This window comes from Acinonyx jubatus, chromosome B3, assembly GCF_027475565.1.
Source record: "Acinonyx jubatus isolate Ajub_Pintada_27869175 chromosome B3, VMU_Ajub_asm_v1.0, whole genome shotgun sequence".
NCBI lineage: Eukaryota > Metazoa > Chordata > Mammalia > Carnivora > Felidae > Acinonyx > Acinonyx jubatus.
In genome coordinates, this window is record NC_069386.1 from 12,284,030 (window position 1) to 12,356,118 (window position 72,089).

Sequence of the window (72,089 nt, forward strand, 5' to 3'; positions counted from 1 at the left end):
AAGTCCCATGCAGTAGGATGGGAACTCTGTTTGCCATTTACTGACTTTTTACCTTGGACAATGGCTTCAAACCTACAGTCGAGATGTTTTAGTGGAGCAGAAACCCCAAATATCATGTGAGGATTGTAGAAGATGACATTTGTGGAGAGACTTGAGAGGTGTTTGACACCCAGGCGTGCAACAAATGTTACCTTTCTTACCAATGACCACCCCTTGTTGAGCAATTCGGTCAACTTCCCTGGGCCCTCTCATCTGTAAACATGGGAGTAATATCTAAATGACATGCCACGGTTCAGTGATATAGCCAAGTCTGTGGAAATGCTTTGTAAACTGGAAAATGGTTCAAATGTAAGAGAAATTTTCCTCGATCTAAATGACCATGACTGCCACTTTGTACTCTTACCCTGATTTTCACAGTATTTATCATTTTCCAGATTGATTTATGTATGTATTTTTTTATTGTCTTTTTCCAAGAGGGCAGGAGCTTTATTGATTGCTATATCCCAAGAGCCTCCTGATACACAGCGTGTACAAGAAAAATTTACCGAATGAATGAATAGCATATGGCTATGTTGCTATTATTGCTATTGTAAAATTGAATTATTTCCATTATTACTTTTATGGTGACAACCTCAACTCTTTCTTCTGCTCAGAACCTCACAATCTACGATCTCCTTCTGCCGGGGGTTCGATTCATTAATTTCTGTATTCATTCAATAGACATTAAGTGAATGTATTAAGTGAACAAATTTCTCCTAAGTTCTTCTCTGCTGCTGTGAGGTCAACACTTCTGGGATGCTTTCTTAACATCAGACAATCACAAAGGCCTGGAAACCCGGCTGCTTATCTCATGACAACTCACTATCCACCTGCACATTAACTTGACCAGGGAATTAAATACGGCAACTCTAACACTTGCCTACACAAGAAAAGCACTGTGATCTGGTTGACTGAAACAGATATATTTGTTCTTTCATTTGTTCCCAGCTCTGTAGTTATCAGTTCTGAGCCATTTCCAATTCAAGGCTTTGATTATTCGCAGGGTCTTCTGCTGACTCGGGAACTTTTGTGAGAATTACCCCAAATGTTAACCAGCATTGTAACCAAGAGCCTTTTTAATCACCATTGTAATTCTTATATTGACTATTACTTAATGCAAATGTTATCTTTTATCTGAAAGAAAATGCAACTTCCTAAATATGGAACCTCTTGGGGAAAATTGTCCATGCTAAATGAGGTAACACTGTATGTTAATAAACTTACTGTGGGATCTGTATTGATTCCTCTTGGAGGGAAAATGAATTAAATTTTTAAAAAGGCGCAAAAGTTACCTTTAAAGTCAGGATCGTTCACTGTCCTCCAAGCGTAACAGGGCATTTTCGACTTCCACAATATTAACTTGTTTTATGATTTGTGCAAGCAATTCCCTTAACTCACAATGCTCTTTTCCTTTATCTTACTATAGATTGTCTACTGGTCTTTTGTAGTTGAACTTCAATGTCACGTCCTCCATCAAATTTTCTTCAGTGCTTCAAGTGAAATTATTCCCCCCTTCCCTTAGGATTATAGAGCTCTTCCGATAATTTTCAAAAAGGTTTTGCATCGAAGAATCTTTTCTAGGTGAGAATATATAGGAGACCCATCTTGGCTAAACACATCGTACGGTTCAACTATAGCATGATGTGTTTCCAAGGCACCCACAATAGCCGTGTTCAGAAGACCACCACCTGAAAGTTGATAATCATGGGACTTGGTGTTCGAAGTACTTTGCCAATCAGGAGGTGGCCGGTATTCCTGTTCGTCCCCTGTCCTTCTAAACAGTGTCCTGGATTAGAGCTGTATCACATGGCACCATTACTAACGCATGAGCCTTTACGTAAATGTGCGTTGCTTAATTGGTTAGCTGCTTATCTTAGAGTTAGAAGTAATGCCATTTCGTATTTTCTCTTGGTGTACGATTTTCATGACTAACTGCTTTAACCGTTCTGGGTGGTACAAATCAAACCTCTTATTTAGTGTTGTCGGTGAGAGAAGCCCACGGCGATGGATTAATCAGCATCCTTGGCTGGGGAACCTCTGACACTTCCGCTCTCTAGACTCTGCGTACCCACATTGACTCAGTTTCCTCAACTTCGTAAAAAACCTATAAAAGCCACCCCTCAAGGCTGTTGGGAACATTTGATGGGACGAAATGCCAACAAAAGACACGCCGTGAACAGAGAAATGCTATCCAGTGTGAGCTACCGGTAGTAGTGTGGTCTGGAACGTTCCGGTGAGTTCGTGCCTTTCTCCCAACCTCCGCTTAATTTCTGCGTAATCGTGCATTCTTAGCACGATCAAGCCTCACCTTTGCTTCCCGCTTCATGTGAGAAAAAACGGTTGTAGACTTCAGGGGATGTTTCAGGAAGGGGGATGTGATCGTGTGGGCTGGGAAGGTACAGGGCCGGAGAGGCAGTTTGGGGCTGCCGCTCCGTCTGGAGGCTAGAGGGGAGGCATGTGGCGGGGGGAGAAGGGCTGTGCCGTGATGCCTGCATCCCTGGCTGCCCACAGCCTCTTGCGGTGATGGATGCGGACTGGTGCCCCAGGGTAGCTAAGGCCCAGCTGTGGCCGGAGCCCACCCACCTGGCGTTTTAAGAAACCTTTCGCACCACGACGTGGATGGACTCTGTACCCAGGACCAAAGCTGCCTCTGAACCTGTAATTCCTGAGGGTTATTTTCCTCTCTGGGAGGAAACACAGACCTCCACGTTTAATCATCTCTTTGAAAGGTTGTGCACAAGCTTCCCCGTTAATTAATCTTTAATGTCAGTAATTGGCTGTCTGTGTGGTGACAACGAAAGGAATAAACACTGTTGGCAAATCAATCGCATTCTCATCTGAACCAGCATTTAGTTTTCAGGGTGAATAGAAAACAATGACAAGCCTTTCACTGGCTGGACTTCCGGTGTCTGGCTGATAAGATTATTGAAGCACAAAAAAAAAAAAAAAAAAAAAAAAATCAGACAACGATCTCTGTTGCAGATGTGCTAATTGAAGGTTTTCTTTGCCACCGGTGCCTCCTTTTGAAATTGGCTCATTGATTTTTGCCTACGTGGTCTATTTAAATCAAAATCTCCAACCCATGCAGACTTACTGATGGGCCATTTGGTTGGGGTCACCTGCTGTCCCAACACCCATGATAGGGATTCGGTATGGTACAGAATAGTAGTCCCCAAAGTGGGAGCCCTGGACCCTCAGGGGTAGCATCACCTGGATCATGCTAGAAACGCAAACCTTTAGGCTCCACCGCAAGCTAGTGAATCAGAAGCTCAAGGGGTAGGGCCACAATGTGGGTTTTAAGGAGTTTTCCAGGGGAATCTCATGTGGACTGATGCTAGAAACTACTGGTATAAAGCAAGGCTGTGTCCACTTCATTTGAGCAGGAGGGCACACAGTTCACTTATAGTTCACGTATTTGGCCTGGAATAGCTTCCAACCTCTGGTCGTGGAAATGGCCCTTTCGATTTGCTCAATCTCTGCTGTCATTCCTAGTTTACGGAGGCAGATAATTAGGGCCAGGGTGGTGGCCTCGAAGGAAAGAGGAAGCAGAGGGTAAGCCGCTCCCCATGAAGGAGGAAATTCTCCCAGATTGAAAATGGCACTCTGCTGAGGGAAGGAGAGGGGGGCGAGTGTTGACCTTGGAAAATTGTAATACTTCCACGTTTGTGTGAGGGGTTGTAGAGATGCTGAGAATGGCAGTCTTGCTGGCTGGAGGTGGAGAATAGAAAGGAACAGAGCTTTTGTCCCTGGCTGGGAGGAATGAACACCTCTCTCTGGGGTGATCAGATCACCTTGGTGAAGTCCTTCTAGAAAGGAACATGGGAAAAGCCCAGCGAACCACTCTTCTGTCAGGGAAAGAAAGCAAGACTCCAGAGTTGACACCAATGCTTTCACTGTCTTCTCTCAAATCCTTTTCTAGGCTTGCCGAGCTGGGTTAACATTTGTATATTTGCAAATGTCCAAAGCCAGTGTCTCATTTGCACTTGGAGAGCAGTGATCCTTAACCAATAGGACTGTTTCAGTCTCCCAGCAGGTAGGGACAAGAGCCTCATAGTTCTCTTTGTTAGAGGTTGATAATGGAGGACGTTGGACATAAGAATTAATTTCAGTATTTACCTGTTCCTTGTGATTTGTTAGGAAGCCAAGGACTGTCGGGGTGGAGTGTGGGGGATCGTATGACAGATGGTCGAACAAGATAAATTAGGAGCAAACGAGGACATGCCATCTTGAATAACCTTGTATATTGCTAAATTTAGGATCTTTAAACTCTTCCTTCTCTCTTCCCTTCTCTCCCTCTCTTCTTCCTCTTCTCCCCCATCCTCGTCTTTCTTCTTTAGTTGCAAAAACTTTGCATGGTTACAAACAGATAAAGATGAAGCCTCTACACAAGCCCCTTCCAGGAAAAGAGATGGCTCTTGCCTTATATTAGCATAGCGTACAAATATTTCTTCATAGATCATGGAAGCCCGCTTAAAGGTATGCATCCTGTGGCAGAGTCTTTCACTAAATATGGGGAATATCAAATTTATTTTATGATAGCCCATACACGTTATAGGTAGTCCTTGCTTAGAGAGTACCATGTTAATGGCAATGTGTAAATATCAGAAAGGTGTTCTTGCTTTGCATGGTCCTATAGCTGTTGATGGCACTCTGAAGCTGGAGTGATCCCTCCAATAGCTAGTTGTTGGGTGAAGTCAATACTTGAGATGGGGCATCATCTTGAATGACAAGCACTCATTGGCTGAGAGCAATTCCTGGAGAATTCACAGCTCCGCTGACACGAGGAAATGAATACACCTTGGCAACTGGGGAATGTGCCGCTCAGTCTTACCTATGGTGTCGTGGCAGCACCATCTACAGTTCATATCCACTGCTTGGGTCCATTTGCTGTATGTAAGGTCAACCTATCTGGGAGCAGCTTTCCTAGGATTCTGGTTGATCTTTTTTTGTGGGGAAATGTACAAGGGTAAGGTTGATGGGACAAATTACAGCTCCCATTGCTGCCATTGTGTGTGGGGCCCCAACGAATGCTACTCATCTTCCTCCTGCCTGGCCCATCGTGACCCCCCTCATTCTCTTCTAGGACCTCTTATTTCATGGCTTACCTGACCCAGACCCAGACCCTCGTCTCTGAGGGCTTTGAGCCAAGATCACTATGTTCTTCTCAGGCCATAAATGCTTCTCTTGCCTATTTAGTGTTACAGTTGGGCAGGGGATTATTATTAAGAACTCCAGCGGGTCTGCTAGGTTTCCAGCATACTTCCTCCTACCTCCGTTGTGTGACAATAGTCCAACATCCTCCTGAAGATCAGGGTCAATTATTCCTGCGGCATAAGGAACTTCCCCGGCAATCTGGTCTCCTGGCACAAGACACGTGAAGTGATAGGGCAACGGCCAAGGCTGATAATTCCATGAGACCCTCGCTGCATCTCCCGGTAGAAGCATCCTCCCTCGGGAATCAGATCCTCTAGACTCAAGAGCCCCTATTTGTGTGGAGGAAACTGAAAAACTCCTCAAGTGGCTTACCGGGAGTGAAAGGAAATGGAGCCACCTCCCTTTTACTCCTTAGTTCTTAGATCTATGTATTCTGCCTATTGGAGTGCAAAGCCATATAATGGATTTAGGGCGTATAGTAGGTCTTGGAGGGTGGTGCCCGTATTTGAGTATATCTTCTCCAGGCCAGTCCTCAGTTGTGTCTTCAGGTGGTTGTCCTATATGACTCCATTATGCCTGCAGGTTCTAGGTAGTGGAGAAGAAGATGGACAGATCATATGATTTTGCGTCAACTGCCTCACCTGCTTAGTTGTTGAGTAGGACCGTTTGTCTAATGAAATGCCGAGGAGGATCCTGGATCCATAGGTGAAACATTTTTTTTTTTTAAATTATTTGCCATCTTCCTTTTATTTTTTTAATTTTTAAATATTTATTTATTTTGAGAGATAAAGAGAGCGTGAGTCAGGGGAGGGGCAGAGAGAGAGGAGAGAGAATCTCAAGCAGGCTCCAAGCTATCAGTGCCTGATGTGGGGCTTGATCTCATGAACTGTGAGATCATGACCTGAGCCGAAATCTGAGGCTTACCTGACTGAGCCGCCCAGGTGTCCCAGATCAACCATTTTTTTGGGACCTGTAGCCAAACCCATACTCGGAATATATGTCAATCTCAGTTGACGTGAAGGAAAGGGATTTTGACCCTCTTCGGAGCTCTGCCGTAATTATAGTTAATTCTAGAGCCCGATCCTCAGCTTTTTCTGCCACCTGGCTCTAGCAGATGAGCATTTTTAAAAAAATGCTGCCGAGGAAGACGTCTGTCTTCCATTCTTCATCTTAAATTAGTAATCACCATCAGACTTACCTTGTCTTTCCCTGGCTCATCAAGAGTCCCAGCAGCGATCATCAGATTTGTTTGTGTCTATAATTGTGATTTCTCCTGAAATCCTCAAGCACCTGTGATATCGTACCGACCTCACATTTACCGTGCTTACCAGCACATTGCTTCTGCCTACCTGCTATCCCAATTCGCCCACTGTGAAGGTTTTAACAGTTACCTTGTGACAACATGCAAAGAGGATGCTAGTTCCAACCCAGCCACCGGCGATGTTATCCTCATTGCCAGCCAGCAGGCAAGCTGTGTAACTCCACAAGTCTCATTGTAGTTTGTGCTTCCCGGGGCCGATCCTGTCACTGATGCCATATATTGGCTTCCCTGGGAAAGTCTTCTTGGAGACCCTGAAATGGACATTTGTGTGCAGTTGGTTGATTGAATAGTTTTCTAAGGAATATTACCTGTGAGGGGGTGAGAGACATAGGATTGGGCAGGAAGAGAGATTGAATGGCACTTTAGGTAAAAGAGGTAATTTTCTAGAAGGGAAATTCAGCGTTACCAAAAGAAAAGGGGATGGTTGCTGGGCAGCCCAAGGCAGCGAATGTCTAATAACATTCTTCCCTAGGAATTCTCTTCATCTTCTTGAGAAGCATGTTTTATACAGATTATAAGTTATAGGTATGTATTTACCATCAGCTCTTTTGTATAACTCGTAATCCTATAGGACGTCCACATTTAGCAACTCTAGATGTGTGTGCGTGTGTGTGTTCATTGAATGAGTGTGTGTGTGTGTGTGTGTGCGTGTGTGCGCGCGTGCACGCATTTCCTCCTATTTACGTAAACATCGAGCCACCTTTTGGATTTCAAACCAAGTGGAAGAAAACCACTTTGGATTGGAGTTTTTCTATTTACTCATGTTTGCTTGTGGGGGAAGCCTCTCTAAGTTAATTATGCTTGCTTTTCCAAGAGAATAATATGCTCACAGTCTGGGATAATTAGGCAGTCTAATTAACCTTTAAAAAAAAGCAAAACATAGCTTTACAGTGGCTATAGCCCCTTCATTAGGTTAGTTTGGCTCGTCTTGACTGGCATAGTTAATATTGCTGATTTGCATATCTTTCCCCCTGGTATTTAGCGCCATAACTTGTAATGAAAACACATTTTTAGAGCACACTAGAGATTGAGTTAAAGGAATTGGCTATATCACAAGTGGAGATTCCTCCAATGGCTATGGCTCGGTCTTCATATTTACTGCAAGGCACTTAAAGGTACAATTTAAAGTGGGGAAAGCTTTTTGAGTGATCATTTTTTTTTAATAATTAGCTTCGGAATAATTTGGAAACTATCTCTTACAGCACTTTAATAATGTAAAGTAAGCTATTTCTGGAAATGTTAATGGAAAGTAAGCTCCTTGGAGATGGCAGAGTTAAAAGATCTGTAAGAATGGCTATTAATTATGGCCCAAAGCCCTCTTTCTGTTATTAGGCAACAGAGTTATAAAGCAAGATAATGCAGCATTCAGAATTCACAGCACCTTTCCTATTAGACACAGAGGTAATCTCAGCTAGCGTGGAATTCAGGCCTGTTACAAATGGAAGGACTCTACTTAGACGTCCGCTGTAACTGCATGCAATTTCCTTTTACTCAGGGAGGGGGTATGCAATAAATACTCAGGATTAAATTAGCAAATACACCCTACTCAAGCATTCCAGTATTAAAACACTAAAATTACTATACTCTTCAGGACCTGCTTTCTCTTCTACTATATCAAAGAAAAGCACATTGCACCATATCAGTGCAGAAATGCCTTGTTTTCTCCTGGATGAGTACCTGCCCCCTTCCGACAAGACTGAAGCCTTCTCAGCCTCAACCCTTGGCTTTTCCCATCCCCCACCTTCTCTAGTTCCATAGGATTGATCCACGGATCATTCTCTCCTTGAATGGAGTTCGGAAAACAGCATTCAGGATGCATCTTAAATGTGCCTCCATAGGTCCTGCCTTTTGTTTTCATCTCCTGTGCAACCAAATTTTGTGATAAGACATCAGTTCCCAGAAATCCTATGGATTCACCAGCCATGGGCTCTCTCCGCCTTTTATTTTGCCTAGAGGCGGGAGTACGTCCTGCTTGTCATCTCAGGGTGTTTCTGACCTTGGTCTCTCTGCATCTTGGCTTTGACATATCATTGGAATCACAGGTGGTACCTAACAGGGCTATTTTTATACAGCGCTTCCTGTCTAAGTGGGCCTTGGGTGTTTCAAAGAAATGCTCCAAGTGGTTTGCTAAAAGCTTAATTAACATTGTGCAGGAAAAACACTTTATGGTTTAATAGAGAGCCTGTAACAAACTTAAGACTTTCCTTTCAGCTGTGAAGGCAGGAAAAAGAAAGGGTCAGACAACAGCTTTCAGACTCATCTGCTTATCTACACCTGACTATTCAAAAACAGGACTATAAATCCTTCTTCTGCACACACTTATATCTGACAAATTTGTCTTCACCATTGGGTAAGCCTCTTTCAACAAGAGGGCTCCTTCGCAACCAACTTATATTTATTCTTCCTTCGTCTACTTGGAGGCACAAATGCCATAGCACAAACTAATTAGAGCTGTGTTGTTTGAGAAAAGTTTTAATAAGTTTGCCAACAAGGCGTTGCCTCGTCTCAGTGCAAACATGTCAGTGGCTGTACATGTAAAATTAAGTCCATGGAACTGATTCCCGCCTATTTTTATCTTTAGACCACATTCCCCATCATACAACCCATTAAAAACTGCTATCAAGGGCTTCCTGTAATACACAAGACCCTGGCAGTGTCCCTTTCATAGCTCTTCAAAGGCTCTGTAAGCCGGGATCAGAAAGTCAGATTGAATAGCCTGCAAGGTTTATCCCGAGCAAGTGAAATCTGAGTGAAAAAAATTTGTAATCTTGTGGAGAATGGATATGTTACCGATGGACTCAGATTTTGCTGAAAAAGAGGCTTTACACTGTGAGTGGTTCCAGCATCTGCCCCAGAAACACCTATCACTGTGCAGTATGTACTAGAATGAAGAGTGATTCCGGATAGAAATAAAAGGTGAAAACGTCAGTCCCTCAATCACCATCAAGAATCAGTTAATTGGTGGGGTACCTGGGTGGCTCAGTTGGTTGAGCGTCCAACTTCAGCTCAGGTCGTGATCTCACGGTTCGTGGGTTCTAGCCTGGCATCGGCCTCTGTGCTGACAGCTTGGAGCCTGGAGCCTGCTTCGGATTCTGTGTCTCCCTCTCTCTTCCCCTCCCCGCTCATGCTCTGTCTCTCTCTCTCTCTCTCAAAAATAAATACACATTAAAAAAATTTAAAAAAGAAAAGAATCAGTGAATTGGGGAGCCCTTTCTAAACTATCTTTTTCTGTTGTTTAAAAACAAGTAGATTGGGGCGCCTGGGTGGCACAGTCGGTTAAGCGTCCGACTTCAGCCAGGTCACGATCTCGCGGTCCGTGAGTTCGAGCCCCGTGTCAGGCTCTGGGCTGATGGCTCGGAGCCTGGAGCCTGTTTCCGATTCTGTGTCTCCCTCTCTCTCTGCCCCTCCCCCGTTCATGCTCTGTCTCTCTCTGTCCCAAAAATAAATTAAAACGTTGAAAAAAAAATTTAAAAACAAGTAGATACTGCCTTGGTGGCGTTTGAATAAAGAAGAAAGGATTAGGGGGAGAAAAAAATACCTAAACGTCTCCGTTGCTGATGTTATGAATGTATAGCTGTGTATTCGACCAGTCAGCACACATATATTATTTATATTTACACTATCTTCCAGGTGTTGAAGATTCTATAGTAAGACAGGTCTCAACTTTCAAGGACTTTAGATTCTACTGAGAAAGAAAAACAATAAGGAACCTAACATAAGAAGTATGTAAGATAATTGATTTAAGTGATCATTAACCAAAGAAACAGAAATGCTATTAAACAGTAAGACCTTGGTATGATAAAGAGTAACTGAGGCGGAGGTGGGGAAACACATCACTAGTAGGAACACTATCTACAGAGTGCAGAGCTGCTCCCGAGGGGTCCTTTGTTCATTTCATGTGCATTTATGGAGCACCAAACATAACATGAAAACAAATAAGGAGAAGTTTTGTATTGCTGAAGAGGCTTTTGATGAGCGTCAGGAACTTTCCTGTAACAAATGTTCCCATTCTTTTGTCAGGTAGGATTGAAAATAGCAAGAAATTCCACTAACAAGGGGCACACACAATAGGTTTTGCAGATCCAAGGGGCGCCTGGGTGGCTCTGTCAGTTAAGCATACAACTCTTGAATTCAGCTCAGGTCATGATCTCATAATGTCACGAGTTCAAGCCCCGCGATGGGCTCTGTGTTAATTGACAGTGTGGAGCCTGCTTCAGATTCTCTGTCTCCCTTTCTGTCTCTGCACCCCCACCCCCACCTGTGCCTCTCTGTCTCTCTCAAAATACATTAAAAAAAATGAACTTAAAAAATTGTTTTTCAGATCCAGGAAGAATATGATTTGGTCCCTGTCTTCTAGGACTGAAGCCAGCTTTGCAAATGCATCAGTACAAAAATAATGAGAGTTGTATGCGGGAGAATCAGGAAGAATTGAACACTCTCAAAGATTACCACTCTGGAACCAGGTTTTATGTGAACATGTTGTCACAACCAAGGAAGCAATCACACCTATTTGTATAGTTATTATAAATGCTCATTGCACCCTGCTCATAATTAAATTGTGCACGTTAATCTGGAAGGCTGATTTGTTTTTCACAGCGTATCCGAGATCTTTTATAGCTTACAGTAATCCACAGTACCGATAAGTGTTCATTCATTTCCTCGGGGCCATGAAGAATGAATGGGTCTAGACTTGAGAACCCTGATCTTTCTCCACGGGAAGTTGGTGGGGCAGGACCTCTGGGAATCAAGGTACAGTCTTCTCTAAGCATTTGGGACAAGAGCATAAATGAAATCCCTCAATCCATATATCACATTATTAAAAAGTTATAGCAATAAATTTGACAAGTATGCTTCACCATGATAAAATACGTGTCCAGGTATGTTTTCATTTGACTCAAAGTCAACAAACTAGCAGACAACTAGCCTTCATTATGCCGTGTGTCTGGGCGTTCTTTTGAAGAGCCAGCGATGTTTATTGTTTTATTGTGCAAAACGTTCCTCTGCTAACTCGCACAGTTGTTGCGGGTATGGCGTTAATCCGCGAAAACCTCTGAAGTAAAGGTTAAAGCCAAAAAGAAGCAAGAAACTGGATGCTCAGTATATTGGGAAAGGATAATTCATTTCACAGGGGCTCGCTGTATTTCTCTCTGGGGAGACAGATGAGGCCAGTTATTTGTCTTTCCTCTTACCCAGGGTTCTTGCTTGTCAAATCTTTGCTACACTTCAAAGTAGTCCATCTTGAGAAGTGACATAATCCAAAAACCCTGCAGAATTTGAGTGCAGCTCTTCTCGTCTGGGCAGAGGCCAAGAGATGAGCAAAGCATTTTCTTGGCCCCAAACGGTGCTAGGTATGTGAGCAAGTTAATTAGGGTTATGAGTATCTCTATGCAAATACGATGTACCAGATACAGAATGACAGAAGTGCCTATGTATTTTTGTAGTAAATATATTTCTGATGTGTGTCTGTCATAGGTGTAGCCCTCTAAACAAAGACCACCACAGAACAAGGGATCCTCTTGCCTGATCTAAGGGGCTACTATCTGATCGAGCCCTATTCCGGAAGGCTATCATCATTAATATCAGGGTAACCAAAATTCGGCATGCAGCATACGCACGTGTATAACCTAGCTATTAAGTAATGTAGTTTTTACATTACTTAACGTCCAATTCTTTCTGAATCATTCTGTGTAAGGGATAGTCCAGTCCAGAAGAGGTGGTGATGCCTATGCGAAGGTCGGACTGTTTCTCAGGGGACAGGACCCTGGGACCGTGTTTTCAAGGAAGAGAAGTCAACCAGGTGGAGAAAACGCAGGAAGACATTACACAAAAACAATACACAAAATTCCACAGAAGTGTGTCCAAGCAAGTGCGGGTCTTCTGGGGTGGTCGAATAGATGAGCCGGAAGAGGAAAATGAGTGTTATCATCCAAGTGAGAGATGATAAATCGTGAATTGAGGCAGAGGCGGGGGAAATACCACAGCAGTGGCAGGTTGACAGATGTTAGATACAAGGGAGGCCCAGAGAGGCGCCTGGGTGGCTCAGTCGGTGAAGCGGCCGACTTCGGCTCAGGTCATGATCTCATGGTTCGTGGGTTTGAGCCCCGCATCGGGCTCTGTGCTGACAGCTCAGAGCCTGGAGTCTGCTTTGGATCCTGTGTCTCCCTCTCTCTCTGCCTCTCCCCTGCTTACACACACACACACTCTCTCTCTCTCTCAAACATAAATAAACATTGAAAAAAAAATACAAGGGATGCCCAGGTTCTGGCTGGGCAGGCTCTATAGTGCCCCATGCGCTGGCCTCTGGTCAAAGCCAGTATAATTTTGTCAATACTGCAGTTACCAGATTTAGGTTCATGCTAGCGTGACCTCACCTTAAGCCTTTGTCAGTAAAATTTGATGTGATTCAGTGTGTCAGTCTGGAGAATGGACAGTCCATTCACAGCAGGACCCAAGGCACGAAAGGAATTTTTCAAAGGCAATAGAACTCCATACGAGGTAGCCTTCATTGCTCATTCTGGAACCCAAAATTAATAACCTCCTAGAATCGTTGATTATAAGAGTTGAGTACAGAAACAATGATTAAATCTCCAAGTGATAGACTTGCTGATTTCTCTGATTCTGAATGATTACGATCAAGGGCATGAGAAGGACTCCTCCCTTCCCAGAGGGGACGTGCCTGCCTGTCTGCTTGGCTGAGGGTGTCTTCAGGGAGATTTGGAGGCAACGACCCCCCACTGGCTGTTCATCCTGATGTTTGCTCTGCACGCAGCACTGAGCATGGGGGCACTTCTCACTTCCGTGTTGCTGCAGTGCCCTGCAGCCTGGGTCCCCGGCTGCACACTCGCTATGTCTCGTTTGAATGCTTTCTTTGCTTTTTTAAAAAGTACAGTAAAACCTTAGATTGCGAGTAACTTGTTCTGCGAGTATTCCGCAAGACGAACAAACATTTCTAATAAATCTTAACTTAGAAAACGAGCGATGTCTTGCAATATGAGTAGTACGTGTCTCTGAATGACGCATGATCACAACTAAGCCAATGGTTCTTGAAATTTGCTTTGGTACATGGATGCTTTGGATTACAAGCATGTTTCCAGATCGAATTATGCTCGCAAACTCAGGTTTTACTGTATAACCAAAGCAAGTTGGGAACTATATAAGCACAGTGGCCATGATTCTGAAAACCAAGGAAAAGAAAAGGAAAGAAAATAGCCGAAGGTCAAGAGCGAGACTATGGAAAAGAATCATCCAATACATCTCGGTTTTCTTCTAGATTCTTCCACCATCTGTGCCAAGGATTATTGTAAAGGCTCTGACACCCCGACTCATTCCATCAAACCCAATGAGATGTTTCACTGCGAAGGGCGGGATGGTCCTCTGTGTGTCCTGCTGTGGAGGAGGAGGGAAAGGCCTCCTTCACTGGGAGGCTCATTGGAAGGAACAGAAGAAGAGAGTAATATGCCCTTCTTAAATTCCCAGAAGCCCTCTTTCTTATCTCCCCACAGTTGGGGTCTGCTGACATCCCCCTCCCTCCCGCAGACCCCACTCCCTCACATTCCCAGTCAATGTCCTCAGGCCTGGATGTGTCTTATGATGACACCCCCTCTCCCCCTGGAGAAGTGAGGGGCTTAGAAGGAAAGCAAAAACATGCCATCACCTTAGCTTTCAGTGTCAGTGAATCACTACATACTAGGTCAGCAGGCTCCCTGCGACTGAATTTTTTTACCCTATGGATCTTGTCTGGGAAGGAAGTTTGTCTTTTGAGATGCCAACCCTTTTGACAGGTCTCTGGTCGAGACCAGTAAGGTTCACCATTACCTTTTCTGGGTTTGTCCCTATATTCCTAGCCTCCTGGGGTCCCAGCCTTCCCACGCCCGAGTCTTCCCAAATAGCAGATACTATCCAGTGCCCCCTCACTGGTGGTCCTAGTTTCCTGGGAATTCTTTGAAGCTCACTCTTCTAACTGAACCCCCATGGCCAAGTCATTTTGTAAAGGACTGGGGCTCTAGATCTACAGAAGTCTTCTTCAGAGATTAATGCCTCTGGAAGAACAAATTCCTTCTACTCTCCAGCCTCTTCCCATTCCCCACAGAGCAGATACTGACTCATTATTTGGCTGCCAGGATCCTAGGTCTAAGGCATAGGCTAAGAGCTCAGAAAATGTGTGTGTGTGTGTGTGTGTGTGTGTGTGCGCGCGCGCGCGTGGCATGTTCATGTGTGTATGTGTGACCAAAAGATGGCTGCATTTCAATGGGAATTTGTCCTTTGTTTTCCTGCTGTCCTTTGTGACTCTAACATGCATTACCCAGTCAGTGAAGAGTACATACATGACTTCCTACTGGTGAGGGTCCCACATCCTCACGCTCTCCAGCAATTTGAAGAATAGAAAATAGCATAGAAAGGGTTATGTGGGGTAGGCCAGTTCACTTCACCTTGGTGGTCTTCAATCTCTTCAGCTGTAACTTGAATTAGTAATGCTTGCTGTCCCCAAGTTGTTTCGAGTCTCTGAACACCATGAGTGAAAATCTCTGCAAATCATAAAGGACTGTAACAGTTCGGAGTTTTTAGAAATGTACATTTGTGATGAAAACAACCCTCACCATACCGTGTGGGAAGAAAGGAAGGGAAACACTGAATTATTATCCCCAGAAATTTTCAGCTTTGCAAGAAACACGCTTTAGGAATTACAAGGGCAGACAGATTTAATCAGGAGTCCCTACAAAAGCAATCAAGATCAAATGAACTGTAATTACAGTAATCAGTTCGTGAACTTTAATGCCACGTTCCTAATTTCAAATATTATGAAGTCCTGTATAGTGAATCAATCTGTCATTGCAAAGATAATAAAATTTTCATGTCTGATGGGGTATATTCTGTTTGACTGAAAATTTGTCATTTCATCAGAAGCCTCATTAGGGTCACTATTTTATCATTTTAATTAAAGTGAATGAATCCTATGAATATATCTAATCTCTTTCATTCTCTCTCTCTCCCTCTCTCTCCCCCCCGTCTCTCTCTCTCCCTCCATCTCTTTATTTATTCATATATGCTTAAAATAATAGATTTAATATAAATGGTTATACAACTCCCCTTCAAATTTCTCCTTAATGGTTATTTTCTCCAAGAAGCCTTCCCTGGCCCCCAATTAAATCAGATTCTCTGGTTCTAAAACCCCACAGTGAGCCAAAGTCTTTCTCTGCAGCGTGTCCCAATCTGTAGTTCTATTTTTACTTTTGTGACTACGTGTTTAGTGTTTTCACCTCACAGTCCAGACTGGAAGACTCAGGAGAGCCGAGAGTGACTGTGTCATCCATATGGCCCAGGACGTGACATTTAGAATTCAATCGACCCCACTCCCTGTGGCCTGTGAGGTGCTTTGTATATTGCCATCTGATTGCCATGCCGTCCCCTTGTCTTGTTTTTTCAAAACCCCCAGCATATTTCTACCTCTGGCCTGTTATACTTGATGTTTTCTCTGCCTGGAACTTTCTTCCTCCAGATTTTGCCTGGCTGTCTTCCATGCAAAATGTCATCCAAATGTCACTGCCTTAGCAAGGCTTTCTCTGATCTAACATATCAAAACTGGAGATGTGCCCCTCCACATGCACCCTTAATATTATTTCCTTCTCTTCTTTCCTTTCATGCACTTGCCGCTGTATGAATTATCTTTCCTGTGTACATGTCTATGTTCTTACGTGTATTTCAGTGTATTCATTACCTGTGTTCCTTCTAACATGTAATATCTCCGAATGCAAGGCTCGCTCTATTCAATTTGTTTGCTTCTGAATCACCGGGGACTAAAGTGATGCTTGATCCCAGTAAGCATACAAATACCTGTTGTATGAATGAATAAATACATGATTAGCAGGCGTCTGAAGGTATATTGTGGATGACTGAAATTGATCAATTGATAAATGAATTTTTTTCTTAATTTTTTTAATGTTTATTTATTTTTGAGACAGAGAGAGACAGAGCATGAACGGGGGAGGGTCAGAGAGAGAGGGAGACACAGAATCCGAAGCAGGCTCCAGGCTCCGAGCTGTCAGCACAGAGGCCATCACGGGGCTCGAACTCACAGACCGTGAGATCATGACCTGAGCAGAAGTCGGACGCTCAACCGACTGAGCCACCCAGGCGCCCCCAATAAATGAATTTTATAATAACAAGTTTATTCAGGTAAGATTTTTTTTTTCTGATTTACAGCTTTGCTTTGCCATGACATTAAAAATAGGGCTCTGCTAGAAACTGATTTTCCTCTGGATATTAACTCGTAAAAGCAAACGAGACTTCTCAAGGAGACGTGAATTCCATTCAGGAGTAGGTCCAAGGTGTCCGTTTCACGTGTTCCTCATTCCTTTTCGGTTCCTGGCCATGCATGAGGTTGATGTGGCTCCTAACTTTCTAACTGGAATCTGTCTTGAGTTCTGTCCCTGAGAAGTGTCTATTCCAAACCACGAGCCATGGGGTTCTCCTCACATAGCTTATTTGTGAGGATAAACGAGGATTGCAACCAATGAAATCAATGTCGTTGGGGCCAGATGATTGTTCCAAGTGGATTCATTGTGGATGTAGGTTTCAGGGTGGCTCTGAGCAGTGCCCTCTGCGTTCTCTTTTCTTTGAATATCTGGGGGCGACTTCTTCAGGTGAAGAGCTGGACTCTGGGACAAATCCTCTGTCAGGTGTGGACACTTAAGCTACTTTAGCTCATCAGCCTGGATCCCAGAACTAACTTATATTATCCACTCTATTTCTTGACTTTGAGGTCTAGTCTGGTTAAAGCAACTTCAAGGATTCCATTACTTTGCTGTGTTTATTGTTGACAATTCACCGCTGGACCCCATGGAAACTGCCTGAAGCCAGTGCTGTGCTAGAAGCTTCTCTTGATATTGTTCCTGCAGTGAAAGTGTCTCTTGATCCACAGTTGTCTTTGTTTATTTCCACAGTCTTTTTTTTTATTGCCAGCGGTTTAAAATTTCCTTTATTTGGGAATTATTTTAATAGCAGTAATGTACATATATTGTCCTTCCAAATAATCCTGCTAAAATTATTTAATTGAATTGAATTTCTATATCCATTTTATAGGGTGTATTTGTCATGGATTGGAATTCAATGTTCTCTTTATTTTTTTTATTAAAAATTTTTTTTGTAATGTTTATTTATTTTTGAGAGATAGAGAAAGACAGCACGAGCAAGGGAGGGGCAGAGAGAGAGGGAGACACAGAATCCGAAACAGGCTCCAGTCTCTGATCTGTCAGCACAGAGCCCGATGTGGGGCTCAAACCCACAAACCATGAGATCATGACCTGAGTCAGGCGCTTAACTGACTGAGCCACCCAGGAGCCCCCAGTATTTTCTCTCTATCTTTTTTTATTTAAAAAAAAAATTTTTTTTTTTTTACGTTTTTTCTTTATTTTTGAGACAGAGAGAGACAGAGCATGAACAGGGGAGGGGCAGAGAGAGGGGGGGACACAGAATGGGAAGCAGGCTCCAGGCTCTGAGCCACCAGCCCAGAGCCTGTTGCGGGGCTTGAACTCACGGACGGCGAGATCGTGACCTGAACTGAAGTTGGACGCTTAACTGACTGAGCCACCCAGGCGCCCCTCTCTATCTTTTTTTAAACAACAGCTTTATTGAGATACAATTCTGTGTAGTAAGAAATTTGGCCTCTCCTAAAGAGAGGACTGAATTTTATTCTGGGAGGCCTGGCAGGTCATTTCTAATTCCTTTTAATTTCCTGAGGGATAAGAGTTTCTCTGCTATTCAGTGTGGGTCATTTGGATCACATCTGATAGTTTGTGCTAAGGGGGATGCTAAGTTATGCTAAGATGACACTCAGTCATGCCAGAAAGACCAACCAACGACGAGAGAGTTGGGGCTTTGCACTACCTGATAGGATCGGCCTACCTTTGGCCAGGAAGAAGGCCTAGAAATTGACTTCAAGCAGGCAGGCCATGATTCAGTCAATCACGCCCACTCAGTCAAGCCTCAACAAAAGCTCTGGACGCTAAAGTATGGGTGAGCTTCTCTGACCGGCGATACTCTGGCAACACATCCCCGAGGACCCCAGAAATTTCACTTTTGGAAATCTTGCAGACTGCTTCAGTGCTTTGCTGAGTTCTGTGAGTCATTCTTGTGAATTATCAAACCTGAGGAGGGTCATGGGAAATCCTGTCCTTTGTCGCCAGCTGGTCTGAAATGAAGATGGCCCTGGGGAACCTCCAAATTTGCATCTGGTGTGTGAAATAAGGGCAGCCTTATGGAGACTATTTCCTTAGAATGTGTAGGTTATCTAAATTGCTTTGCAGTCACATAAGTTCACCCTTTTCAAGTGTATTATTCAGTGGTTTTTAGTATATATGCAGAATTGTGGACAAATCACTCCTAATTCCAGAACATGTTAATCACCCCCAAAAGGTTTGTACCCTTTTTTCAGTCATTCTTCATTCTGTCTTTCCTCCCATGACCAGCCTCTGGTGGCCATTAATATATTTTCTAGCTGCCCTGAATTGCCCATTGTAGACATTTCCTTTAAATGGAATGATACCGGGGTGCCTGCATGGCTCAATCAGTTAAGTGTCTGACTTCGTCTCAGGTCATAATCTCACTGTTCATGAGTTTGAGCCCCACATTGGGCTCTGTACTGACAGCTTAGAGCTTGGAGCCTTCTTCGGATTCTGTGTCTCCTCTCTCTGTGCCCCTCCCTTGCTCACACTTCTGTCTCTCTCACTCTCTCAAAAATAAATAAACATTAAAAAAATGTAAATGGAATGATACAATTTGCGGTTCTTTGGGACTGGCTTTGTTGGCTTAGCATAATGCTTCAAAGATTCATCTGTGCTGTAGCACGTATCAGAACTTCATTCCCTTTTTGTGGCTAAATAATAGTCCATCATGTGGCTATACAACATTTTGTTAATCCATTTTTATCAGCTGATGAAGTTTAAACTGTTTCTATTTTTTTATTTATTATGAATAGTTGCTTCTGTGAACATTCACGTATAAGGCTTTGAGTAGAAATACATTTTCAATTCTCTTGGGTATATATCTGTAGTGGATCATATGGTAATTTTATGTTTAACTTTCTGAGGAGTTGGCAGACTGGTTTTTCAAAGTGGTAGCCTTTGGGGTACTCAGTTGGCTAAACGTCTGACTCTTGGTTTCAGCTCAGGGCAGGATCCCAAGGTCGTGGGATTGAGCCCCACATCGGGCTCCACACTAAGCGTGGAGCCTGCTTAAGGTTTGCTCTCTCCCTCATCGTCTGCCCCTCTTCTGCTCATGCTCTATCTCTCTCTGTCTCTTTATCTCAGAAAAATTGTGGTTGCCTTACTTTACATTTTTACCAGCAATGTATGAGAGTTCCAATTTCTCCCTAGTTTTGTTAACACTTATTATTATCTGTCTTTTTGTTTTTGTTTTTTTTAAAAATTTTTTAAATGTTTATTTATTTTTGAGACAGAGGGAGACAGAGTACAAGTGGGGGAGGGGCAGAGAGAGAGGTAGACACAGAATCTGAAACAGGCTCCAGGTTCTGAGCTGTCAGCACAGAGCCTGATGCGGGGCTTGAACCCATGAACCATGAGATCGTGACCTGAGCCGAAGTCAGACGCTTAACCGACTGAGCCGCCCAGGCGCCCCTTATCAGTCTTTTTTGTTTAGCCAACCTAATGATTGTGAAATGGTGTCTCATTGCAGTTTATATGTGCATTTCCTTAATGGCTTGTGACATTAAGCACCTTTTCCTGCTTATTGGCCATTGGATATCTTATTTGGAGAAATGGCCATTCAGATCTTTACCCATTGTTAGTACAGTATTTGTCTTTCTGTTGTTGAGTTGTAGGAGTTATTTGTATATTATAGATACAAATCCCTTACCACACATAAAATTTGCAAATATAGTCTCGCATATATTCTCCCATTTTATATGTTGTACTTTTACTTTCTTGATATGTTTCAATGAACTATGATTTTTAAAAGTATGATGAAATTCAATATTTTACATATAATATATATTAAATATATAAATATATTATATAAATATATAAATATATTAAATATAAATATATATATTATAGTAATATGTAAAATATGTAATTATATATAAGTATATAAAACACATATAACTTTATATGCTTAAATGATAAGTTTTATAATTTATAATATATAATATATATGTAGTTATTGTGGTTGTTTGGCCTTTTGGTGTTCTAAGAATTTATTACCTAAGCCAAGATCATGAAAATTTCCTCCTATGGTTTCTTCTAAGAGTCTTATGCTTTTAGGTATGACATTTACAAATTTTTTTTTAACTTTATTTTGAGAGAGAGAGAGATTGAGAGCACAAAGGTGGGAAGGGCAGAGGGAGAGAGAGAATCCCAGGCAAGCTCCACACTCAGCACAGAGTCTGACAGGGCTAATCCCAGGAGCACAAGATCACAACCTGAGCCAAAATCAAGAGTTGGATGCTTAACTGACTGAGCCACCCAGGTGGCCCTCTATGAACCATTTTTGTATTAATTTTTCTATATGGTGTGAGTTAGGGGTTCAACACCATTCTTTTGCATGTAGATATCCAGCTGTCTCAGCACCATTTGTGAAAAGACTCTACTTTACCTCATTAAATTGCCAAACTTGTCAAAAAGAAATTGACTATAAGTGAGAGGTTTTATGTCCAGACTCTCAATTCTGTTCCTTTGATCTCTGTGTCTACCTTGTGCCAGCACCAGACTTGCTTGATTCCTGTGGTTTTGTAGCAACTTCTGAAATCTGGAAGTGTGAGTTTTCCGACTTTGTTTTTCTTTTTCAAGATTGTTTTGGCCATTTTGTATACTTTACATTTCCAGATGAGTTTTAGGATCGTTTTTCAATTTCTGCAAGGAAGCCATCTGCAATAGGGATTAGGGTGACTCTGTAAATAAATCTGAGTGGTATTGCCATCCTGACAATACTAAGTCATTTTTTTTCTTTTTTTTTTAATTTTTTTTTAACGTGTATTTATTTTTTTGAGACAGAGAGAGACAGAGCATGAACGGGGGCGGGTCAGAGAGAGGGAGACACAGAATCCGAAACAGGATCCAGGCTCTGAGCTGTCAGCACAGAGCCCGACACGGGGCTCGATCTCACGGACCGTGAGATCATGACCTGAGCTGAAGTCGGCCGCTTAACCGACTGAGCCACCCAGGCGCCCCGACAATACTAAGTCATTTGATTCATGAACATGAGGCATCTTTCCATTTATTTGGATCTTTAACTCCTTCCAACATGCTTTATAATTTTCAGAGTATGGATCTTACGCTTCTTTGGATAAATTTACTCCCAAGTATTTTATTATTTTTGATATTATTGTAAATAAAATTTTTCCTTTATGTTTAGATTATTTATTGGTAGCAAGTAGAAAAACAGCTGATTTTCATACTTTGCTCTTGTATTTATATTGAATTCTAACGCCATATTTTATTGTTTGGAAACCCCATATAGACCATGAACTCTTTGAAGGCAGAAAAGCTTTCTTGTTTGTGATGCACATTTATAATCTGGTATAGCAACTGGCAGATAGGTGGCGCTATAAAAAAGTGGTTAAAAAAACGTGGTAATTATTGAATGAATAAATCTTTATTGAATCTCTCCCATCTTTATAACATACTATGAGAGGCTGAGGGAACCATAAAGAAGTATAAAAGTATAACTTCATTCTTAAGGGTCTTAAAACTTATTTGTAGTCATATTTTGCAAAGAACAAACACTGAATAAAATTATAAAGCCTATCCAAGTCCTTTTTATGACTCATCATTCATCTTATTTCCCCTTCTGGATTGTATTTGCTATCTCTTTCCTGAAGCATTACCCACTTCATGCAACTTAGATTTTCTGGACCTAGGTGTTCATTGATTGATATTAGACTGCAATTGTCTTGATTTGCTACCTGTCTTGGTATCATCTGCATTTTTAAATTGGAAAGCCTATAAAAGACAATCTTTTAAAAATATAATTTATTGCCAGATTGGTTTCCGTACAACACCCAGTGCTCATCCCAACAAGTGCCCTCCTCCGTGCCCATCACCCACTTTCCCTCTCTCCCACCTCCCATCAACCCTCAGTTTGTTTTCAGTCCTGAAGAGTCTCTTATGGTTAAGGCAATATTTAACTCAAAAAGTTGAATGTGGAATTAGACCCCTAAGATACCTTCAACTGTAATCTTCCACAAATATTAAACGAATGGAATATCAGGTACGGTTACACTTCACCCGAGGGTGTATTGGTTTTTAGGGAGGCTATCTGTCATTTTTGGAACCATGCAGTGTAATTGACCATCTGTTTCGCTTATAAACATAAATTGTGGTGACCCTACTTGTCCTTGACATATCTGTCTCTCCAAACATACCCAGAGCCAACGCAATGGAGGATTATACTGACCTACTCTCAGCGCCATGTTGAAAGCCTCTCCCCAGACACAGATTTGTGTCTATACATATGTGTTTTTAATTCATTTAAATTTTTTTTTGTTTAAAATTTTTTTTTCTTTTTCTTTGGTTTTTCTTTGTTTTTTTTTTTTTTTTTGTTTTTGTTTTTGTTTTTGTTTTTAGTTTGAGAGAGAGAGAGAGAGAGAGAGCATGAGTGGGCCAGTGGAGCAAAGAGGAAGAGAGAGGGAGAGAATTGTAAGCAGGCTCCATGCTCAGCACAGAGCCTGACATGGGGCTCGACCTCAAGAACCTGGGATCACGACCTGAGCTGAAATCAAGACTGCGGGCTCAGCCGACTGAGCCACCCAGGTGCCCCTGGTTTTGTAAAAATGCTTATAAATGTATGGATGACAGATGTATCTGGCGAAACATTTGATAAATTTGTTCTAGACTCCATGAAAATGAATTAGCCTTTGAATAAAAGACTTGAAAGTTAAAGCCATTTTTAATAATAGCATTACTATTATTATTATCAAGTAAAATGTTGGTCAGTGGCTTCGTTAGAGCCATCATATTGCCTAGAATTATTGAGGCTAATGTACAATTTTCCTTTTTCAGTTTGAGTATAAAAACCTTGCACCCAAAGCAACAAAATTTGCCATAGAAAATAAAGTCACTGCCCTAACCCAAACCAGGCAGCATTCTTATTTCATGGGGGCCACAGAGAGGTATTCCTGAGACTGAATAACTGTGAGAATGTGAGAGCCGTCTGAAAGTTACACTCGCAAAAATCTGCACATGCTAAGGGAGGAGATGTGCAATCCATGAGTGTACGTGTGCTGTAAGGATGTGGGAACATCTGAAACTGTGATTAAGGCTTTCAGGAAGTCATTTCGGAGACATAGTGTGGAATGGATGCTAATGCAACTCAGCCATCTGAAATCTCACTCCTTGTGCTTCCTCCGCTTGGAGAAGGCTCATGGAAAATAGACGGTACAGTCACAAGAACGTAAAATAAGAAAACTACCAGGTGGTAGGCAGCGCTGTGTATCTGCCCCGACAAGTAGCTGGTCTTGGCCAAGTAGACGTCTGCATCATGCTCTTTTCGGCCACATTATTCCTCCAAAATGTGGGGATTCCTCAAGCCTCCTCACTTGAGTGGCAATCGTTGAGATAAGCTGATATTCCTTACTTGAGCTTCCGTTTTACCAAGGAACAATGGTTTTCCATTTCATAGTTTCTCCTTATAATAAGAGAACGGGTGTGTGAGTCTTGTCTGAGAATGGCCGTGTTTCCACCTTAAATTAGTATGTCGGAGTTCCGTTTCCATATGACCTTGTTCCTGAGAGGCAGAACCACTCTTGGCATTCCAACAGAGTCTCCCTGATCGTGAGATTTTCGAGTGTGGTGAGTCCACTCTGCATGTTCTTTCAGGGCCGCTGACTGGCCTTCGCTAGGTGACACGCGATCTCACTTTATTCACCTGAGATACACGTCAAAGCACAGGACACTGCTAGAAGAAATTAGGCAGCGAGGCAGGTTCGTTTGCTGTACTTCCAGTGCATCAGTTCTGTGCCCATGTCCTCAGTCTCCGGTCCTTTAACTCACCTGGCAGGGCAGCCCCCTGGCAATGTAGCAAGTCATGCTTTTCAAGGTGGAAACCATGATAACATCATCCGTCTTGCCCCCTACATGTCTTGCCCCCTACTCTTGACTGGAGTGAATGGCGTTGGAAATTTAGACATCGCCAAGCTTTACACATTGTGGGAGACACCCAGGGTGCTCTTTCGTATCCACTCTGACTCATCTAGTACGTTGGAGGGTGACATTTCTCTGATCTCCTATGCAGTTGGAGTCTTGTGACAAGTTCTGACAGTGGGCTATGAATAGAGTGAAGCATGTCCCTTTTGGTACAAGACATTTTGTGCTGGGGAGGGATTCCCCCAGGATGCTCTCGCCCTTCTGGACAAAAGAGAAAATTTCACTTTTATGTCTGTGATCCAAATGACAATCCATCTAACAGCCTGGGTCCTGCTTGGGATCCTCTCTCTCTCTCTCTCTCTCTCTCTCTCTTTCTCTCCCCCTCCCCCGCTCCCATGAGCACACACACTCTCTCAAAATAAATAAATAAACACTAAAACAGTGACCATTCGATATAACCTACTACCAAGGATTCAGAGTTTATCTGTTACCACAGCATAATTTGGACCATCATCGTATAATAGAAATAGAATGTGAGCCACATAAGTAATTATAAGTTATTTAGCAGCCACATCAAAAAGTAAAAGTAAATGGGTGAAATCAATTATAATAATATATTTTATTTACCCCATTTCCAAAATATTATACTTCGAACATGTAATCAATGTAAAAATCACTAATGAGACCTCTTACCTTTATTATCATCACTATTATTATTACACAAAGTCTTTAAAACCAGATGTGTATTTAGCTGTAGTTCATCTCTTTTCAAACCAGTTACAAGTGCTCAAACTCTACAGGTGGCTAGTATTTGGATGGTATCATATTGGCCAATGACAGATCTTACCATTTTGACCAAATGTGTAAATTATAAGCATAAAATAGCACTCAATTATATTTAAGGTCCTGGGATTGTTATTTTCACAAAATGAAAGGGTGCTTTCTTTCATTACCTTTAACTTCTGGACATTTCTCTTGGCTTTGTGTTTCTCCCCACCTATTTGGGAACTCAGGGCTACCGTTGCTGTGTTTGTTAATCACAAACCACGGCTTCTCTGAGGGTTTCCCAAATTGTGCAGCGCAATTGTGTGTGTTCTGTGATGTGAATACACACCGAACCCTTTGCTAGGTGCATGAGACAGCCACAGGGTTATAAAGTTTTATGCACTGGCATGTTGAGCTGTTTACTCTGCGGGGAAGGCAGCCAAGTAATAGCATCCAATTCGTGCAGACACCCGCCAGGATGTTGATACTTTGTCTATCTATTCTCTGGATGTGAAAAGAAGAGAGAAAACATAAAGAAACAACTCAAATACCGGAAACAGTACTTTCAATTTAGTTTGATATCTACGTGTATCGTAGTTCAGGTTTCCCCCACAAGCCCCAAGACGGGATTTCAGTCCAAGTAGTCCATCTGGGCTGTGCAGAGAGTGGGGTAGTGACACAGGAAAGAGAGTGTGCCCTAGTAAGCCAGCTGCCTCCATGGGCGATTCGTATTTGACTCTGAAAGCAAAGTCTGGAAAATGGTGTAGCATACAAGGTGTCGATACGCCCAGTCTAAGGACAGGCAGGCTGGGGAATTTATACACCAACTCTTGAATCCTGGGTTGTGGATGTTCCCGTGGGATCTCGATTCCCTGATGCTCCTGGACGTCAGCATCTGCGGCCACGGAGATTTCCAAACTCTCATTCAGAACTCACCCCGACAAATGAAATGGAGGTTTTGACAGATAGGGGCGAGACATTGGCAGAGGCTGTTCTGATAGGACACTCATTTCAATATTGGAAGAAATCATAGACTTGTAGAGCCTGATTTCACTAATTAAGCAAAGGAAGAGACTTTCTGAGGACAGATTTAATGCAGTGTCACAAATTTAGATCATAAGGGGGAAAATTTGAGTGCAAGCCCTATACTTTCCAGAGGAAACTGAAGCATCAGAGATGAGTGAGGCATCAGGTTTTACATGTGCTGTAGAGAAAGGCACAAGGCATTGCCCAAAGTGGACGACAGGTTTGAAGGCAGAAAGATATGAGGAGGGGCCAACCGCTGCTCCTGGGCATCATGGTGGAGTGCCATCTTAATCGATGGCCTATGTACTCTTCACAGGCTACTCAGAAGAATTGGACCCTGGAGACTGACTCCCACGATGGACAGAGCATCCACCTGGCAGGTGAGCCATCCTGTTAATTTGCAAAGGACATTTCCTCCTTGATGAATTTTATAGCTTTATCCTAACCAGTCATTTTTCTCCGAAAGCACCCCAATGATTAGATGAGTGTATCACTTTGATTTTGGAGACAGAGGGTTGAGCGGCACCCTAGCTTAACATACTCAGAAACTATCAATCTTTGGGGTGCCTGGGTGGCTCAGTCAGTTAAGCATCTGACTTCAGCTCAGGTCATGATCTCACGGCTCATGGGTTCGAGCCCCGCATCGGGCTCTGTGCTGACAGCTCAGAGCCTGGAGCCTGCTTCAGATTTTGTGTCTCCCTCACTCTCTGCCCCTCTCCCACTCACTCTCTGTCTCTGTCTTGCTCTCTCAAAAATAAATAAAACATTAAAAAAAAACTATCAACCTTTTTGATAAAGGCAAAACTTATCCAATTTATATTTCATAGTTAATATCAAATATTGAAGCCATGGTAATTAAGCTTCTTGTTCCAGGATTCTTTTTTTAAATTTATTTATTATTATTTTTTTATGTTTATTTATTTTTGATACAGAGAGAGAGAGACAGGGCATGAGCAGGGGAGGGGCAGAGAGAGAGGGAAACACAGAATCTGAAACAGGCTCCAGGCTCTGAGCTGCCAAGCACAGAGCCCAACGCGGGGCTGGAACTCACAGACCGTGAGATCATGACCTGAGTCGAAGTCGGACGCTCAACCGATTGAGCCACCCAGGCGCCCCTCCAGGATTCTGAAAGTGTATCTTGTTGAGGAACTGTAGCTCCCTATGTAAAGTATATGAGCATCTTCACATTGTCAATCCAATGGGAAAGTAAGCCACTTTTTTCTTCTTAACCTGTGTCCTATCCAGAGAAATCAAACAAAATTCAATGGTCAGCTATTTATTTGACACCCACTTTTTCTAAGCTTCAGACAGAAGCAAGAGGGCAGAGAGAAAACAAGGGCAAAACAAAAATAGATAAGATTCTTATAACTCAAACCTCAGGAGATATTAACGTCACTTATTCAAAAATATTTACGTGAATAGCCTATGTGTCAGGCTTGGCAAGGCGCTGAGGGTACCATGTGAACAAGATGGACAGGAGTTTTGAGCTGGTGGGGAACAGAGATGAGTCAGAAAGAAATTATAATCCAACGTGATGAGTGTGGTGATAGAGTAACAACAATACGTCCTGGCGATCAGAGTTTTTCTCTCCTTGCTGTCAGCCCTTCTGTGGCCCGATTGGATGAGGATTTTAGTGTTTTCACCCTGCAGAAAAAAAAGAGAAATATCCTTCAATATCAACAGGGTAATGATTTCACAACAGACTATCGGCTGCATTTTAAAAGCCCAAGATTGCTGATTAGTTCTTGCTTTGGCACTCGATTCTATTTGCTCAGGTGTTCAGAGACATTCTAAGAGGCTAGGTCTCTAGAAAAAGAATGTTCCAGTGATTACAACTCTGTGCCATGTTTCAATGCAACAGGATTAAGAGAAAATGATGTGAACATATTCTTTTAAAAGTAAACACGCTAAATGGATGTGGGGAGATTTTCCTAGTATTTGTAGTAGGATTTCTTGTTGGGTGTACATTTTCTCGACATCTGAGCCAGGCTGGGCGGGTTGGCTGGGCTCGTGAGGCAGGTCCATCAGGTATCTGTTTGCACGAGAGTCTTCTAGTAAAGACCTTACTTCAAGGAAAGAGGGGGTCAGGCACAACCGGATAGCTGGAAGGGGAGGACCAGAGTGCTGCCGTGCCCAGCGATGAATAACACTTCAGTGAGAGTCCAGCTTTGCCACAGAGAAGGCGTCTTGTTTTCATCACAAGAACAAAAACGTTCAAAATAAAAACTGGCAATGCTGTTGCACCACAGATATAGAAGTCAGAGTGAGCCGATACTGTCATATCAGAATATAAAGGGGAATGGTCAGGATTTTCCTCTAGACCACCACCCAGCTTGGGCACCATAGGGGTCTGATGCAGTGGAGTGGTATTGGGGTGGAGGTGACACAAATTGCAGCTTCTTCCAATGGAATTCTGAAACGTGTGGAGGGAGGTGGTAGACATTTCTCAGGGCTAGTGGTAGCATTGTCAAGTGTAGCAGACCCAACCATTGGTAGTGTTCAACGGATGGCGGTAGCATGGCACCCAGCTGAGATGTGAGTTCCCTTGGGATGCTCCATGATGCTGATGGGTACATACATGAGCACATGGGAGACATTCCCTTGGGGGCAGACGGGAGGCTTTCTCGGGAATAGAGTTCTTTGTACGGGCAGGAAGCAGTGAGAGCCAGTAACATATGGATTTGAAACCAGTTTCCATTTGTGCCCTCCGGTGGATCGGACGTACAGGAAACTCAACACGGTTTTCCTTCTTTCCCCTCATCTCCTCTCTTAAAATTATTACATTTTGGTATTGCTATTTTCATCATATCATGAACTCTTTACTTGCTGCTATAGTTCTGTAGACGTAGGACAAAGCTTTTACTGGTTTTCCTTGGTAACGCCAAGATGGCAGCGTGGGAAACATTAAAAATGGGTGATGTTTGCTTTGAAAGAAACCTTCGTCACCTACATTCTGGCTTTTCTTGCTGTCTGTATTCCCACGCCAGGGTCGTGTCACAGCTTTGATCTAGTAGAAAATGATGACAGTCATCAAGCCCCTTCAGAGGATCTTCGGTGAATTCCCGATAAATCTGTTTTATTTTTGTGCCATCAGGGCGCCATCATAGTCTTGGAGAGTCATGTCTCCTGACACTGCAAGAGAAACGCTAAGGGATCTCCACATACTTGCGGCTTCCTTCCCTGGCCCTTTGACTCTGTAACACTTCATCTCGCTTTGCCCCTCTCCACCAGAGGTCATGATCAGATTTGCTATTTTCTGGCTGCTCTCTTTCCCTACGTTTCATTTTTTGATTCCCTGCTCCCACCATCCAGAGTCCCAGGTAGATGCTGCTCCTCCGTCTTTGAATTGGAAAATTTCTCTTTGATCCCTTGGTGTGCAACTCCTTCTCTGGATTGTCTTTACCTAAAAACGTCGGTAAAAAAGTCACATAAATGGCTGTGTACCCCATCGTCTCCGCTAGAAAGTGAAAGTAACCACATCTGGTCATTGATTTCAAGACGGGTGGAAGATTGTGGGTCCCGGTAGGAGAGTGTAGAAAAGAGCAAAAACGGACGCGCATCTGAATCTCCCCGGGGCTGGAGTCTGCTCTGAATCCTTGTCCTTGAAAGAGCTACCGAATAGGAAGTCTTGGGACAGCTTGGGCAATTTAGAAATTTTCTAGAGAAAAAAACAAAACAAAACAAAACCGGAGTGCACTTAGCTTGACAACTATTAGCAATTTATTTCGGGAGGTCTGATTATAAGAGTAAGTGAGGCAAATTTTGCCAAATAAACAGCTCTTTCGAAGCCTTGGGAAGGAGCACGAGACATTTTCTCTTTCTGCCGAGTGACTGATATTAGACATTCAGATCACTCTTCACATTCATTATGTGGGGTTTGAATAGATTCGCACAGCCCTAACCTGCTGTGTTGTTTGTTTGCTAATCTATTCCAACCCCAGTGGAATATTAATGACTGTGAAGCCGTAACACTTTCCATAACCTCTGCTATTTGTTCTGTGACAAAATTAAGCACAGTCTGTATTTAATTACTCAGCATTGGACTTCAGCAGGAAAGAATTCAATTTTGTAAAATAACAAACTTTTGAGTAATTGCATGCATAATCAATGCATATTTTGTCCATTCAGTGGCTATCTTGAGGGCAGGCACGATTTCTTTCCCTTTTTAAAGGAATGTTACCCTTTTAAGGTCACTGTCCTCAGAGCCTTAATTCACAGCAAGAAAAAAAAATGAACTTTAGACATGTCTTTTTCGGCTTTAAAAATCACCTTTTTGCATTTAGCATTAAGGTCATAGATTTTTGAGGCCGAAGCAGGGTTTTCCCTGGATGTTTTTCTTGGACTGTTTCTCCATTAGAAGGTTTCATTCTGGTAAAAGGTGGCATATTTTCTTTTCGTCAGGAAAAAATATATATAGCTTGCTTATTGTCCGGGGCTGAGAACCAAATAAAGGCACAGACGACAAAGGACAACTCCACCGGGACACGAGAATACATTTCCACGATAATAAGGTGACTATTAGCTGTAGGGGGTGCCAGCTGGTTCCTTACAAGCATTTATTTGGTAAGGAAAATACAGGTGCTGGAACTTTGCTTCAGGCCCTCAGATGTTGGTGTAACCGTATGTGTCTCGTTCTCCCTCCAGATTAAGACCCGAGTTTGGCCCTCCAGGTCCAACACAATAGCATGAATCCAAGGATCTTTTCTTCTCTTCGTTTTTCACCATTATTCATTCCCTCCTTCCCCAACTGCTCTCAAAAATAGTATACATGCACAGGATTCCTCTGAAGTCAGGAGGTAGCCCCCCAAAACAGGACCTTTTCAGTGTGGTTCACTCTGGGTCTCCTGTGAAGACAAGACCACTCCCAGATTTTCAGCTGAGGAATTTTATGAGGATCTGGAGTTTGTGAACCGCGGGAGAAAGGATGGGGGGGGGCTGTAAGCGTGATGGCTGATGGGGGAATTGGAGGAAGAGTGGGTTGTGCCTCTCTCCTGACTTCCCATCTTTGATATTTGGGGCAATGGGATCAGGGGAAATACCTAGACCAATCCTACCAAGTTGGGAAAGTGAAAGCTTCAGCATCTTCTCTCCTGTGCAGCCCTCCCCACCAGTCCTAGGTATTTTCTGTGTTTCCCCTATGACTTGCAGGGAATGCTTTGTTTGAAGACAAGTGTTCTGTATCTTCCCAAACTTGAAAACCATTGAAAAGGCCTGCAGAGCTTCATTCTATGGAGCTTCATTTTATAGAATCAGAATCAGAATTTAGCAGCTCAGAAATGCTAGGTGACATGCTTAGACCTACAGACCTAAAAGAGGGAGAGAAGCCAGAGGCAGAACCTAGCTCTTCTGAGTCTTATATTCACACACCAGTCGCACATTTCCCCATCAACAGGAGCCAGCCCACCGCGAAGCCATTATAAGGGGCAGCCCCAAATAGCTATATGTACCATCAGAAGATAGACAGTTGGTTTTACGGCTTGGTTTTTTTTTTTTTGGCCTTTGCTTAAAGAGTACACAGCTTGTCAAAAATGAACCGTAGGTAACATAAAACTTGGATACCCTCAGCTGTTGGCCAGTTGCTTAGTTTCAAGGTTTATTGGTTCAGATTCCTGTAAAATTAGATCCAGGCTCCACCCTTGTCCACCCCCCTCCCCCCCCCTCCCCCCCCCCCCCCCCCCCCCCGCCTTCTCTAACTGCTAACCTCATTCTAGAAGGAATCTATGTTTGCAGCTGGCTACATTCTCCTCCTGCCCCCACCTTCCACAGTGTTAAGCAAGAAACACAAAACACATGGATGCTTATGAATAATTCAAGCCCCCAAGAGAAGGCCATTCCATACTGACCCAACACAAACCTTTCCCATCAATCTGCATTTTTTAAGCTAACCCTGGGAAAGTCGACCTCCTTTGGACGTGAGAATACAAGGCAATTCTGATTTGCAAGCCTCAAAGGTCCTCAAGTAAGAAAATCAATTCCAACCCAAAGTGACATTTCAGTTTTATTAAGGCAGTGTCGTCTGGCCTTCATTAGTTAATAGGGTATATCTGTTATGACCTCTGACGAGTTAGATCTCACAGACAGTGGGGCAGAATGCTATCTGTTACAGTTTCACCCTCAGTGATTGGAAACACAGAATTCATTATTCTGCTGAAAGTAGGCTCTGAAATGGGTTTCATTTCAGTTCATCCATCAAAAAAGGAACGTGCCTCAGAAGATTTTATTGACCTCATTTTAGTCGGGTGACCCATTTGCTTACACATTTAGAGTCGTTACCCAAAGGGAGCAACACTCAGGGGCATGGTGACCAGCCCTGGTTTCCAGGTAGAAGGTGGCATCCTCAGATTTGCAAGGTGATGCTCTCCAGTAAGAGTCTAACCGGAAATACAGGTAGGAGGAGTTGCTTGCTTGAGGGCTGAAATTGAACACTCACAGCTCTTTGGGATTAAATTTAAGGCTACTAGAGTTACTGGAAAAATTCAAAAGCAGGTCTGGGGTTCCACTTGTATCTGCCAACCCTATGGGTTCATTTTTCTCCCCCAAATTATATTAGTCAATTGATTGGATTATCCAAATATACAACTCATTCTGAGGTAAGAGAGACAATGACATTTCCCTCACTTGTGAAGTGGATATAGTAGAAAATGAAAACAGATACTAATAAGAATTGAGCTGGAACACATAAGAACAGATGATACCGGGGTTTGACAAACCATGGCCCAAGGGACCAAATCCAGCTCACCTCCCTTTTTTATAAATAAAGTTTTATTGGAACACGCCTGCCTCATTCATTTTCAAATTTCGACATCTTCTTTCCCATTACAGTGACAAGGTTCAGTGGTTTTGACAGAGTGGAGTGGTTACAAAAGACATCATTAGGCCTGAAAACCCCCAAATATTTACTATTTAGCTCTTTACACAAAGTATCCACCAATCCCTAAGTTAGATATAGTATTCAAGTCTGCGAGAGGCAGTATCTAACAGAAGTCCTTCGAGAGAATTGGATACTTATTTAGTTCAAAGACAGAGTTGGCCTGGAAATCTAATGAAATCTACATTGCCACAGAAAAATGACCACTAATGACATTACTGTAGCCGAAGAATGACTAGGTGACTAATAAAAAGAAAAAGGTTGTTTCTGGCACACTGGTGAAGGAAATCACCAAATCCAGAATCTGTTGATGCCACTTACGCAATCTTGCCTGAATTCAGGAGACCGAAATCAAGAGATATGGAACGTGTGTATCTCATCAGGTTTTGCTACGGGGTAGATCAGGGGTAGGTAAAATTATGCTATAAAATCCAGATAGTAAACATTTTAGGCTTCCTTGGCCAAAGACAGGTGGGGCATAGCTTGCTGACATCGGAATTAGAGGAAAGACCCCTTAATACTTCCACTCCTTCCGGGTTCATTAACCTTTCTTCTAATTACTAAATGCTAATTTGGTATATCCCACTGAGAGACCGAAAAAGGACTGGAAATATTGACTTCTGAGAAAGCAAAGAACTATCCCCAACACCGCTAGGGTATCAACATACTTGGATCCCCAGTGCCTAGCCCAGTGCCAGGAATGCGATGGGTGTTAATAAATATCGTTGAAAGAATGGGATCTTGCCAAGGCAGTTCTGCCCTGTGGGGGCCCATCTGGACATACAGCTTGTTTCCATAGATAAAACTTCCACTTACATATCTCTGACTCTAACAGACGTTTGAAAATCTAATTCAGCAAATATGTTCAATAACATCAAATTGGTTCTCTTGTGTTATTGCTGACGTAAGAGGTAACCTCACGTTATGCAATTGACCTGCTTGCTGTTGGTATTGGGGCAGCTTTTGTGGCTTTCTTGAAAGTCAGTAGGTTGTTAAAACAGGGATCTTTTCTATCACCTTATTGTTGAGGAAACTGTCTTTGACCAGATAGCACTTCCCCAAGTAGTGCTTACTTTGGGATGTTTTGCCTAAATTTCAGATACTGTTTATTTTGTTAGAAACATATCTTTCCACTCTACACCATCACTCTTCACCTTTGTGGAAAAATGGAATTGAAACCTTAGCTCCTTATTTTTTGAGCCTTACGCTATTAAGCGTTATACCCTCTTCCTAGCGTTCCTGTTTTTGTTTGTTTCTTCCAGCTTTCTTGTTGTCTTCTCTTGTTGATCAAAGCTGTCGGCACGTGACTCAAAATACTTCCTTCTCCCCATATCCCTGCCATGATCCTGGGTTATTTCCATTTCCGAGTGGATAATTCACACCATGACATCTCAGTTTTTTGACCTCTTCACCTCCAGGGTTGTGTCGTCCCTCCACTCATCCCCCACCCCTTCTCATATCTTGACCCAGGTCATCCTCCACAACTGCCTCACCTCTGTGAGCTCTGATTCAGTGATGTCATTATCTGCCCGTAACTTCCCCTAGTTGGGTATCTTGTTTAAGATACCCAGCCATTTTTTTTTAAGGCACATCAGCCCTTTACCGGTCCTTTTACACCTCTACCTTCTCACTTTTTTATACTTCTCACTTTTTTATACTTCTCATTTCTTTATCTACTCCTAATACAGCTTATATTTATTTCTTCAGCTCCTTTCTCCCAAAGCAATTTATCAAAATTTCTTTGACTTTAAATGAAAGGCCTACCAGACTCCTGTTTGTCAATAATGTTTATATCATGATTCTTTTGAAAATTAATTTCAGAGCTCTGGCACATTCTATAACAGTAGGGCATGGCAAAAAAAATGGCTTTTGAAAATTTCTTACTTTCTCTATAATGAAATGTCCCTTAAAACTATCTATTTACTCTCCTGGCTTTATCTAAAGAGTCCAGCTGTGTTTTGAGGATCTCAAGGTGTATCTAGATAAAGCTGGTCATATTGAATTTTCTACATATTTTCTCAGGTAAAATCTGGCTATGTAATTACTGTCCTTCTCAGAAATATTCGCATAAATTGAATTGCCCTTCTGGCATTGAAAATCTGAATTAAATGACCCAAGCCACGAGGAAAATAAATATAGTGGGATTCCTCCTAATCTCTTGAGTGTGTTTATGCATATTATTGTACTATTCTGCTGTTAATGTAATAGCAGTGTGTGTTTTGGTACAACTACAAGCAATAAAAATGAATATTTTTAAGAAATAAAAATCAGACCAAATTCCATGCCCAAGGTGGTAAAGAGACAAACCAAAGTCAAAACCAAAACCAAAAACATAGCTGTTGAATCGTTGGCACTAACACCCATATATAAGAATGGCAGTTTTAATTCAGAACTCATAAGCCCTCATTGACTGACATTTACTGTTTTCATTAACATAGTAGTTTCCTTCTTGTTAATTAAAATAATGCCTATGTCACGAAAGAGGAAGCATTGTTTTCTCTTATGTAATGATTTTTCCTTTAACCAGTTACAAATATTATAGAAACTAACTTTAAAAGCATGTTTGACAATAGTCTTCATTCTCCCCCGCCCCATCTCCTAATTCTAATTTAATAAACTTTTTAGACCTAGGGAGAGCTGAAGAGTAGTTTAATGGGAAGAATCTTTCTGCATTTACTTTGGATTCTGTTTTGTCAAATAAAGAAACTTGGAGGTTAATTTTAGTGATGGAGGATTAGGTAATTCAAACCAACCATTTTACTGAGGGCAAGAAAAAATAATAATATTTAAAAAAAGAAATGTTTGCTTGAAGGAGTTGACGGGACAGTGAGGGCCAGAACCTCAGAGACTGCAGCCCAGAGAGCTGAGGCCATCATCGGGGACCCCTTTTCACAGCTGCAGGTGGGAAGCTCCCTAGCGTTTTGACAATTTTGCTGGGATAAGTGATAGGATTTAATAAAATTAATGAGTTTAACACATTTGCTAAATGGAAGGTCAATATAGAAACTGCATTTCTGTATTATAGCAACAAACAGAAAATGAAAAATAATTATTACAAGATATAATCGAGATGTATTAAAAGATTCGATACGTTGGAATAAATCCAATGCATGATGTTTAGGAATTCTACACAACTATGAGACACTTTTGAGAGAATTTAAAGAGGGATGAACGGGAGGGGCTCCTGGGTGGCTCAGTCAGTTAAGTGTCCCGATCTCACGGTTTGCGAGTTCGAGCCCTGAGTCAGATTCTGTGCTGACGGTGCTGAGCTGGCTTGGGATTCTCTCCCTCTCCCCATCTCTCTCTCTGCCCCTATCTTACCCACACACTCTGTTTCTCAAACTAAATAAACATTAAAAAGAAAAAAAGCGTGATGAACTGGAAGTGGCTGGGTCTTCACTATTGCTCAGCTTCTGATGGTCCCTAAACTGCCTGGATCACTGACCCCAAATCAATACAATCCCACTCAAAACCCTACCAAGTTGTATTTTGTTTTGTTTTTCAGTGGAACTTTACAAGCCAATACTTCCAAAGGGCCAAAACACACTTAAAGAAGAACAACAAATGGGAGAATTATTGCACTATATGTCAAGGAAGACATTAAAATATCGGTGCAGAGGTCGGTGGTTAGACACCGCCACTGATAGTATAAAAAGGAGACCCATATGTATATGGCAAACGATTCGTGACAAAAATGGCGCTTCAGAACAGTGGAGAAAGGGCCGTCTTTTCGATAAATGCCATCAAAGTAATTGGATGCCCAGATAGAAAGAAATGAAATGTGATCCCGGTCTTAGCGCATATATAAAAATTAATTCCAGTTGGATTGGAAACTTCCAAATGGCCAGTAATGTGTGAGAGGCTTCCCAGTCTCATTAATTACCAGGAAAATACTCATTAAGAGCACAGGATTCCATTACACAGCCACTGGAATGGTGAAAGGCAGATAACACCAAGTATTAGAAAGGACACGGAGCAGAGACAACGCCCACACATTGTTGGTAAGAGTTAGATTGGAACAACCATTTTGGAAAACCTTTTACCACTATTTATTAAAGTTAGGGTAGGCAAATCCTATGATTTGGCAATTCTACTCCAAGACATATCCTAAAATATAAATCCATGCCTACGTACACAAGAGACACATAAAAAAATGTTTATTGCAATATTTTTGTAAAAGCCCAGGTTTGCAAATGGCTCCAATCAGGGTTCTTCAACAGTAGAGTGGTAAATCATGGTATAATTGCACACCTGCTATATATGCATACAATGTAATATCACAAAGTAATAAAAATGAACAAAATATGGCTCCATTCAACATGAAGATGTTACAAAAATATAATTTTTATCAAAGAGGTACAAAATAGTACGTGCTACATGAGCCCATTAACATGAGGTTCATAAAATAGGCAACAGTATGCTTTGGGTGATAAACTCTAAAGAAACACAACTGTTACTTAAAAAAATAAATATTAGTTATCTTTGGGGAACATACAGTGGGTATTTATTGGGATTCAATATATGGGGGCTTCTGTGGTGTTGATAACATTCTATTTCTTGATATGGGTGGTAGTTTTATAAATCAATGATCTGAATTTTTTTGTGTGCACCTTTCTTTCTTTCTTCTTTCTTTCTTTCTTTCTTTCTTTCTTTCCCTTTTTTTACCACGTAAAGAACTAAAGAAATTTTGATGTTTTTATTTTTATTTATTTATTTATTTTATATAAGGAGACACAAGCTCTACCAAGAATAGTTTTCTTGTTTTCTCCAAGTAATGGTAACTTACTGTTTGAAATACAGTTTAGAGAAATAATTATTGAATATTCATTTTTTATGTCTCTAAAAATGGAAGAATTGGTTTCTACATTAGCAAAGACTTTCATAATTTTATTAGATACTGAATTGAATTTTGATTTGCTATTGGGAACCCACCAGGAAAATGTACTTTTCATTAAGAATTTAGGCTAAGTTCTCTGTTTCTTTCTTTCTTTCTTTCTTTCTTTCTTTCTTTCTTTCTTTTTCTTCTTATTTTTTCCTTCTTCCTTCCTACCTTCTGTCTTTCCCTCCTTTTCTTCCTTTCTTCCTCATAAGCACATACAACTTATTTTAAGGAAATCTAGAAAGTGAAAATTCATGCCTAAAATAAAAATATTAATGATGAGGGGCACCCGAGTGGCTCAGTTGGTTAAGCATCTGACTCTTGATTTCAGCTCAGATCATGATCTCACGGTTTGTGGGATTGAGCCCTGCATGGGCTCTATGCTGATAGCATGGAGCCTGCTTAAGATTCTCTCTCTCTCTCTCTCTCTCTCTCTCTCTCTCCATCCTTTCCCTGCTCGTGCATGCTCTCTCTCTCTCTCAAAATAAATAAATAAACATAAAAAATTTAAAAAGTATTAATGATGAATGTCACCTGTTAATGAATGTATTAAGAAATATATTATTCAACATCAGAAATTATGTTTACCTTGGCAGAAAAATTCAACAGAAGCAGTCTGAAACAGCACAGTCTAATAATTTCAATTAGTACATTTTTCATTGTCAAATTAGTTTTGCAAAATATAGTCTACCTCTTGTCCTTCCACATCACTATTTTGGATGATCTGGAAGGTTCTCTATGTAAATTAGTGAATAATCAGAATTATACGATATTTAAATGAAATACAGTTTTAATACTTTACAAAAATGCAGTAATAATAATCCTAAATTCTAACAATGCATCCTTGATTTAATGAATACAGAAGTTTTTTTAATCAGAATTTAATTCTTTTTATGCAAATGAAAGCTATTATAATACTTGAAAATAATTATTTTAAGTTGCTTAAACATTTCCCTCTGAAATTTTGTTTATATTATCCCTTTGCTTAGCAAACTACAAAACAAAGCTAAATGCCTTTTCAGCCTTGTTTAATCTGTACACCAACTAAAGTAACATTTCCTAATGTAGTAAGGTTTCATTATGTACATTGTGAGCCTGTGATGACATTTTATTGGTATTTCAGTTTATTAATTCAGATATGCAGACTTTATCCAAGATATTGATTGTCTAAAGTCCCAAAGAAAGATTGTCTTTATCAGATTTACTCACCCACATTTTACAAAAGAACGTGATCATCGTTCATAGTTTTTGAAAAGAAATAAATCTGTGGCACTATAGACTTTGTATTTATATTAGGAAAGAATAATTATATATATTAGGAAAGAATAATTTCCTAGATAACTGCAAATATTTAAATATCTTAGGAAAGAATGATTTATTCTTATATATATTAGGAAAGAATAATTTCCTAGATAACTGCAAATATTTAAATATCTTGGCCGTCTTTTGCTCAGAGTCTATACCCTCTTGATTCAATTAATCGACAGCTGGTTTTTTTTTTTTTTTCTAGGTTTACTGAGAAATAATTGGTATGCATCACTGAATAAGTTTGAAGTGTGGTGGCTTGATTTACGTATATCTTGTGAAATGATTACCGTGACAGGGTCAGCCAACATCCATCTTCTCATTTTGATACAATAAAAAGAAAAGAAAGAAGAATAAAGGAAAAAAGAATCTCATGATGAGAACTCTTAGGATTAGTCTCTCAACAACTTCCTCGTACGTCATACGGCAGTGTTTGCTATAGTCATCGTGTTGTATGTTACGGCCCTAGGACTGACTTACCTTATTATTGGAAATTGTTATCTTTTGACCCCCTTTCTCTAATTCCCTGTTCCCCTACCCTCTGCATCTGGTAGCCACAAGTCTGACCTCTTTTTCTACGGGTTTGGTTGTTTGTTTCCCATATAAGTGGAATCACGTATTATTTCTCCTTCTCTACCTGGCTTATTTCACTTAGCATAATGCCTTCAAGGTCTATACATGTTGTCAAAAACGGTAGGATTACCTAAATTTTTATGGCTGAATAATATTCCACTGCGTGTGTGTGTTTGTGCGTGTGTGTATACATATACATATATAATGTACGCACATATATATACAAATTTTGTTGTCCATTTACCCATCAACGGGCACTTAGTTTGTTTCCATGTCTTGGCTCTCGTATGTAATGCTATCATGAACATCATGGTACTGGTATCTTTTCAAGTTGGTGTTTTTGTTACCTTTGGATATATTCCCAGAAATGGAGTTGCTGGGTCATATGGTAGTTCTATGTTTAATCTTTTGAGGATCCTCCACACGGCTTTCCACAGTGACTGGACCCATTCACATTCCCACCTCAATTTACTTATGATCATATTTTTCATTGAACAAATTGCTTCACACACACTAGTGAAACCTAGTGCTTGGTGGGCGCCATAAAACAGTAGCGTGAAGTTCATGTTTGGGACCAGCGTTTACCTATTGTGTCCAGAGAAATGAATTACTTTTCGCCTCTACTTTTAGGTAAAAGGATAACAGAATTTGCTCAGTTTTAGTTTTTCTTGTATCTGTGTTTTAGAAGAGTTAACCTTGAATTCTCTGAGAACCGAGAATGAAAGTTCCGCTGTGAAGGTGGCTGGCAATGAGATGATACACTCGTCTAGGACCTTGGAGTTAGAAACTGACCTACTGATAGAACTCCGTCTTGTGAACTGATATTAACTCAGCTACTTCCAAATGTTCTCTCTAAGACTCAGTCGATCAAGAGTGGAGGTTATCAATTTGGGAGGTATGTGGATGGGTTTTGGACCCATATCTCCATCTTCACTGTCTGGCATCAGATGAGTCACTGAAGTCTAGTGATTGTATTTGCACAGTTGACAACATTACACCCACCCCGCAGACTTTTTGTGCAGATGTCTGGAATGCCGTCAGGTAACTCGATAAACAAAAGGTATGATCCCAACTAAAGTGTCCAAACCATTAATTTTATTATCAAGGGACCAACACCCACAGGGAGAAGCAATTTGCTCAAGATCCCATAGCAGAACTGGGATAAAACCTAGGCCTTCTGACATCTGACTAGCTGTTCTTTCCACCACCTTCTTTGCTTCCCAAATCATAATGAGCCTTGGCCCAACGACTTACAATAGAAACAAAGAAAGAAAGAAAGAAAGAAAGAAAAGAAAAACAACTACATCACAGCCCACGTCTCTAAAATTTCCAGGCTAATTTTATAGATTTAATTGGATTGGCATGGACAAGAGTTGTCTTAATAAGGGAACACATTCATTGGGTTGTAAAGCACAACCCCAAGCAGGAGACAGCATGTGACAAATTACAGAAATAACAAGGCTCTGAATGGTCGCACAAGTGCACCTGCAGCCGGCCCACCTGGGGCTGTGATTTCATTACCCTCGTAAACCAAGGCAAGGTCAGGCTTAGTCAGACTTTGATTAAGAGGCCCCCAAGGAGATCCCAGGTGCAAAAGGAACTAGCATAGATGCGACGAGAGATATGTGAGAACCTCTCTTTCCTGTCCTGAAGCAGGCCCTGTTGAGACAGCTAAATCATGAGGGTTAGTAAACTAGGTGCAAAGAGCTGTCACATGGGGCCATGGGCCAGAGGCCAGAAAACTTGGGTTAGATTTGTCTTGGGCCTTTGTTAGGAGTGGGGGCCAGGGAAGGTTTTCATAAACTGCATAGCGAGGCTAACCTTGCAAGTTTGTTCAGGTGCAGCTGTTCCTGGGGGTGGGGGGTGGCAGGAAGAGTAAATCTGTTCCTTGATTTGCTGGTAAGTGGCCTGTGTTCTGCGAGATGGTGCCAGTTGGATGAGAGTGAAGCCAAAATCCTTGAACCTTGGGAATGGCATGTGAAGCCAGGCGACCTGGCCACATTTCAGGTCTCCCAATTAGATCTGCTTTTCTAAGTGGCTCCTACAGTTTCCAATTTTCCTTCTCAGAGTTGACCATGCAAAACGATCCTGCGTAAGGAATGCCTCTTCCAACACCACTTGGCAAAATGCCTTGGGCTAGAATGGAGGCAGAGGTGGCACAGAATAGTTGGTGCCAGGCTTTCAAATGTGTTCTGTGTAAGGTTGCCTTAGGGCTTTCTTGGGAGACAACGTGGTTAAGTCAGCCATGGCTGACTTGGGGCAAAATGTTCTGTGGCCTTTAGGTTATGCATATATCCTAGCAAAGTCTGCGATGTCCAGCAATTACAACGGGCATTTAGTGGGAACGAATGGAGGTACTTCTTGGCTGAGAATCAGGATTCAAATACTAGACTTGCGTATGCCATGATGTTACTGGGCCCTGTAGGTAATTCCCATAGCTTTTGGAACCTAAGGTCTACAATATTTTCAGCAGCTTTATTCATTCCATGCCATGTTAAGTGGTAAACTTACAGGCTGGAATGTGGCTTCACGGTGATTCGATCGAGGCACACTGATGGAGGAGGTGATCGCCAGAGATTCTTGGATTGTAGGGAGATAGTTCAGACAAGGTAGTTATTGGAAATAACCAAAGATTGGACAACAGAGGATGGGTCAACGTTACATGTAAGGATCATGAAGAGCCAATAGTCAGGACAGTAAATTTTGTCTTCTAGTAGGAAGATCAAATTTATGGCAGGGAATGGGAGGCCAAGTCCAAGAGGGTCTGAAACAACACAGATCCTACAGTGATGTGGGAAAGATGAGGGGGCGGGGGTCAACAGCAGAATCCTGCGGGTTTTTAATTTTTTTTAATTTTTTATTTTTTACTGGGCCTGGGGTTCTCGGGCTTTTATTTCATTTCACTTTCTGCTTTGGTTGGCTCTGTGGTGCGTGAATATACCCACTCTGAGTTCTTTATTAACTTTCTTGAAATCTGTTTGGATTTTGTTGTTTTTGCTAGAAGTAACCTAGACAAATGAGTCCAAAGTACACCTAGAAGCTCGGTCATTGATTGGTTTGGCGAGGTCCAAAGCCTGTTTTGTAAAAACTCAATTATCTAGCTGATTTAGGTCCACGTGTGCAACTGCAGATTTTCACCAGGGGAGAATATTGGGAAAGCAAAATAAAATGTGGTTTAAAAACAAAAGGAAGAAGAAGACGGGGCGACTGCCAGAAACCTTTTGTGACCGTGGCTTGATAACACTGAACTCTCATGAGCCTTAATAATGATGATGATTTCTGTGCCGGTGTTGACAGAAAGGGGGAAGCCATTGGCTCAGCTCCCTGTAGACGAGTGAACATCCTCCAAATATCCAGCAAGCTGGTACACCTCTGCTTGTTAAGCATTTGCCCCACTGCAGTCTAGCGAAGGGACCTCGTGACCTGTGGTCTCCTTCCCTCCTTTATTCCCTCTCTCTCTGTCTCTCTCTGTCTCTTTCTCTGGGTAGCAGACTGATTCTAACTTGGCCTGGAGTCATAGATGAAGAAACCTTCTCAATCTCAAGAGCAACCTGTTTCTCTAAAAGCCTGAGCCCACATCAAACATTCTCCCACTCGAGGCACCTAGGGGGGCTCCTGGAGGAAGATCTGGGACTTCTGAGCAAGCATGTGAGAGAGAGCCCTCAATGCGTCGAGGCAGATGGCCACAGCGAGTGCGAAATGGGTGGGAGAGTGGGGCCCGACCACTTGGATCTGGGTCACCTGAGATGCTGCAGGCGGGAGGGGGATCGTGGCCCTCTGAGCACCCAGGTGGCAGGAGCAAGATTAGAGTTTGTTGAGACCATGAAGCGGATGGCAAAAATTGCAGGCGGAGGGTGCGGCGGCCGGTGCCTCAGTGCTCAAAGGAGCACGGGAGTGTCTTTGGGGTGACAGAGGTGTCTATTGCCCGCTAAGTGATGTGGAGCCAGCCTCCTGACATCTGTGTCTGCTTTCTCATTTATAAAAATAAGGAAACTGATACCTAGCCCATAGGACTGTATGAGAAAGATCGGAACCCCTTGTGAGCACCAACAACAACAACAACAAAACAAAACAAAACAAAAAACTAAAACAGAACAGAAGTTCTATGTATGGCCTTTGTCATTCAGAAAAGTAAAAGCCAGAAGAAATGTGTAGCATGGTCTTCGCGAAGGCGCACTTGACCGTGTGAGTGTCTGTGTCTCTGGGTGTGTGTGTCCACGTGCACACGCGCACGCGTATGTGTGTGTGACTAGAATGGAAGAAAAAGGATAAAAAGAAACCTGTGATTTGAGTGTCCTAATATTGCCAAGAGGCCGGGCCTGGCCACTCCAATTTCCAGAACTGCTTTACTGTCTTAATGGGATGTCAGGGGCCCTGAAAGGGATCTGGGAAAGCCATCATTAAAAACAGCCCGGGGGGAGGGTCACCCGCTGAGTTCCTGGATTCCAGGATTCAGATCTCATGAGCTTTGTTTTGTGTGTGTGTGTTTTTAATGAGCTACTAACTCTTTAGTTAGTGCTTTGGTTTCCTCCTCTGTAAAATGGGGATAATAAGAATGCTTCCTCTAGAGTCATGAGGCTTAAATGTGTTCATATAAGTAAAGTTCCGGGGAACCCGCGTGGCTCAGTCGGTTGAGTGCTGACTTCGGCTCATGTCATGATCTTGAGGTTTGTGAGTTCAAGCCCTGCGTCGGACTCTGTGCTGACAGCTCAGAGCCTGGAGCCTGCTTCGCATTCTGTGTCTCCTCCTCTCTCTGCCCCTCCCCTGTTCTCTTTCTCTCTCTCTTCTTTCTCAAAAATAAATAAACATATATATATATAACATATAACATATACATATATATATAAAGTTCCTAGAACGGTGCCTGGCACATAGTAATTTTATAGCAAATGTTGGCAATTACTAGTACTCAAGCCTTTGATAAAAGCAATGGAAACTCAGCCCACAAAACCACGAGTATCTATATGCACTGAATTCCGCACACGATGTACCCACACAGCACACATCAGGATGCTGGCGATAGAAATGCCTCCCGTCAAGAGACAGGCCCGGGTGGAGGAAAGGGTCAGTATGTAGGATACAAAGGAGACAAGCAAGGAAGCAGAAAGGCTGGGGCTGACCCTCAGCTTCATGGTGGAGTTGGATTGCATTGGCAATTTTTCTGAGGACCAATGAGTTTCGAGAAAAAAAAATGTCTTCTACATCTTTCTGCTGTATCTAGCACCATAATATGAATTTTATGTGAATGACAGGTGTCAGAAAACTCCAAAAGAAGGCAATTGTGGAACTTCGTATTCAATTACCAAAGAATCCCCAAGGATCGTTCCATTTAAAAACACTGAGCAGTGTGGGGCGCCAGGGTGGCTGAGTTGGTTAAGCGTCCAACCTTCGTTCAGGTCATGATCTCACAACTCTGACTTTGAGCCCCATGTCGGGCTCTGGGCTGACAGCGTGGAACCTGCTTCAGATTCTCTGCCTCTCAGTCTCTCTCTGCCCCTCCCCCATCAGTCTTTCTCTCTCTCTCTCTCAAAAATAAATAAACATTAAAAAAAATGCTTACCAGTTTAATTGTAATCTTGGTTCACTTGCACTTAAAATGTTTTTCCCTTGTTTTTCACATTATCCAGTAGAATACTTCTCTCATTACTAATATATAACCAAGTTCTCAAGAAGATATATGTTGGCATAAAAATTATAGGAATAACTGTTGTCACTTAAGTGAACTGAGGTGTTTACTTGGCTCCAACTGTTTCCCGGAGAGATATTTACTTCCCTTAATTATATCGAAATATAAATCACCAAAATAGTTCCTAAAGCATAGGGAAAACAACCTTAATTCTCAGTGTAATTTAAAGCAAATGACTTGGGTGCCATGAGACCCGCATTTTTCTCTTGTGGCCCTAAGAGGGTATAACCCCATCATTGTCATGGAATCAAACCCCACACACACTAGTGAACAATGTGATGGGCCTGGGCATGAAAAGGACTTCACTACTGCTTTCTGGTTGCTACAATCTGGTTGAACATCATGGAGGAAGGTATTTATCTAGACCAGATGTTAAAATCTCTACCTGAAAGGTGTCTATGGCAGAACAGGTATGTGCATCTTACAGAACCACCATTTTAAAAAGCAGGGATGGTTTCATTGAGAGAAACGAGAAGTACTGAATCCAGGTTGAGCCAAAGGGAGAGCTTTTGGAAGGAACGGGGAGCTGTGTTGTGGGAGAGGGTTCCCCGATGTATGTTGCTTTCTGTCTCTCTCTGAGCTATCTTTGCTGTCCTCTGGGTCCCCTTCCATTTCCCTCTGGAGGAATCTCTCAACCATTAGTCTTTAAACACAGCATTTTCAACCTGCTTCTCTACATACCAGTTCATGTGGGTTTTTGACACACACTGTAGAATGTGGCTACTCCAGGACTCCAGGTGGGTTCTCTCAGTGCTGGTAGTAGCAGAGATAGGTTATAACATCGTGCTCAATTCCAGATAGCCGGAGCAGTGGATTTGGCTCAGCTCAGTCAATGGCTCCTGGTCCACTTCTGTCCCAGTCCACTCCAACCAGTGAGAGGCAAGTAACCATTGCTGTAGGGTCCTTCCCAAAGGTGGATATGGGTCCCTAAAGAGCATCCTACAGAAGCACTATACAAATGGTGACATAGAGATTTGATCCCTCCTTGGTCTTTTAGGGAAATGACCACGTTAAGAATGAAATTGGACAACTTGTGTGAACATGCTTTCTAAACCAAAGTAGCCCTGGGGACTGTGGGGATTGAAAGGTTCTGGGGGAGAATATGAGTTTCCACATCACATTGACCTGGGCTCAGGTCTTAACTCTACCACATCTTGGGTGAGTGTTCTAAGGTAAGGGTGCTCGACATTTCTTGGTGTCTTCGTCAGTAAAATGAGCAACGTAATACATAGCTCCTGTGCCCGAGGATTGGATACAGTAATGACACCCAGCAGGCACTCTACATATCTTGGCTCTTTCCCCTCCTTCCAGCCCCTCGCTAATGCTGTAGATTCCCTCCAGCCATCATTATCTGGCGAGTGCCAGCAGTGATCAACCACTGGCTTCGGTTGGGTCGTGAGGAAGCTGTGTGGCCATTAGTGTCTTAGTTATCTGACAACACAGCCCCATCGCCCTACCCACAGGGAAGCAAGTGGTTGCATCAGCGGAGAATCTGTAACACTGGCCTTGCCTTTCTATTTTCCCCTCTTCTTATGACTCTGCCTGTTCTGGAAATGGTCTTAAGCAAGTATGGCTCATAACATTAATAGAAATAATAAGCTGATGTCTGCATAGTGTTTTATGGTGATAAAATAAAAGGGCCCGATAGGACTCAAATAGCACAAAAATCTGATCATATTTACTAGTTAGCGCCGCTCCACTTTATGTTGGGGTATAGCGGAGAGCCAAGTATTGGAGAGAAAAATCATATAACTTGCGTTGTGTGTGTGTATGTGTCTGTGTGTGTAAATATAATTACCATTATGATACTGATTAGTGCTCTGAATCTAATAAATAGAGTGTTTAAGAATCAGGAGGGCTAGTTTGAAGAGATCCATTATATCAAGGAGCCGAGGAGGACTCTGTAAGGAAGCAACACCGAAATAGCGACCTGGAGCCTAAGAAAGAACTGGCGATATGAAGAGCATTCTAGGCCCGGGCACTACTGTGCACGATGGCATCAAAGCAGGATAAAATGCAAGAGTTTCAAGGAAAGTGACGGAGAGCAGGCTGCCTCGACCATGATGAGCAAGGAAGGGGTGAGAAATTCAAGAGGAGACCGAAGAGGCAGATGGGGCCAGTTCTTGCCTTGAAGATCACGGTTAAGACCTTACTTTGGCCAAGGTCATGGTTAGAGATTTTATGAGCAATGTGAAATCATTGGCATGTTTCGGGCCATGGGATAAAATTAGATTTGTGTTTCTAGCTGACTGCCATGGGGCAAGCAGTGAGGATAGTCTAGTCTAGTTGGACCAGGGCTCTCCCTCTCTCCAGGACAAGGGCCTGCAAGTGATTCCAGTTACTAGGTTCCTGGCATTTCCTAGCGCTCTGCTAAACATCTGGCGCAAAAGCCCAAACTGCTTAATGCATAAACCACAATGTTTATTCCCCTCATGCAAGACTGCTCTCACACTTGTTCCATAAAAAGGGAAGCCAGTGTGTCCAGCCACACAAGTTCCATTGGCTTCTCAATAAGCCAGAAGAATGGGAGACCTGTGTGCTTTTCTGACCCTACTGGCAGTGAGTGCCAGCCTAGACCAAGGGGCGCTTGTAGGTGTTCTCTCAAATGCCGTGCAACATCAGTCTCATGGCTGCTGCGCAGAAAATGGACTTGAGAAGGAGAAAGCAGACTCCCACCTGGGTGGGATGAAGAATGATAGTGAGTGAGGGACTGTTAAAGGCTGAACTGTGCCTCTCCCAAATTCATATGTTGAAGTTCTAACCCCCAGTGCCTTGGGATGTGGCTGTATTTGGAAAAGGGGGCCTTTAAAGAGCTGATTAAGGTAAAAGGAGGTCATTAGGGTGAGCCCTCATCAAATATGACTGGTATCCTTGTAAGAAGAGGTGTCTGGACACACAAAGAGAGATGAAAACACACGTGGACACAGAGGGGAGACCAGGTGAAGACACAGAGAAAAGGCGGCCGTGCGTAAGCTGAAGAGAGACACTTTGGAAGAAACCAAATCCTTGACCTTGGACTTCTACATTCTCAAGTCCTCTCTCTCTCTCTCTCTCTCTCTCTCTCTCTCTCTCTCAATCTGTGTGTGTGTGTGTGTGCGCGCAGGTACCAAGGAAAGGCCATATGAGCACACAAAGAAAAGGCACCCAAGGAGAGAGGTATCTCCAGATGACAATTCTTCCCACACTTTGATTTTGGACTTCCAGCCTCCAAAACTGTGAGAGAGTAAATGTCTGTTGGTTAAGCCACCCAGTCTGTGATATTTAGTTATGGCAGCCTGAACAAGCTAGTGCAGGGATCTAAGTCAAGAAGGGCAAAAGAAAAAAGCCAAGAGGCTGACATGAACCAAGAAGGATAAGGGCAAAGGCTGTGGACTCAAGGAAGTCGTCATTAGTGAGGTCCACCACATTCTTCCAGTGCTTTTGGGGGTTACAAGGCTGGACTATATTTCCTCTGCCCTTTGAAGATAGTGGTGGTCCTCTGTCTGGCTTTGGCCAAAGGAAGGTGAGTGAGGGTGACAGACACTATATCCAGACGGAAACTTTGACTCCAGTATTTACCTCTCGTCTCTGTTTCCCTGGGTTACAGAGTTGGGTGATGGGAAACAGAGCTCCCCATGAACCTGTGAAGGATGTATAATATGGCAGAGAAATGAGCCTTTGTTGCTCAAGCCACTGAAAAGTTGTTTCCGTGGTTTGACCTGACCTATCGTGAATGATACACCCATACCACTGAGCTCCTCCACTCAGGTTTGGGAAAAAGTGGAAAAAAGCCCATGCTGAGGAACTTCAGAAAACACTCCATGTATGACAAAGATGTCCGCAATGCACCCACCCAGGCTTTGGCATGCCAATCCAAGAGCCTGGCCGAGATAAGTGAGCATGCGACAGCTGAACTCACACAGGGGTTGTTACTCTCTCTATGCTGCTTGCGAGCACAACATTTGCCTATGTGCTGGAGAATATTGTCCACTCGTTACATGTCTCATGATGGAACTGTGATACTCAGTGTTTGTCTGATATTCCAAGTATTTTAGGGAGCTCTTGGGCAAGACTGGGAAGCCCAAACTCCCAGTGTTCTCTGAGCCTCACGAAGGGTGTACGTGCAGGCAAAAATGCTCTCAAACAAGTGGTATAATAAGATTAATGTGAAAGATATAAGATATAGAAGGATTATAAGAAAAAATAATATATATCAAACTTAAGGGTCCAACTGGTGAATTCAGTTGAAGAAAACACTGGGTCCCAAGCATCCTGGCCTTTGCAGTGAGGAGAATGTGCTGGCTTATGGTTCTTAGAACAACAATGAAAACCAAAAGGTCTAGATTTGCATACAGACAGATCTGAATTCAAATATGAGCATGTGGCTACTAGTTCTATGACCATGGACTGGTCAGTCATCTCGATGAGCCTCAGTTCTTTTGTGGGAGAAATGGGGATAATAACATTGATGTCACAAGGCAACTGTGAAGGCAGTTGAAACGATTTGTGTAAAACATCTGCATGCTGCCTGGTTCAATTAGGGTTGGTGTCTTTCCTTTGTCCCTTCTTTTCCTTGTGCCCCCCTTCTTTCCTTCCTGAATGAAGAAAGGAACGTACAGGGGAGAAGATGGTTCTTGAAGCACAGAACAATGGGCCCCTCTTGTGTTGTGACTCAGTTCTTTCCAAGAAGCTCCACGTTCTGGGGGCGCCTGAGTGGCTCAGTCGGTCGGGCGTCTAACTTTGGCTCAGGGCGTGATCTCGCGGTCCGTGGGTTCGAGCCCCACGTTGGGCTCTGTGCTCACAGCTCAGAGCCTGGAGCCTACATTGAAGTCTGTGTCTTCCCCTCTCCCTCTGCTCTTCCCCTGCTCATGCTTTGTCTCTCTCTCCTTCAAGAACAGAAAAACATTTAAGAAAAATTAAAAAAAAAGAACCTCCATGTTCTATCTTCATCTTTTGGTCTCACATGAACAAGATTTACTCCTGAGGCCTCTTTGATCTGTGGCTAACAGTATATAAGATCATCTTGAGGGTGCCAACCTTCTGGGTTATGTTCCTATTCTCTATTTTTAAAGGAAATAATTTATGAAAATCTCCAGCAATGTGCTGGCACACAACAGTCACCCCATGTGCATGGACTGATGACTCACTCCATGGCGCATACATTATCGTTCCATTCCCGTGGCATTCCTTTATCCTCACCCACACACAATGCCATTTCTGCTGCCTTTTCACGTCCGGCACACCACGCAAGTACCCAATCCAAAGTGCGGCATCCAAGACAGAGATGGCCCTAGAGCTCCGTGCTACATATGAGAGGGAGAAACCTTAACGGAGCAGTGACGTCAGCTCACACACATGATGTCTACGTTGTTTTAAGCTTATTCTTGGAAACGTGGATGTACAAGGATTCTATACACTTCTCTCAAACTTAGAGTGTAAAGGTGATAAATAACATTAAATAAACTCACGATTCCCTTCGAAGGCTGACAAAGGCCGAGTCAGAAACGCGTACCTAGTCTCTTGCTCGTCACAACGTAACGGCTGCAGTGACAGCAGGCTGGTGAATCAGAGACCCCCCCGCCCCCACCTTCATGGTCCCCACACAGCTGGCTCTTCCATTCTGTTTCCAGGGCCGTTGGCCTTCATGAGAGACCAGGGGCTACCAAGATGACTTCAGATGCACGTGCCATTTTGATTTATTCTTCGAATTGTTAAAGTTCCTGGGTTACCACTTTCTAATCTGACCAGTGGTATGGAGAGGGGCCCGGCAGGGATAGGACGTGAAGCCTTTAGAAAACGGGAACATACAACAGAAAAAAAATCCTTTGTGAAAAAATAAATAGCTGAGGGAAATGTGTTGAAACATTATTTAATGAGTATGATTCCAAATAGCAGTGTGGCTTTTGCTTTGTATCAAATTAGTGTGTCTCAAACATCCCTAGGTCCCTGAGAATTACAGTTGTGGCCTTGTGCTGTTGCAATTTGATTTGATTTATCCACACTGGGTTTTGGAGATCCCCTGTGGCAACAAACTATTAGAAATACTTTTTTTTTCCTCCCTTGCTTTGATGGCTTTGGAAGTGAAATTCTCCTCCATGGATCAGCGGCCATGCTTTTGTACCTGGTCTGTGGGGCATGTTAACTCACATAACAGAGATTTTAAAATGAAAAATGTGGAGCGCTCTGCCTGTTTGTGTTTCTTTGATTCATTCTCCCTTACATTCTTAACGCGATACAGAATTCTTAATTCAGAATGATCATTATCCATACATTTATTTATGTATTCATTTAACATTTTTTTAGAGGAGTGCTCATGTGCCAGGCACTGTTCTAGGCACTTGGAAGACAGTGAATTAAACAGATAGATAATCTCAGCTCTCAGGGACTTACTATCTCCAGGAGGAGAGAGAAAATAAAAATAACTACAAAATGGTAAGTTATATGAAACATTAAAAGATGTAAATATTACAGGAAAGTGGAAAAATCAGAAGATGATCAAGGGATCAAGAGTGCCTGGTGAGAGCAGGTTCAGTTAAAAAAATTTTTTTTAATGTTTATTTTATTTTTGAGAGAGAGAGACAGAGCATGAGCAGGGGAGGGCCAGAGAGAGAGGGAGACACAGAATCCGAAGCAGGCTCCGGGCCCTGAGCTGTCAGCACAGAGCCTGATGTGGGGCTTGAACTCACAGACTGCAAGATCATCACCTGAGCCAAAGTTGGATGTTTAACCGACTGAGCCCCCTAGGTGCCCCAAGAGCAGTTTAAGTTTCAGTATGACAGTCAGTTAAGACACGGTGTGAAGATTACAGGTGAATAAACATTTGAAACATTTGAGGATGTTAGCCACATGATTATCAGCGAGAGGTGTGTTCCAGGCAGAAGAGCTAGCCAATGTAAAAGCTCCACTGTAAAAGTGTGTTTGCCATATCCCAGGAACGACAAGGCTAGTGTCATTGGCAAAGAGTAGGTATGAAATAACGGGAATGGAGTCAGAGAAAAGAACTGACCCAAGTGGGTGAGGAAGAAGACCATATAGGTTGGTCCACAGACTTTCACTTGTACTCCATGGAAAATGGCAGGTGACTGGAGTCCTTTGAAAAGACGGGTTTTGTAAAAATCATCATTATTTTCTGCTCTTGGGTTGGCATCATCACAATTCTTATATATGTCAAAGGTGTCAAATTCATCAGCGTTCAGCCACAAGCTACAAACAAATGTGCTAATGGTTAAAAGTGGTATTAATGGAATACCCTCCTTTTCTGAAGCAATAGGTTTTCCCCATATTCGTGTGTTCCAAATACGATACTAAAGAATTATTTGCTGTTTATTTGGAATTCAAATTTAAATAGTCATCCTGTATTTTTTTCTTCTTCAAAATCTGGCTCCACTATTCAGGGTAACAAAAAAGGCTTGATGACAGTGAATATTCTCTTTATAGGAATGTTACAGCTAAGCAATGAGAAGGGAGTAATAGCATAAAAATACCATGATCTTACAAATGTTAATGAATTAACAGATATAAGGTGAAGATCATTGATGACTATGAACTTGCTCAAGAAAAGACATAAGACTTAATATGCCTTTTGATATCATTAAAAAGATGATAGTCTTGCCAAACATTTGGGGGCTCTGAACTTTTATTTTTTGGGGTGGGCAAAGTATGTGGCTGAGATAAATCTAGGGCTTACTCAATGTAAGGAATCTAATAAAAATCATTAGCACCAAACTGGGCTCCCAAAGTGCTATGCCCTGAGTGGAAGGATTAATAAGAAAAGGAAGTATAAATGAATAGAAAAACCTGTCATTTAAAAGAAGACAGTCATGAAACTTGACTGTCTTCACCTCATTGGCAGGTGGATAGAGACAAAACAATTTTTTTTTTCCATGAAGAGTCAAAACCAAAATTTAGCCCTCATGTGAGATCGTGACTTGGATTCATATAGTCAAATACATGTGGTCAAAAAACATGTGATCTTTCAAAGCAAACATAAATGTTAAGCTATGCTTCCAGCAGGTAAGGTTCCAAGTAATATGAGGAGCTCATAACAAAAAATCAGAAGACACACAAGTAAATACACCACCGTGAGGCAAAGCTAGCAAAAACAGCAGACTGTAGAATTAATTATTAGTATACAATCACACACACACATGCATGCGCACACACACACACACACACACACACACACACAGAAACCATCCATTTTTAACGTTAATATAAATGAAGACATGAAAAAGGAACAAAGGACTGTAACATAGCAGCAGTAAAATAGGTTTTTGAAATAATGAGACAGAATTTCCAGGTATGACAATAAAGATAACATTAAAAGCAGAACTGATAATATCAAACAGCAGATTTGACACCATTGAAGAAAAAATTAGCAAACTGGAAGATAATTCCAGTGAAATCATCCAGAATGTAGAGATTAAAAATGTGAAAGAGGTATTAAGATATAGAGAAGGGGGTATAAGAAGATACATAGTATTTTTGAGTTCCAGAAGGAGATAATAAACAGAATGGGGGAGAGGACAACATTCAATGACATAATGGCTAAATATTTTTTGTAATCATGGAAAGAAAACAAACTCCAGATGTGGGTAGCCCAGTGAAATCCAAGTAGAAGAGAGAAAGAGTATGGACTTAAATATATTGTTAATGAAACCACAAAACATAACAGTCAAAGAGACCCACCTATATGCTTGTTATAAGAGACATAATTGAAATATAAGGTCACGGAATGCTGAAATTAAAATAAATGAAACGATAGGCCATGAAACTACTAATGGAAAGAAAACTGGTATGTTTATGTAAAAATAAACCAAAATAACATTTAAGTCAAGAAGCATTGCTGGAGACTTTTCATAAAGCTAAAAAGATCAATTTAAGAGGAAGATATGAAAACCTAATAGCCTGTATTCAATACCATTGTTCCAAATTACATAAAGAAAAAGTTGACAGAAGTTGATGAAAAGCAGCCCCCAAGGTCATTACTCAAAGCCTTTCTTCATATATGCTAAGTAAGCTCCCTTGACTTTAGAAAAAGCACCAAGGCTGAAAGAGAATAGTCGGTACTTGATATGAGATGCCTGTGTGCGTGAAAAATGTCCAGCACAAATACAGCTAAAACCAGAGATGAACTCAGGGGATGTGGGACAGGACACAGAAAGTTTGCTCAGCTCATTAAAGAAAGTACTAATGGACATTTTTTAGGCAAAAGGAAAAGGGTATCGTATGGAAATGTGGAGATGCAGGAAAGAATGAAGAACAAAAGAAAGGATAAATATACACTTCAATCTTAATGAAATATTGGCTTTACAAGTCAATAACGGTGATGATGAGGAGGACGTTTTACGAGGGCTAAACTACATACAGACAAACAGCCAATATAGTACATAAACTGGGATGAAGTGAATGGGGTTAAAGTGTTCTAAGTCTCTTGAATGGTTAGGATCAGATAAAAATGTTAACTTATACTAGACTATAATCAGCCAAGGACATTTGTTTAAATCTTCAAGGCGACGATGGAAACAGTAGTAAAATCGGGCACATGGGTGGCTCAGTCGGTTAAGCATTCAACTTTAGCTCATGTCATGATTTCATGGTTCATGTGTTCGAGCCCCACCTTGGGCTCTGTGATGACAGCTCGGAGCCTGGGGGCCTGCTTTGGATTCTGTGTCTCCCTCTCTCTCTGCCCCTCCTCCATTCACATTCTGTCTGTCTCTGTCTCTCAAAAATGAATAAACGTTAAAAAAATAAAATAAATAAAACAGTAGGAAAATCACGTGAAACTAGAAAGATGTTAAAGGCGGTAATAGGATAATAAAAAAACACACTTAATCCAGAGGTGAAAGAAAAAAAAGAAATATAGAACATATGAGACAAATTGCAACAAAGATAAGATGATAAATACAAAATCAAACATATAAACTTTCCTTAAATGAAGATTAGACTGAATACGTCAGCTGAAAAGAAAAAAATTCAGACTACATTGAAACACAATCATATGCTGCCTAAAAGAAATACATTAAAATTGGAATTCAGGAAAGAAAGAGATGGACAAATATTTTATCCAAATCTTAATCAAAAGTAAGCTGGTGGGGCCCCAGGGTGGTTCAGTCAGTTAACCATCTGACTCTCAATTTTGGCTCAGGTCATGATCGCATGGTTTGTGAGTTCCAGCCCCACCTCAGGCTCTGTGCTGATGGTGCAGAGCCTTCTTGGGATTCTCTCTCTTTCCCTCCTTGTGTCCTTCCTCCAAGCTCTCTCTCTCTCTCTCTCTCTGTCTCTCAAAATAAGTAAATAAACTTTAAAAAAAAAAAAAGCTGGTGCGACAGTGCTAACATCAGACAATATGGATCTTAGGGAACAAATATTTTTTAGAAACTTTTTAAATGTTTGTTTATTTTTGAGAGAGAAGAGAGACAGAGTGAGAGCAGGGGAGGGGCAGAGAGAGGGGGAGACAGAATCCGAAGCAGGCTCCAGACTCTGAGCTGTCAGCAGAGAACCTGATGCCAGGCTTGAACCCATGAACCGTGAGATCATGACCTGAGCTGAAGTCAGACATTTAACCGACTGAGTCACCCAGGCGCCCTAGGGAGCAAATATTTTTAAAGAGCAAGAGTGATATTTTATAGTAGTGAAAGTTTTAATTTACTAGGAAGACTTACACATTCTAAATTTGTATGCTTGTAATGACAGAGTTTCAAAATACAGTAAGCATGTTCACTAAGCACAGCTAAAAAGATAAACATAACAATTTATAATCATTTTTAGAGACTTTAACACTATTCTCTCAGTAATTGGTAAAACAAACAAACAAAGCCCATTACCGTAAATAAAGGATATATGAACAGTGTGATTATCATACAGAATCTGACTTATGTACATAATATACTTCAAGCAGTAACTGCAAAATGCATAGTGGTTTCAAGAGCAGAGAGAATATTTACCAATAAACAATGTTGAGCCATGAAAACAAGCCTCAACAATAAGGAACTGAATTTCTCCAGAGTATTTTACCTTATCGTACTGGAAATAAGCTACAAATCAGTAATCAAAAGAATATATCAAATTTTGAAAATGAACAAATATACTTAAAATAACCCATGGGTCAAAGTTGAAATCACATTGGGGTTAGAAAACATTTTGAGCAAAATGACAGAAAAAAAATGTTGATAGATGTTGATAGATCCTCACATAAAGGGAAATTTATGGCCTTTTTGCACATATATTTTTTTTAAAAGACTGAAAATCAATTATCAAAGTAGCCAACTAAAGAATGTAGAAAAATATTTGCAAATCAAATCCAGTAAAAAGCGAAAAGAAGAAAATTATAAAGATAACACAATAGAAAACAATGATACAATAAGACAGGTCTACAAAGGCTAACAGTGGTGCTTTGAAAAAGCTAACATGATCGTAACTCCTGTCAAGAAAAATCAAGAAAAATAGAGAGACAAGGCACAAATAATCAACTGCGATGAATAAAAAAGAGAATATCACTATTGCAGATGCTATAGACATTAAAAAGTTCATCAGAGGAAAATGTAAACTACATTAGAGAATACAATAAATTATATTCCAATATATTTGAGCATTTTGATTAAATGGATACACTTCTAAAATGAACATCTACATGGTCTGTTATCTGTTGAAGACATTGAATCAGTCATTTCATATCCTCCCACAAAGAAAATTACAAGACCAGATGGCCTCGCTGGACTATTTCACCAAAAACTTACCTGAGAAATATTACACAAACTCTTTCAGAAAATAAGAAAAAAAAAGGGGAGGGGGGAGAGCAGTTCCTAATCCTTCAATAAGGCCGACTTAAGCATGATACCAAATCCTAAAAGAACACTATAATTAAAAAAAACAATATTGCAGTCTCTCTTGCGAACCAGTACCTAAATATACTTAAAAATATTAACAAATCCAGCAAACACATATAAAAGATACATAAAAACCAAGTTTAGTGAATTCTGAGTGCAAAATTGGTTTGACATTTGAAATGAATGCAATCACATATGTTAATTAAAAAAGAGGAGAAATGATGTGATCATTAACTGATACAGAAATCAACTGGCAAAATTCAGCATATAATTCATGATAAAAACCAATGAAACACATAAAAGAAGAGAACTTTCTCAACCTATTAAAAGTCACTTACGAAAAGCAAGAATTATCATTATGCTAAAGAGTGAGATGTTGAAAGCTTTCTTTCTGAAATTAAGAAGAGAGGAGGATATCCCTTTATTAACATCTCTACTCACCGCCAGACTAGAGGACCTAGCCAGTTCCATAAGGGTAGAAAATAAAACAGAAATTATAAAGTTTGAAAAGAAAAACTAAACCCGTCATTCACTGATGATACGGTGGGATGTGCGGAAAGTCTACGAGAACCTAAGCGTGAATAATTTGAATTGCTAAGCGAAATTTTCAAGGTTGCTAGATTCAGATTTGACATTGAAAACCAATTCTGTTTCAAAGTCATTGTCGATAAATTATAAATAAAGCATACCTTTTCAATGTAGAGTACAGTTTATAGTGACATCCAAAATATCAAATAAATGCAAACAGAGCTATCAGGATATATGCATAACTACATAGAAAATACAAAACATTATTAAGATCATCTAATAAGCAAAGGAATATGCTATACTCATGAAATTAAAGATTCAGTATTGTAAAGATGTTTTTCTCCCTAACCTGATGTAAAGATTCAGTGTGATCTTTATCAAAATCCCAGCGGGCTGCTTTTCATGTGGAAATTGGCAAGCTGATGCTAAGAGTTATATGAAACTAAGAAGTGCCGAGAATAGCAAAGAAGAACAAAATACGAAGGCTCACCCTACTGGCTCTCAAGAATTATTAGAAGCTACAGTGATTAAGAGAAATGGAACAATTAAGAGCAGACTGAATTTCTAGATGATGACAGGGAATTGTTAATTTTTTAAGTGTTTCTATCATTATTAGTGACGTTCGTCAAATACTACCGTTTTCCGATGCTTTTCTTGGGCACATGGTGAATAATGTTTTACTTTCCGGTTTTTTTGAATTTGGGTATGGCCGTATGACTTTCTTTGACCCCTGTAATGGAAACATGTGTCACGTTTTAAGAATTAGGGCCTGAGTTTTCAATCTTTACTGAGACAACAGTTCGTACTTAGACATGGGACGTTGCCATGACAGAAACCTGTAATTTTGGTGGCTATTTGGCTGTTAGCAGAAACTTTCTTCGAGAGGTGAAAGATGGTGAGATGTGTAATGCAATGGTAGAATTTTTACTGAAACTGTTGCCCTTTATAACTTGGGGAAAAATCACGTAATGAATGAAGCTATAGCTTTAGTGGAGGGGTTTGGAAAGAGTAGTTTGTGATGGCTACTGTCGCCTGTATTTGGCAAGTTATTATAAGAAAGGTACAAGCTCAGAAAAGAGGCAGCCAGTTGACAAGCAGGAATAAAACTGAATAGAGGTATTTCAGAGACTGTAGGGCAGAAAGAAACAAGGTCTTTTTTTTCACCTCGAACGGTAGAAGGTAAAACATAGAGTGGAAAATGGTCAATTAAACCTCATTCTTTTAACAAGAGACAGATCAATGGGTTAAGGTGCATAAGAGTAAAAATCCAATGAGGGAGTGGCATCCACTTAACCTTGTGTCTGGACAAAATGTCTCAGGTTAATGATACTAAATTTGTGCCTCTCCCATTAAGTCTTGTAAGTTCATGGTACCTTGCATTAAAGAGAGTAAGACTGGGGCACCTGGGTGGCTCAGTCGGTTAAGCGTCCAACTTCAGCTCAGGTCATGATCTCGCGGTTCGTGAGTTCGAGCTCTGCGTCGGGCTCTGTGCTGACAGCTCAGAGCCTGGAGCCTGTTTCAGATTCTGTGTCTCCCTCTCTCTCTCTCTCTGACCCTCCCCCGTTCATGCTCTGTCTCTCTGTCTCAAAAATAAATAAACGTTAAAAAAAATTTTTTTAAATAAAAGAGAGTAAGACCTAGTGGTGAAAAAAATATACATATTGAATATCTATCAATCTATCTATCTATCCATCCATCTACCTATCTATTCCAGGGGTGTGGCTATTGGCACATGAAATTGATTGGAATCAAGAGAGTAAAAACCCTACTAGGTTGTGAGTTACACTGTTATGAGAGTGGACCCAAATGTTGGATTATTTAATGCCCAAGACAACCCTTGGGTACCCAAATCCCTTGACTGAGCAAGACGTTAACACCTAGAAGGGCTGAGTCTCCAGTGCCTACTTCAAATGTAGTCGGGGAAGATAATGGAAAAGAAAGAACTTTCTAGAGTGAAGAGCCCAGGGCCAAAAGGAGACATATATTGCGTATCTCATTTATTTTTAAGTTCAGCAAAGTGAAAGAGCTAGGCTTCTTGTTGATACCGTGGACAAAGGACCAGTTTCCCTTTACCCGAGATATGGGTGTAACCATTACCAACAACATCCCAAGAGATATTAGCGTTTAACCCTCTGGAGGAGGAGTCCATCAGAAGTTTGTTTTCTTTTTCCAAACTCGGGCTATTGCTTCTCCCGCACTTTCTCAGTAGGAGAAGGGTTACAAGCATTTCCAAGGATGTCACACTTTGCTATTTTCATAAGTACAAGTAAATGTGCATGAAGGTGCCTATGGCTTTTTATCATTGCTTTAATCCTCATGTTCGGGTCTTTTCCATTTTTTATTCGTGTCTCCTCAGGCTGAAGCAGACAAGCTAATTTCGCATAACATGCCAGCTAAGTAGTATGAAGAACCAGGAATATTAGCAAGAAAGCTCACTCTGTTCTTCATTTACTGGCTTAGGGAAAAGTCAGTTTTTATTTATTTATTTATTTATTTATTTATTTATTTATTTATTTTTGAGAGGCAGGTTTTTAAGGGTTGAGAAAAGGATTAACACAGGCAAAGAAGGTAAAACATCTAAATGAGAGCTTGGAACCTTGGAAGCCACAGCCATCTCTCTATGATTTTGATTTTTTTTAATGTTTACTCATTGACTTAGAGAGAAAGAGACACAGCGTGAGCAGGGGAGGGGCAGAGAGGGAGGGAGACACAGAATCCAAAGCAGGCTCCAGGCTCGGAGCTGTCAGCACAGAGCCCGACACGGAGGGGTGCGGGGGGGGGGGCGGGCTCGAACTCACGAACCATGAGATCGTGACGTGGGCCGAAGTCAGACGCTCAACCGACCGAGCCACCCAGGTGCCCCATCTATGATTTTGAAGCAAGATGAGGGAAATGGAAGTATCCAGGTCAGAATCCAGCATGCCAGCCGACTTAGATTCTTGTATATTCTGCAGTACTATTTGACATCTTGCTCTAATGTAGAAGAAAAGGCAAGAAAATGAAGATGCCGATTCCATATGCTAAATGGAAGCCCAGGACTGAGAAACACTAGCAGCAAACATCTGTCTCAAACATTGTCAGTGTTTCTTTGGCGCCGTAAATCGGATGTGGTTGCAAAGACCTGTTTTGCCTCCAAGTTATTAACTTCATGCAGGTGAAAGGAGATTCCTGCAATTAGTATGCTCGCTGCTGTGGCAGCTAACTCAGAAGGAAAGAAAGAAAGAAAAAAAAACGTGGTTTGAAAATTATGCCTTTGAGGCTCTGGCTTGGGCTTTCCATAATTGGATACAAATACGAAGCCCTGGAAGGGAATTACTGTGAGATTTAGCATGGGATTATTTAATCATGGATTTAAAAAGGCAGAATGCTGTGGGTGCCAAGAAACCACAGGATTGTAAAGCATAGCTGTGGTTGTGGAAGAATGAGCTGCCACCTGTACGTCTGCACCTGGTTATCACAAGAGGAGAGTTTGTTTTGCCATTGGTCTATCCATTTCCCTCCTCAGGACGTTATCTGGCATCTGTGAATGTTACCTTATTTGGAAATAGAGTCTTTGAAGATACCAGTAAGATGTAGGTCATGGTGACACAGGGTGGGCAGTTAATCCGACCTGATTGGTAACCTTATAAGAAAAGGAAAAGAGAGACAAACATGGACACTCAAGGAGAGGAAACTGGCAAATGAAGACGCAGGCACACGGAGGGAAGGGTAGCTTGTGAAGATGAACACAGAGATGGGAATGAGACGGTTATAAACCAGTGAGTGCCAAGGAGAGTCGTCAACATCAGAAGTCCGTAATGTTGGAAATCTTGTTTTCTATTCTTTTTAAATAAATTTGTTTAAAACCTTTTATTTATTCTTGAGAGACAGAGAGAGACAGAGCACAAGCGGGGTAGGGGCAGAGAGCGAGGGAGACACAGAATCTGAAGCAGGCTCCGGGCTCTGAGCTGTCAGCACAGAGCCTGATGCAGGGCTCGAACCCCTGAACCATGAGATCATGCCCTGAGCCGAAGTCGGACGCTTAACCGACTAAGCCACCCAGGTGTCCCGGAAATATTGTTTTCTAGAGACTTTAGAGGAAGCATGATCCTGCTGACACCATGATTTTAAACTTTCAGCTTCTAGAACTGTGACACAATAAATTTTTGTTCTTTTGAGCCATCAAGTTTGTGGTCCTTCCTTACAGCCCTAGAAAACTAATATACTATGCAGTATGCTGGCTACTGGATGTACTGAAATGAACACATTTCCAATCCTGTGTTTCAGGAACTCCCAGCCAAGTGCCTGGGCTACGAACCAAGATTTCAATCTCTGAGATGAGAGCTGTATCGAGATATTAATTGGTACTAGGGAGGCGCAAAGGAGGGGCACGAGAAAGCTTTTCAGGGAGATGCTTTTTGAGTTGCAGCTCAAAAGACGGTTAGGCATTTGCCAGATAAATCACAGGATATAATGTCTTTACTTCAGGAAATATCATGCCGGAGAGAGCTGGTGGGAGGCGCAGGTTAATTCAAGAAGGAGTCGCCACCTTGAACGGGATACCCTTGGATGGCAATAAAAATGAACATGTTCCTCTTCTTCGATGATGATGTCAACGGAGATGATGATATCTTATCACCCTTTGCGGAGGTTCCCTTAGGGCAACTGTTCTTACATCACACATTGTCTTATTTAACTCTCTCAGCAGATCCACACAGGAACTATTAGCATCTGCATTATACCAATGGAAAAACTGACCCCCGAAGAGTTTAAATAACTGCCATAAAGGCCCCACAGCTAGTAATTAGAAGCAACTCTTGAGATGCCCTTCATTCTCTATGGTGTATGTCTTTCCAAGATCACAGGCTTGAATAAAGAAGTCACGGAGCTCTGAGTTGGGTTTATGTTCTCGAGTTGATGGTAGATTTCGCTTTGCACACGAATTGTCTCACCCTTTGAAATTAAGTTCTGCTCTACAGGGGCCCTCTCCACAGTCACCTCTAACTCTCCGTTCCTTCAATCATATTCATCCATTCAGCACCGTGGTAGAAGCTGCGTGTCAGGCGACCCTGTGTATGCAGTTTCTTTTACCACGTTAGCCATTTGGCCCATTTCTATTTTTTCCTGTGGGGTGGACTCTGTCCTTGAATTCCAGTTGCTAAGAAGCACTGGATGTCAACCAGATGAGCTCCCCCTGCTAAAATCGATCGGCCAGCTGCATAAAATAAAGGACAATCGTTCTGCTGTAAATAGGCCAGCAAATGTCTTTTATTTTCTGTTTTGCTTAGCACTTAGCACTTTGAATGAATATCGGTGGCTTATATATATCTCCGAGATTCAGATCCCTTTTTGGACTATCTAGCTATTCATAAACGTGTAAGGTGTCAGAACGACCACAATATCCCTTCCTCTCTTCCAGTTTTCAAAGGATTAAAAGGTAATTGACAAACTGTCCCAGCCAAGCCGAGCCTAGAGACATGATGACTAACATAATGTGGATGAGATCCTGGAACAAAAAAGGGCATTAGGTAAAAACTGAGGAAATCTGAAGCAAGTATGGACTTTAGTTAAAATAATGCATCAATATTGATTCCTTTATTACGACAAACATACCACACTGATGTCAGATGTTAAAAACGTGGGAAACTGGCTGTAAGCTATGTGGGAATGATCTGTCCCCTCTTTGCAATTTTTCTATAAATCTAAAGCCATTTTAAAATTAAGAAGAAGTTAAACACGATTTCCGTAACGGCTGTTTAAATTTCTATCTGGATAGTTCCCTCTCTGCTCCTTAATTTGAATTCTTCTGGACTGCCTTCAGACATGTTTCTGTGTTGTAAAAAGAGCTGCCTTAGATGGCTTGCAAGAGCTTGGGCCAGAAGCAGCTGAATTTTTGTCTGTGAGGCATCTCTGTCAAAGATGAGAAAGTGATAGACAGAAACAAATGAGGAAGGGACCTGTCCAGGACTCTCGGGAAAGGTAAAAAGTATGCAAGATTCCTGCCAAGAAGCCTTGAGGAAAATTCCTCCCTGAACTGAAATTTATTGACTAACATAACTCAATCTATGTCGGAGATGATATTAAAAGCCTTATCACATGGCACGTCTATCACAAAAGCCCCAATGACTATTTTTGGGGTGAAGCAAGTCAGAGCAAAAAACTTCTTTCCCATCGTTTTTTAAACTGAAGGTTGTTTTTATTTTCCCATGTAAGAGTAACGCAGACTTATTTTAGAAAATGTAACATTAAAGACATTTGAAAAAAAATCCATCTTTTCTTTCCATCTGGGGGTGGGGGAAACGACTACTGTTTTGACGTATTCGTTCCAAATAAGTGTTAAATAAATGTTACTTTCCAGAATTCTTGGCTAATTTACCAGAAAATGCAAATGATGAAAGCTTTTTTTAAAAGCCTTTTCTGAGCTTTTTTCTAATAATAGACTATCTTATTTTATTAAAAAAATCAGGGACTCATAACCAGTAAAGAAATCGAATCAGTAATCAAAAATCTCCCAAAAAGCAAGAGTGCAGGGCCACGTCGCTTTCCAGGGGAATTCTACCAAACATTTAAGGAAGAGTTAACACCTATTCTCTTGAAGCTGTTCAAAAAAATAGAAATGGAAGGAAAACTTCCAAACTCTTTCTATGAAGCCAGCATTACCTTAATTCCAAAACCAGACAAAGACCCCACTAAAAAGGAGAACTATAGACCATTTTCCCTGATGAACATGGATGCAAAAATCCTCAACAAGATATTAGCCAACCAGATCCAACAATACATTAAAAAAATTATTCACCACAACCAAGTGGGATTTATACCTGGGACGCAGGGCTGGTTCAATATCCACAAAACAATCAGTGTGATCCATCACATCAATAAAAGAAAGGACAAGAACCACATGATCCTCTCAATGGATGCAGAGAAAGCATTTGACAAAATACAGCATCCTTTCTTGATAAAAACCCTCAAGAAAGTGGGGATACCAGCATCATAACTTGAGATCATAAAAACCATATATGAACGACCCAACGCTAATATCATCCTCAATGGGGAAAAACTGAGAGCTTTCCTCCTTAGGACAGGAACAAGACAGGGATGTCCACTCTCGCCACTGTTATTCCACATAGTATTGGAAGTCTTAGCCTCAGCAATCAGACAACACAAAGAAATAAAAGGCATCCAGATCGGCCAGGAGGAGGTCAAACTTTCACTCTTCACAGATGACATGATACTCTATATGGAAAACCCAAAAGACTCCACCAAAAAACTGCTAGGACTGATCCATGAATTCAGCAAGTTGCAGGATATAAAATCAATGCACAGAAATAATTTGCATTCCTATACACCAACAATGAAGTGACAGAAAGAGAAATCAAGGAATCGATCCCATTTATAATTGCACCAAAACCCATAAAATACCTAGGGATAAATCTAACCAAAGAGGTGAAAAATCTATACACCGAAAACTATAGAAAGCTTATGAAAGAAATAGAAGAAGACACACAAAAATGGAAAAATATTCCATGATCCTAAATAGGAAGAGCAAATATTGTTAAAATGTCAATACACCCAAAGTAATCTACATATTCAATGCAATAACTATCAAAATAAAACCAGCATTCTTCAAGAGCTAGAACAAAGAATCATAAAATTTGTATGGAACCAGAAAAGACTCCGAATAGCCAAAACAATCTTGAAAAAGAAAACCAAAGCAGGAGGCATCACGATCCCGGACCTCAAGCTGTATTACAAAGCTGTAATCATTAGGACAGTATGGTTTTGGCACAAGAACAGACACTCAGATCACTGGAACAGAATAGTGAACCCAGAAATGGACCCATAAATGTATGGCCAACTAGTCTTTGACAAAGCAGGGAAGAATATCCAGTGGAATAAAGACAGTCTCTTCAGCAAGTGGTGCTGGGAAAACTGGACAGCGACATGCGGAAGAATGAACCTGGATCACTTTCTTACACCAGACACAAAAATAAATTCAAAATGGATGAAAGACCTAAATGTAAGACAGGAAGTCATCAAAATCCTCGAGGAGAAAGCAGTCAAAAACATCTTTGACGTTGGCCACAGCAACTTCTTACTCAACACATCTCCAAAGGCAAGGGAAACAAAAGCAAAAATGAACTACTGGGACCTGATCAAAATAAAAAGCTTCTGCACAGTGAAGGAAACAATCAGCAAAACTAAAAGGCAATCGATGGAATGGGAGAAGATATTTGGAAATGACATATCAGATAAAGGGTTAGTATCCAAAATCTATAAAGAACTTATCAAACTCAATACCCAAAACACAAATAATGCACGGAAGAAATGGGCAAAAGACATGAATAGACACTTCTCCAAAGAAGACATCCAGATGGCCAACCGACACAAGAAAAAATGCTCCACATCACTCATCATCAGGAAAATACAAATCAAAACCACAATGATATACCACCTTACACCTGTCAGAATGGCTCACATTAACAACTGAGGCAACAGCAGATGTTGGCAAGGAAGTGGAGAAAGAGTATCTCTTTTGCATTGTTGGTGGGAATGCAAGCTGGTGCAGCCACTCTGGAAAACAGTATGGAGGTTTCTCAAAAAATTAAATACTGAACTACCCTACGACCCAGCAATTGCACTCCTAGGTATTTATCCAAGGGATACAGGTATACTGTTTTGAAGGGACACATGCACCCCCATGTTTATAGCAGCACTATCAACAATAGCCAATATGGAAAAAGACCAAATGTCCTCTGATGGATGAATAGATAAAGAAGAAGTGGTATATATATATACACACATGAGCAATCAAAAAGAATGAAATCTTGCCATTTGCAGCTACATGGATGGAACTAGAGCGTATTATGCTAAGTGAAATTAGTCAGAGAAAGACAAATATCATATGACTTCACTCATATGAGGACTTTAAGATACAAAACACAGGAACATAAGGGAAGCAAAAATAATCTAAAAACAGGGAGGGGGACAAACCATAAGAGACTCTTAAATATGGAGAACAAACAGAGGGTTACTGGAAGGGTTGTGGGAGGGGGGGTGGGCTACATGGGTAAGGGGCATCAAGGAATCTACTCCTGAAATCATTGTTGTACTCTAGGCTCACTAATTTGGATGTAAATTTAAAAAATAAATTAAATTACAAAAAACTCAGTGATTGTAAACAGAGGGGCTCTGTTTTTCTTCAAATTTGTGTCTTTTTTTTTAAGTTTTTATTTAAATTCCAGTTAGTTAACATACAATGTAATATTAGTTTCAGGTGTACAATACAGGGATTCAACACTTCCCTACATCACCCGATGCTCAATCACAAGTGCCCTGCGTAGTGCCCATCACTTATTTTACCCATCCCTCCCCTCCCCTCCCCTCTGGTAAGCAGGAGTTTTACTCTACAGTCAAGAGTCTGTTTCTTGGTTTGCCTCTCTCTCTCTCTCTCTCTTTCTCTTTTTTCCCTTTGCTCATTTGTTTTGTTTCTTAAACCCCACACACGAGTGAAGTCATATGGTATTTATCTTTCCCTGACTTACTTCGCTTAGCATAAACTCTCGAGCTCCACCCACGTCATTGCAAATGGCAAGTTCTTACCAATCTTGAAAACTTTGGGGCTGCTTTTCTTTTGGAAGCAAGAAAATATGTCTTTACTTAGTGGCCATTTGGTGTGTGTTCAATGCCAGCAAATTCCTTCTGTCCTCTCTCAGCTCATCCGAGATTCCTCTCAGACTGTGATCTGAAGAAGCGTCACTGAGGAGCAAGGGCTTCTGGGAGGAGTTCAGAGAATTTGGGGCAAAGGGCAGTGTGTGCTCCACACCTGCCAAATGCAATCTCACAGGTGAGAATTGGAGATGGCATTTGTTGGATCTTCTCTGTAACCCCAGCTCCCCCCACCATGGATCCCTACTTTCAGCTGGAATGAACTGAGGTATGACCCGATGATGGGGGAGCAGCCTGAAACACTGAAAAAGAATAAGGACTTTCCCATCAGGTACACCTGCACTTGAATCCTGACTTCAACGTGTACTACCCGTGAGTTGTGTAAATTACATCACTCCTCTGTACCCTAATTTTTGATTTGTAATACAAAGATTAATACATTGACACATACTTGCTGAGCAGTAATTGGAGTTCCTTTATATTCTCTTCGCTTTGCTGTGTTTCCTTCTGTCTTGTGCTAAGATTTACTTACCCTTTAACCTTCCTGATAGGTTCTGTTGTCTAAGTTATAAAAGTAAGGTGGAAAATGCAATTTTAAATACCCTTTTGGCGGCCAGGGGGCATCATTTGGTCTTTGGTTTTTGGTCTCTGATTGATTCATTTTCATTGTGATCACTTTCCCTTGTAGAGATTTAGAGTCATGGTCCTCCCCGGGACTGGACCACTGTGAGGTCCAAGCTGGACAGTCTGTGGAGGAAAAGTCAAACTGCTTTGTGCAAGTTGACCTTGTGTAGATGTAGTAGGTCAACTGATTGATTGCATTTTTTTTTTCAACGTTTATTTATTTTTTTTGGGACAGAGAGAGACAGAGCATGAACGGGGGAGGGGCAGAGAAAGAGGGAGACACAGAATCGGAAACAGGCTCCAGGCTCCGAGCCATCAGCCCAGAGCCCGACGCGGGGCTCGAACCCATGGACCGCAAGATCGTGACCTGGCTGAAGTCGGACGCTCAACCGACTGCGCCACCCAGGCGCCCCTGATTGCATTTTTTAAATAAGCTGCTTGTCTGGATGCAGTGTTGCATTTGTGTTTGTTTGTTTTCACCCTGTTCCTAGATCTACTTTCAGAATCAAACAAATTAAACAAACATCATAGAATAAAAGAGAGTAGAATTGTTTTTTTTCTAACCACCAAGCACAGTATCTCTGAATTTATTTTTTTAATTTTTATTGTTTATAATTTTTTAATGTTTATTTATTTTTGAGAGAAAGAGAGAGAGAGAGAGAGAGAGAGAATACAAGTCGGGGAGGAGCAGAGAGAAAGGAAGACACAGAATCTGAAGCAGGTTCCAGGCTCTGAGCTGTCAGCACAGAGCCTAACATGGGGCTCAAACTCATGAATCTCAAGATCATGAGCTGAGCCAAAGTCGGATGCTTAACCAACTGAGCCACCCAGGTGCCCCAGTATCTCTGAATTTAAAGCAATCCTCGGGTGCTGTTGCTCAGGGCCAGATACTTTCCTTCCCCAAAGGCCAAGTCCCACTGGTCATACCATCAAGCCTGAATCAAACTTTGACAGTGAAATGTGTCCCATAACCTGTGCTCCTGGACCTCTATACAGTCTGCTTGGAGTATGACCTACATCACATTAAAAACCAGTTTGTGCCCAGGATTATGTCATCCCATTAGAGGTCTGCTGGCCAAGGGCAAGGAGCCATGAAACCCTCTTTCTTTTAGGCTATGGACTTTGCCACCTCATAGTGTTTACATTTTTAATAAGTGATGAGAGAATTTGCAATAGTCTGTGGACGTCTTGACCTAAAGATGGAATGACTTGGGTAGACCCTGGCCTTAAATGAATAGTCACTGTTCATGCTCCTGTACCAATTCATCACTAGCAAAGTCTGAGCTCATGTCTGCTTCTTAATACACAAAGAGTCTATAAATTCAATGATGGTCAAACTATTCTTCTAGATCATTAAATTATATAGTGGGATTTTATCATATGAGTCTTGGCCTTGGCAATTCATCATTTTGAAGAAAGGTTATGGCTATACGTAGCTGTAAAATTGCTCCCAAATAAATATTCTACATGGAAAGAAGTATGATATTTGCTCTAACAGAAAGCAGTGACAAATTAATTTTATTATTGTTTGATATATGCCAATGCTGTTATCTTTCATTACGAGAATAATGGTAAAGGGCTTACATTAATTAAAAGTTCCCAGTATATTATAAAAACTTGAGGATGTGTTGTTGGATGGCTGATAAAATAACTAGTTGGGGAACTACAAGCTATCTTGAAGAACAAGGTTTTTCAAATGCCACAGTTTTTAAAAGAGCTATAACTGTGGACATAATTATGAAATTAAATCTCTTTATTGTTTTAGTTTTACCTCAGCAATCTATTTTTAGCTTGTTATTTTAAATGGGTTGCAAGGTCTTACACCCATAAAAATCCCGAGTCCTACAAAGTCTAAAGTGGTCATACAGGTTGGCTTAAAGGTGCAGACAAGACCAGCACCTGGTTGACTCAGTCGTTTGGGCATGTGACTTCAGCTCAGGTCATGATCTCATGGTTCATCGATTTGAGCCCCACATTGGGCTCTGTGCTGACAGTTCTGAGCCTGGAGCCTGCTTCGGATTCTGTGTCTCTCTCTGCCTGCCCCCCCCCCCCCACCCCGGCTTATGCTCTGTCTCTCTGTCTCTCAAATAAATAAACATTAAAAAAAAAAAAAAAAGACCAGCCTGTCTCAAGGTCTTAGAACTCCGGGATGGCGACCCTATTTCTTCCCTTGGTATAATTGATCACAAAACAGAAGTTTTCAGGTAAAGAATAAATCACATTCCATAGCACAAACCAATGTTATTTATTTAAAAATTTTTTAATGTTTATTTATTTTTTTTTTGGGGGGGGGAGGTTGGGGCAGAAAGAGAGAGAGAGAGAGAGACAGAATCCAAAGCAGGCTCCAGGCTGCGAGCCATCAGCACAGAGCCTGCCACGGGGCTCGAACCCACGATCTGTGAGATCATGACCTGAGTTGAAGTCAGACATTTAACCAACTGAGCCACCCAGGCACCCTCCCCCACCCCCGCCCACTCCTTTTTTAAAAATTTTTAAAAATGTTATTTATTTTAATGGCTTATTACAGAGATTGAGCATGGGTTAGACTGGTTAATGAAGTAATCCATGATATGCTGAATATTCTGTTTCCTATGGCTATTTATAGATTTAAAAAATGTTGTTCTTGGTTGGTAAGAAATACTTGGAGTCTTCCAAGTCCCTCTGCAAGGCACTTAGTATTATTCAGAACCTGGCCTCCATTTCCAGGGCCTTAGCTGGGTCAGTTGATTCGCCATTCTCTAAAGATGTTAGATACGTTCTCGTCTCTCTGCATTGCTGTTTTGTTCTGTGTTCTGGTTTCCATGCCCTGCCCTCCCATTAGCTGGTGAATTCCTCTTTATCTGTCAAACTTCAAAGCACCTGTAGCTTTGTCTAACCAGCCGTCTCCAATTTCTCCAACCACTAACTACCCTGGCCCAATAGAAGATGTCTCCCTTTACCTTTCCTTCTTTTCTTTTTAAGATTTCATGTTTTTAAGTAATCTCTACAGCCAACGTGGGGCTCGAACTTACAACCATGAGATCAAGAGTTGCACGTTCTACCAACTAAGCCTGCCAGGCGCTCCTCCCTTTACCTTTCAGTGAAAATTATCCAACACCTACTCTCTTCTCTCTGCTCCCAAAGCACTTTGTTTAGAAGTAAACTTGTTGAATCCAGGATCCTTGTCTATCTTGTTCACTGCTACAGTCTGGAGGTCAAACAAAATATTTAACTCAACAAATATTAGCCACATCAGTTAACATGGGTATTATTGCACCAATGTAGCAAGTTTATGTTTAATATTGTAAATAGTGAAGGCCGTTATCATTTCTGTTCATTTCTTCATTTTTGCAATGCCTCTCATCATCGAATGAGAGAATGAGTGAAAAATTCATTTGGGAGGCAACGTGTAAGCATATTCTTTAAGAAAAATACTTTTCCTTCAGACCAACGGAGCCATTTAAATAATGAAATAGAAGAAGTGGACAATTTAGCTTTATCTATAGAACACTCAATCAGTTGGGTCAATTTTCTATACTTTAGAAGTGAAATTGTTTTTTCTTATAACCTGAGATATCCTGGAGGTACATTAAATAACCCAATTTTCTATTTGGAGGTGCTATATTACAAAATTATCATAGGGGTGTGAAGGTAAATTGCAGCGAATTACAGTGTTTTTCTAATAAGCTATCATTGCATTTATCACCTTTATGCGTTATCTCCCTCTGCTTCCCTTCCTCCCCTTCACCCTTCTTCTTATTCTCTGTATTTGAACCCACAAACATTTAGCTCTCA